The sequence below is a fragment of the Ictalurus punctatus genome, chromosome 25 (genome assembly GCF_001660625.3).
Source record: "Ictalurus punctatus breed USDA103 chromosome 25, Coco_2.0, whole genome shotgun sequence".
Lineage (NCBI taxonomy): Eukaryota > Metazoa > Chordata > Actinopteri > Siluriformes > Ictaluridae > Ictalurus > Ictalurus punctatus.
In genome coordinates, this window is record NC_030440.2 from 10919798 (window position 1) to 10991886 (window position 72089).

The 72089-nt window shown below is 39.6% G+C and overlaps 4 protein-coding genes and 1 non-coding gene across 9 annotated transcripts in view; 3 read left to right on the forward strand and 2 right to left on the reverse strand.

Moving 5' to 3' along the window:
• The first annotated feature begins 724 nt into the window (after positions 1-724).
• On the forward strand, positions 725-5644 carry si:dkey-183n20.15 (RING-HC_RNF170 domain-containing protein). The gene is made up of 6 exons (XM_017456492.3): positions 725-849; positions 1777-1840; positions 2359-2464; positions 4246-4319; positions 4570-4680; positions 4929-5644. The coding sequence occupies exons 1-6, from the start codon at positions 758-760 to the stop codon at positions 5235-5237; spliced, it is 756 nt and encodes a 251-aa protein (XP_017311981.2). The 5' UTR covers positions 725-757; the 3' UTR covers positions 5238-5644.
• Positions 5645-6103: 459 nt separating this feature from the next.
• On the reverse strand, positions 6104-28412 carry pfas (phosphoribosylformylglycinamidine synthase). 5 transcript variants are annotated; one of them, XM_053675683.1, is made up of 29 exons: positions 28308-28412; positions 25225-25352; positions 24723-24858; positions 24471-24576; positions 21841-22033; positions 21215-21320; positions 20773-20913; positions 20536-20660; positions 19700-19828; positions 19467-19598; positions 19237-19365; positions 18965-19038; positions 18670-18826; positions 17961-18022; positions 17680-17841; positions 16488-16592; positions 16106-16237; positions 14472-14702; positions 13843-14023; positions 13668-13751; positions 13389-13544; positions 13119-13238; positions 12900-13045; positions 11085-11292; positions 10818-10909; positions 9581-9695; positions 9104-9250; positions 8693-8833; positions 6104-7131 (listed from the first exon to the last, which is right to left on the reverse strand). In XM_053675683.1, the coding sequence occupies exons 2-29, from the start codon at positions 25346-25348 to the stop codon at positions 6812-6814; spliced, it is 3954 nt and encodes a 1317-aa protein (XP_053531658.1). In that variant the 5' UTR covers positions 25349-25352; positions 28308-28412; the 3' UTR covers positions 6104-6811. The 5 variants fall into 5 exon arrangements, with proteins under 5 accessions (XP_053531658.1, XP_047006872.1, XP_017311978.1 ...); XM_047150916.2 differs by lacking the exon at positions 28308-28412 and adding an exon at positions 28113-28224; XM_017456489.3 differs by lacking the exon at positions 28308-28412 and adding an exon at positions 28036-28214.
• An 832-nt stretch (positions 28413-29244) lies between these two features.
• On the forward strand, positions 29245-29316 carry trnad-guc (transfer RNA aspartic acid (anticodon GUC)). The gene has a single exon. It is a non-coding gene; the product is annotated as a tRNA-Asp (tRNA).
• Positions 29317-34945: 5629 nt separating this feature from the next.
• LOC108257696 (SUN domain-containing protein 2-like) lies at positions 34946-42236 on the forward strand. Its single transcript, XM_017455631.3, has 13 exons — positions 34946-35051; positions 37327-37423; positions 37532-37629; positions 38042-38096; positions 38187-38248; positions 38373-38470; positions 38948-39001; positions 39247-39294; positions 39524-39608; positions 39740-39843; positions 39996-40163; positions 40391-40480; positions 40663-42236. Exons 1-13 carry the CDS (start codon positions 35012-35014, stop codon positions 40774-40776), a joined length of 1113 nt encoding a protein of 370 aa, XP_017311120.1. The 5' UTR covers positions 34946-35011; the 3' UTR covers positions 40777-42236.
• Positions 42237-47349: 5113 nt separating this feature from the next.
• Positions 47350-72089, reverse strand: part of ipo13b (importin 13b) — a 41171-nt gene continuing 16431 nt past the window's right edge. The window contains exons 2-21 of the mRNA XM_017456036.3: positions 72000-72089; positions 70308-70918; positions 63454-63594; positions 62279-62420; positions 59896-60062; positions 59471-59591; positions 59141-59288; positions 58851-59032; positions 58660-58686; positions 58199-58333; positions 54660-54809; positions 54280-54360; positions 53954-54091; positions 52827-52923; positions 51724-51776; positions 49697-49763; positions 49493-49551; positions 49174-49263; positions 48890-49071; positions 47350-47561 (exon numbers count right to left, since the gene is read on the reverse strand). The exon at positions 72000-72089 is cut by the window's right edge and continues 36 nt beyond it. Of these exons, the coding sequence (XP_017311525.1) occupies positions 47465-47561; positions 48890-49071; positions 49174-49263; positions 49493-49551; positions 49697-49763; positions 51724-51776; positions 52827-52923; positions 53954-54091; positions 54280-54360; positions 54660-54809; positions 58199-58333; positions 58660-58686; positions 58851-59032; positions 59141-59288; positions 59471-59591; positions 59896-60062; positions 62279-62420; positions 63454-63594; positions 70308-70918; positions 72000-72089 (2778 nt within the window). The 3' untranslated portion in view covers positions 47350-47464. The remainder of the gene's footprint in view (positions 47562-48889; positions 49072-49173; positions 49264-49492; positions 49552-49696; positions 49764-51723; positions 51777-52826; positions 52924-53953; positions 54092-54279; positions 54361-54659; positions 54810-58198; positions 58334-58659; positions 58687-58850; positions 59033-59140; positions 59289-59470; positions 59592-59895; positions 60063-62278; positions 62421-63453; positions 63595-70307; positions 70919-71999) is intronic.

Genomic DNA, 72089 nt, shown 5'->3' on the forward strand with positions numbered 1-72089 from the left:
CACAAGACCTCTGAAGGTGTGCTGTGGTTTCTGGCACCAAGATATTAGTAGCAGATCCTTTAAGTCCTGTAAGTTTCAAGGGGGGGCATTTGTGGATCAGAGTTGTTTGTCCAGCACATCCCACAGATGAGATCTGGTGAATTTGGAGATCAGGTCAGCACCTTGAACTCTTTGTGATGTTACTCAAACCATTCCTGAACAATTTTTGCAGTGTGGCAGCACGGATTATCCGGCTGAAAGAGGCCACTGCCATTAGGAAATAATACCGTTGCCATATATATACCGTAAAGAAGATGAAAATAGGATTATATTTTGCATTTGAAAAAATTCTGAGTAGACTTTATAAAGTGGAGCACTATCTTTTTTCCTGTTTTTTTTTTTTTCAAGCACGTGTGGCCGATTGTGTAAACTCATGGAAAATTATTATTAGCAAGCTATAGGCTGACCTTAATTAAATCCAAACTATCACTCATGTGAGTAGGAGAAAGAGTGTTATTCTTTGTCCTTGTATATGTGGCCACATGACCAAAATAATACATCTCCTAGCAAAGGACGGGATGGACACTACTTATTGCAATGCCTCAAAAATGGAAAAAGTTTCATATCAGTTTTTCTTCATGTTTTTACACTAAAGCTATAGTGTATACAATATTTATATATTGGGTGACACTTGAGCTATCTTGCATGCAAAAGGCACACTCCTCAGAAGGCCTCTAGTTAATTATTCACCTGCCTGTCAAATTTATTGTGCACGCTGATGCAGTCAGAAGTATTGCCTTCTCTTCCCACAGTAACCACAGAAGACAGAACACGCACAAATATGCTCACCTGTCACAACTCCTGTAATAGGTAAGAGACACGTTTATTTATGATTTATGAAATGGGTTTAAGAACTATTCTGTTGTACACCTTACCTTATTACTTCCAAACATGTTTTGATGTATTCAGTTACAAATGTTAATGCTCGTTCAGTGTTAACAATATGAGGTCTATCATAGTGTAGTTAATGCATAATTTTTTTTTACAGGTGTACATCACAAAACATCACAAAAACAAATTCAGCATCTTAATGCTTTTAACTGAATAGCTGGTCAAAATGTTTACATTACATATTCACATACAGGTCAGAACTTTCTTGTGTACATGCGTATGCAACCTGATGTTAGTGTTGATATCGAGAGACACATACTCTAAACTGTATAATAGTTTGTTGGGGCAGTAAAGAGCACACCTATATCAGTTGCCGAAGGTTTGGCAACTCAACTCATCATGTCAAGGAAAAGATACACGTACAGATACAGAGAGAAAAATGTCAACACTAAAATAAATTCTAAAGTTAAAGCAACATGATGGAATTTCAATAGGTATTTTAAGTACAAAATATCACTGAATAACATGATCGGTTATTTTGAATTGAGAAAGGGTTTTGTTACACAAAGCAATTAAATTAAGTGTTTATACAGGGAAATACACATTTTTTTTCCGTTTCATTAAATGTTTTTCTGGTAAATCTACATATTTAGAGGATGATACAATATGGGTCAGTCCTTAAGCAGCCCTGAACACTGCTGTGAGTAATGCGGTAAGTCCAGAATTCAGAGACGTTAAACATGTTACACTTTTCTTTTTTTCTAAAATGCATTTTTAGACAATTTTTAACAATGCTTCACTGAAAATAACAGTCTGGATCTCCTTTATATTACTCTTCTGTACATGAGTTAACTGATCTAGTTAATTCCAAAAACAATGACATTTTTATTTTTCTCACTTTTGTAGGTTTTTGTGGATTTCAGAGAGCAGAGGTCATCAGCTACAAGGCTGGTACACAAGCAGTAGTGAGGTGAACACACACACACACCAGACAACATATTTAATTAACTAACTAGCTAGCTCTCTATATTTCCATTAGAGTTGTTATGTATCTATTATCCGATAAAGGACATTAAGCCACCAGTTTCACGTAATATTTGATTGTAATGGAATGTAATAGGTGGTGCACTATTTAATCATGTGTAAGTGTATTTTAACATTAGGATACAGCTGCTATACAGATTTCAAACATGTGTGTAAATGACTGTGTAACCTTACTGAAAATAATTTCCCGGTTATTGTTAGGCTGACCTCATTAGGCTGTGAGTGTATAGGTGAGAGTGTGTTAGTCTTTGACCTTGCGTACTGTGTTTAACCACATGATTGACAAAGAAAATGTCTTACTGGCGAAAGGGATGGACAGCACTTCCTTTCCTGCTATAACCCAATAAGGAAATACATCTTCATATTAGCTTTCCTCAGTTACAGTTGATCTGAAGTTTATATTTTCCAAAATAAGACTTTTAAAAAAATCATTCTACTTTTCAGGACTCTCAATCAGGCATATCTGCTAGAAGCATGGACCGCCATTGTCCTGTATGTTTACACATAGCCATTTTTCCTGTGGAGACAAACTGTGGGCATCTATTCTGTGGTGAGTAGAGCATTTTATACACAGTTGACCTCGAGTCATAATTTGTAATCTGATCTAGATCTGAATGAGTTATTTATCGGAATAATCATCAGTAATCTAGCCAACAATTTTATAAATCATCTCATAGTACAGGTGCCAATCTAGATTTCGTTGCCAATCTATTTCTATTTGTTAGGGTGAAATAGGTGAATAAACACTTCAGCATGAGAAGTTTGTAGCTTGTATAGAATCTAGTTAGTTGGAGGTTACAGCAAGACCAGATGGCCTTTGTGTTTTGCATTTATGAAGGAAATGTGCAGCTCCAGAGTCAAGTATAGAGAGGTTCACTCAGATTCAGCCTAGGCTCTAAAATGACCTGATCTCAGGTCAGTGTGTGGAGTGAGTGAGAGAGCTGATCTATGGGCGGTCAGACAGCATGGAACAGACTCTCACCAAATGGCGCATTCAGCAGGTCATGTGACTAGTTTAATATTTAACTGTTGCCATAGCAACAACGGTTTTCATAGCCACGAGACACTGATCACGCACACACATAGAGAGAGAGAGAGAGAGAGAGAGAGCTGTGATGGTCACAAACTCTCCTAATGAGGCTAGTTAAGGAAAATGGAATGATAAAAGTGAGATCTATCTTCTAAATGAACCTATTCTTCTCAAGCACCGCAGCACAAATAGGTCAACAGTAAGGAGTCTATGCTGAAATGATTGATTACAATTAACCCTTTGCTGCATCACACACTTATTCACACTCAGTTTACACTCTCTCTTCAAATAAAGCGAATCAGATAAATGTGCAAAGTTAAATAAAAGTCAACTTCATTTTTATTGAAAGATCAGTAAAGCTATGGTGTTAATATAATGCAACAAACTTTTATTATTAACTTTATATATTATACTTTTATATATTATACTTTTATATATTAACTTTTGTTAATATAATGCAACAAACATTTATATGCAAAAGTGCATCACTTCTCATTTGCAGCGAGTGAAAGTGCAATAATGTTATCGTAAAAAAGATATTTTATAGTTGTCTACTGAAGATTCTTGGAGGAAAAGCCAGTTTCAAAACATTGCTCAATCCAATCAACATGAACTCTTAGCAACTTGCCCTGATCCCAATCCTCTACTATATACATATGATAAGCTGTTTAAGCAGAGAGACTGATAAAACCCTTAGCTATGGCAGCTATGCAGCACTGGCGTTTGAGACTATCAACTCGCTGACCTTTCATTCATGTCTATAAAATTCTGTCCTGAAAACCTTGCCTTTGACCCCAAACACAAGCGGATCCAGTGACCCAAGCCGTTTCAGAAAATATGCAATATACCTAATCTTCGTCACTCATTTTACGAGCAGTATAAATAATATCTACAGAAACAGAACACAAACTCCTTCACATGCATGATGATCTTCCTGGTGGCTTGCTTCTGCAAATAAGTGCTCAAGGGAATGTGTCAGGGACTAATATATGCCCTTTTTCTTCAAGGGAAAGTGTGGAATGTGTAACATACACACACACACACACACACACACACACACACACACACACACACAATTGGACATAATATTGATTTGTATCGGGGATTTTTTTTTATCTGAACAGAGTGTAGATGTTAAACACAGGTTTAAATCTACCATCTTAAGATAAAACACACAGTTATCTAGGTCAAAGTATGAAGAAAGGTTGTATTTTCATGATGCAGTTGTCCTTTATGGTTATTGTGGTTGTGATTATTTATATCAGACAATAATCTCTCTCTCTCTCTCTCTCTCTCTCTAGCTCCTTGTCTTATATTGTATTGGAAACACAGCTGCTGTTTAGAGGCTATCAGCTGTCCTTTGTGTAGACAAAAGGTATTAAACACATAATAAAAACACACCCAATTACACCTATCAAATGTCATTCACAAGAAACGATAAGAGGGTCAGTCCTCAACAAGCCCTTTGTTAGTACTAACTCATATGTTTTATCAAACAATACAATGTGTAAATTAGAAAATAATTAGATAGAAAAAAATATTTCCTTCCTTCTTCGCATACATTGCTCTTTTATTTTTTTTTTGCATTCTAGGTTGTTTCATATTTGTTGTTTTGTCCCACCTAGGTGAATGTCATGTATCAGCTGTTCCATGAGAGCAGATCAGACAGGAAAGAGCAAGAGGTATTGGGCCATGTTAGAGACTACAATAAACGCTATTCTGGAGCACCACGACAAGTGAGTTCCACTTTTTCCCCTCTACTATTCCTTTCCCTAGAGACAGATTCTTTATTGTTATTATTATTATTATTATTACTTATAAGCTCATTAGAACTATTCTTGATCTCACGACACCACACGTTTTCCTCTGTATCTTTGAGGGATGACACTGGTTTCTGGTCGAAACAATAAAATCAAATAAATAATGAGATGTTTTACTAATAATATCTGGAACCGGGTTTACATGCTACCTTTGTCTTCCTCAGATAAGTGACTACCTTTTTGATGCTCCTTTCTTCCTGCTGCTTTTGTTCCGGGCTTTGGGAAACCTAGGAGGTTTGGTGTCGCTCTTCCTGCTAAGAGTGGCACTGTGTGGATTCGGGGCAGCTGCATCCTTTGTGTCTCCATTAGAGAATATGCCTGGACACTTCAGCGGGGCATTGGGGCTTTTAGATGACCTAGTGGTAGTCTTCCTCCTCCTCATCACTATCATTAACATCCACCAGCAGATGGTGCCAGAGAGGACAACCAGGCCACACACAGTAGAACATGGAATACTGTCGGACATGTTGTAAAATGGAAGGCAAAGGATACTGGAAAGCTGAGAAGCACCATGAGGAGACATAAAAACAGGGGATTACCTGCATCCTCTTTATCAGACTTTAGCACCCAGCAAACATAGTGAACAGGGTGGATGTGAATTTTTAAGCAGAAAAAAACTCTATGAGCGGCTAGGATGCCTTTATTAGTATTACACATGGGTCTGAAAAGAGTAACTCTTAAAGGCTTCCTAATCCTGCTTGCTGTTGTCACTGAATGATGCTTAAAGGTGTAGGACTGTGAATATAAAAACCATCCTTATCAATTTACTCCTAGTGCCTGCACACTTAGTGACGGTCTTATGTGTGATAGCTGTTTATAATCCTCATTTTCCTCACTGATACACTTCTGATGTAATATAATAAAGTATTTTTATATTTTCCATTGTTTCACAGTAGCAGACAGTGAGATTGAATATTTAAGATGGTAAACCACCAGAATATCTCTCTCTCTCTCACACACACATACACACACACACACACAAGCATAATTATCTATAAATTCTTATCAGCAGTATGTGATTATACCAAATTACACAAGCAATTGTCCTTGTTCTTATCAAAATGTACTTTCTTATTTCAGCTTTCAAGGCAAACTTGGAGTATATAACTCAGAGATACATAAAACATACACTGTATATCCTCACATATCCAGCAAATTGCAAAACTTTTTTCTTGAATCCAGCAGTTTTTGGTGCATGAAATATGTGTAAAACAGGACAACTCATTGTGGCTGGTGGACAAATATGCACAACTTGCACAGAAATGTCCCAGAACCACATACCGTTGGAATATGAAAGATGAGACTTTTTGAGATACTGTATGAGGTTACAATACTGACATGACCAATAACAACAACTTGTTTAATCAATCAAAATCACATGTACATGTAGCACAATTTGGTCCTCATCACTGGTTTCTGTCAAGTAAACACAAATCATCAGCCAAAAAAATCATTTCCTACTTTTTATTATTATTACTATAATTTATTTCATCCCATTTTCATTACCTACAGTATCAATTCCCACCCACCAGTAAGCTCTCCCCTATCATATGACAACTACCAACTATGAAGGGTGAAGGTTAATACGTGCTTCCTCTGAGGCATGTGAAGCCAAATAGCACATCAGCATCAACTGCTGTTCAACTGAGCTCACAGAAGCCTATGATTGGCTAGTGTTGCTGTGATTGACAGGGTAATGAGAGTACGCCACCCCTCCAACCCAGAGAACATGGCCAGTTTTGCTCCCTTGCCTTCACAAATGTGCAAAAGCATTTCCTTAACATGACTGTGAGGTCACAGGTTAACCACAAGATTGCCAATATTGATTGGAATGCAGCCATCTTCAGTTTGACTCTTGTTAATCATGTTTGTATGAAATTGTTGAGTTTTTAATAATTATTTTTATTTATTTATTTATTTATTTTTATAGGTTTAGCCTTTTACAAAACCACGTAAATCTAACTCTTCTCAATTAAACATACAAATATTCACTGGCTTTCAGGATACTTTCACAGATGTATCAGTGAAATAGATATATCTATGATCACTATGATGCCAACCCCTCACTCTGACACCACACAGCGGCATTGTGGAACATGCGGAGCCAAGGTGAGGAACGCAGTGAGGCTCTGAGAGGTGCAGGTGCCCAGGCCCACTGCCAGCCCAGCACCGTGCGCTCTGGATGGGGCATCATGGCCAGGTGGCGCCCGTCAGGCGAGCAGATACCCGCTATGCCCAGCGCAGAGCAATTTGGGTTCATGGGGTAGGTCTCAGTGGGGGCTCCGGATTCATCCACATAGCGCAGGGGTGCCAGAGATGCACTGATCAACTTCTGCTGTGCTTCAGGGGAGCGGAATTGCATCAGACCTGTACAAGGAAGTTCGAATTTATTAACAGGGACTGTAGAAATATTGTATAATACAAAATCACATTTGGTGTAATGCTCCTGTAATGTATTTACTTGAGTTGGGATTTGGAATGAACTTTTAGTTAAATTATTATTTTCTAAATTATAATAACATATCCAAAGCAGATGACATCAGCCCTCCCAGTCCCAGAAAAGGGACTTTACATTCAATCTTTAAAAGAAAAGAATTACAAACACACATTATATACATGTAATAAAAATATTGGCTGCTTGGCCATATGCAGTGTATAAATGTGAACTGCAGGAATGTGGTACTCCTTGATATGGCATTTAAGTTAACTAGTGGATTGCAGAGCTGGATAATGCATTATCTTCACACTGGTATGTTTAACTCTTTTTTTTTTTTTTTTTTTTTAATTCAGAAAATTGTATTATTTCCACCTGTTTTGGGGGTGCCCGTGTTCAGCACTGAATACATTTGTGAGGTCACAGGCCGCAGTAGTGGTTAATGGCTCACATGAAAGTAGACACTCAACGCTTTAAGAATTTGCAGTTTTTCCATAAGTATTTCTTTCTTTTTTTTTTTTATTACCTAGCCTATTAGGTTTAAACTTTATCATTTTATTGTGACAGTTTTACTATCAAAAAACCTTTAGTTCCGCTTTCTGTTTTATTTCTGTACCGGTGTTATTGTGGAGAGGTGGGAATTGTTTGCCCAGCAGGGGGCTCACACCCCTCCCCTTTCCTGTCACCCTGCTCACCAGCAGCTAAACACAGAGTGACGATACTCTACACACAGAAACCCAACAGTGTCCTGACTAATCTCATAACAGACTCGCAGCGATAAAATAATTCATTTGTTTATACTGATTGAGAATTCCCGATAAGTCGATTTCCATTCCGAATAAATTATAATAAATTGAACTTGGATAAGCAGTTAATAGGGCGGGGAAGGAAGGGTGTATCGTTCACTCTCCTTCAAGTAGACAATAGAAAAAGAAAATATTTTACCTCATTACATTTATCAAGTTTTTCTTTCACCACTAAAGATTTTTATCCTCTCATTTATTTATGGAGGAAACTAGTAATTAAGTGGAAGCAGGTTATTTTTGGCCACACAAAATTTTGTTTTCCCTCCAGACTTTTGAATAAAATATCTATTATCATGTGCAGCACTTTGTGCCCCAGAAAGTGTGAGAAAATATGATAAAATATATTGCAGTATGTTGTGGTTGGGTCTATGATATGGTAAAACTTTAACAACAGCCATGTCATATGTTACCTATACCAATAGCTAGAAAATAGAGAATGCTATGCATAATATTTATTTACACTCACAATCATCAGTTGTTGTTCTAAAATTTAAATCAGATTCTATTTATAAAACTATAGTTAACTACTCATCCCAACGTTGGTGGATAGACTTCATAAACAACACTGAATATATTTGAAAAAAAGTGTGCCATAAAAATGGGTTGATGCCATGACTACATGCCATGACACATCATACAGGTGAATATTTGCTTGCTAGTGTGATATTCTTAACATGGACACTCTCACCTTCTCCATGGGCAACCCACACACCCAGGGCAGATCCCTCCATGCCCTTCAGCATAATGGCTGGAGAAGGCAGAATGCTGACACTCACGAAGCGGGACTCAAACCGACCGGACTTATTATGGGTCAAGGCCACCTCAGAGCCTACAACAGAAAGCGCAACAGAGTGATAAAGAGAGGAAGCACTGAAAATAATAAGCAAGCAAGTAAAAGACAAGGAAAGTGATATGAATCTCTGTGCATGTATCACAATGCAAAAACAAAACTGTCATTATTTTCTCTCAAATCATCTCACAGTGATTATACAAAACAACATGCATCCAATGTCCATTATACCTAATAAAGGAAAGACTACATATAGACATAAAGACTATATTTGTATACAACATTTTTTAAGGCCTTTTCTCCACTCACCTCCATTCTGTGCTCCACCCACCCAACCTAGCAGAGCCAGAAGCTGGCAGCCATTACACACCCCTAGACTAAGTGTGTCGCTACGATGCCGGAAACGCTCAAATTCCTCCCGGGCTTTGGGGTTAAAGGTGACAGTAGCCGCCCAGCCTGAGAGGACAATCAGGACAGTTCAACATAAATATTATGGACACAAAATTAGCAGACTTTTTGTACGCAAACATTTGCATTGTTTATGGAAGAGAATGTGCATTTTTTTTGCACATCTTATAAAGTACATGTTCACCAGTGCAGGAACAAGGTAGTGCACTATTCCAATATTAACCAGGCATTCCTGATTGGAAACATCACCAGCTGTAAATTCATAGTTAAAGCTTTTTTACGTGGGCATTTTAACAGCACTGCTTCATCATTTCGTTTAACATGGGTGTGGGATCCTTTGTGTTCCTTTGTGTGTGTGTGCTTGCGTGTAAGGTTCACCTTTGGCTGATCCCAGCACATCAGCGTAACTGAAGCCGCCTACAAACACAACAGCTCGGAATGGGTCAAGGGTCGTGGAACCGGAGCACAGGTCCTGCATTGTGACATCCCACACCTGCAGACAACAGAAAACACAAACGTCATATCACATTTGAACAAATATAGAATAAGAAACATTCTGCGTAACATGCAAGTCTGCACAAATCACATGAAAATCATAAATGACTTGAAGGTGATTTATTGAAGGTCTCTAATAGGGTTGTTACAGTGTCACATAATCGGAAGGCTACCTTACCAGTGACTTTTTCAAAATACAATTTTGTAAAATACATTTACATCTTTTATTTAATGATAAAAGTCATAAATATTAATAGAGATTTCAGAGAAATCTGTACTTCTGTTACCAATTCTCGTGTATCTTCTGCTGTTGTAGCTCGACGTGTTGTGCACTGAGATGTTTTTCTGCTCACCACAATTGTACAGAGGGGTAATCTGCGGTACTGTAGCCTTTCTATCAGCTCGAACCAGTCTGGCCATTCTCCATTGAACTCTCTCATCAACAACAAGGCATTTCTTTCTGCGGACCTGCTGCTCACTGTATGTTTTTTCTTTATTGCACCATTCTGTGTAAACTCTAGAAACTGTTGTGTGTGAAAATCCCAGGAGATCAGCAGTTGCAGGAATACTCAAACCAACCCATCTGGCACAATCATGCCACTGTCAAAATTGTGACCCATTCTGATGGTTGATGTGAACATTACCCTGATGTTGCTGGCCCGTATCGGCAGGATTTTATGTACTGCACTGTTGCCACGTGATTGGCTGATCAGATGATTGCACGAATGAGTAGGTGTATAGGCGTTCCTAAAAAAGAGCTCAGAGCATCTACTCTACTAATGAAGCACAGCTTGTGCAGCCTACAACAAGGTTTAATAATAAATATGTCAAATAGTGTATTAAAATGAGGTGTATTAGTAAACTTGGGAATTTTAGTGACGACTCCCAACTCTGTGATTTACATTATCACTTATCCTGTGCTATTCAATCATAATCATTACAGGCGTCCTCCGGCAACGTTATAATCTTATCCCGCATTAAAATAATAATTTATGGGATCGTATCCTTTTATTTCCTTTAGGTTTTCGTCATGTATTAAAGGATACACAAAGATACTTTCAAACTGTAATTAGTCCCATAGTCTCTAATTAATGAACAGCTGAATCGTGTATTTGTGTACCTCGAATCCAGCCATATACAGAGAGACAGACATCTCTCGATCACCATTGCTGCCTTCCTCACGGATGACTGCAACACGAGGCTTGCCCTCAGCTACGCAACATTACAACACAGACATCACATAAATCAGTGAATTAATCAAACAAATCAAGGTGGTCTTGACTTCCAGAAAGTCCACAAGCTATTCTTTTGAATATATATATATATATATATATATATATATATATATATATATATATATATATAAAGGTTAAGGCTTTAGACTAACCTAGCTCTTTTGTTATCAGTGTTTTAGCAGGGTCAAAGGTCAGTCTGAGGTATGGCTGGGTGCGGATAGATAGCCCCTGCTCTTCCTGCTGTACACACAGTGGATTGGCCTGCAAACAGTCCAGCTGGAAGCTTGTGCTCTCCCACAAAGCCCTGAGAGTGGGTAGACGCTCATGCAGCACCTCCTGTCCACACAGGCTCACCCTGACCTGAACAACAAGAAGTGATCAAGAATTATTTCCATCCTACACCTTTATTTAAATGAGTTAATTATTTGGTCATTCAAAACCATGGTATAAAACTCAAGTCATAAAAGCAGTCCCCCTATACAATTAATTAATCTATATAATTAATTACACAAGGCAAAAAAATGCCTAGCTGGTGCAAAACGCAGTTGTGGCTCATCCATATAGGCAAGTGGTGCAGAGCCTCACCATATACATCAGCAACAACGATTATTTATGAAATCCCCATTCACAACCCCAAACATTATAAATTCTGTTAAATTTACCACTTTTGAGAGACCAATGATTTAAAAAATTGTTTTAAAAAAATTGCTATTTGACAGATATAAGCCAATGTTTTATTGATTTGGTCCTCTTTATAGATGTGTAGCAATCATGGGCCAGCGTGCTCACACCTCCATTTAGCTCCAAAGTATAAGAATTATACCCAGTGGTCATAAATGGGAACTGCAACAAGTGCTAATAGAGATCCATTGGGCAAGAATCATGTTGCACCGTCACTCGCGGTAGGAACAGCAGACAGGACAGATACTAGCAAGGTTGCCAACTTGGGCTAGTTTAAAAATACTCTGTGGCCACCAGGCAAATAAGCAGAATTAGAACTAAGAAGATTTCTCAAACAAAAGGCAAAGTGTACTGTTTTGTAGTGCTTCTACTGCACAGATTTGGAAAGCTGAAAGGGATTATGGAGTGGATAAGGTCCGTACATCAGAAATACGTGTGCACCACTGTGACCTTGTTTCCCATGCAGAGGCTGACAAAAATGAGAGTATTTTTTTTTGAGCGGTTTGCGAGATGTAGCTGGGCTGGAAATTCAGTGACTACGGTTAATTGGTGACAAATCAGACCTGCTGTCACGAACATAGTTGAACAATGGTACATCTAAAACGTCTCAAATCAAGCTGCTAGACTAGGGCTGGGCGATATATCGATATAATATCGATACTGTGATAAATGATCATGCGATACACATTTCTGAGATATCATCAGTATGGTAAAGTATTTTTTACGTTTTTAATAATTACAAATTAAATGGTACTGAATGGATGCCATTGATTTGAAGTGACTTTTTTTTTTTTAAATGTAATCTTTGTCTTTGTAGGCATTAAAGAAAAGTATTGTATTTTATTACTGTTTTGTGAACAGTTTGGTAGATAAATTATATATTGTGATACGCATCGTGTATCGTAGAAATGTCCTCAAGTATCGTGATATGATATTTTTGTCATATCGCCCAGCCCTATGCTAGACAGTATTCTGGATGACTGTATAGCATTAACTCTAAACTGCCTATTTACTAAATAGTAGCCTGCACTGCAACATTAACATCTTCCTACCACATCAAACTCTCTGCTCACGAGCTGCTGCTGCTGGCAACACGGCTTACTTTTCACAAGTTAGACACATTTGGACAACACATCAAAAGTAAAGGATTAGCAAAATGTTAACTGAAAAACTGAAAATTTGAACAGTTTCCTAAAATACTAAACTTTGACTACTTAACAATCCCAACGCATTGGAAAAAGCATGTAGACATTATCGCAGAGAGGTTCTGAAACAGAAAAGCTCACCATAGAGTCAGGTCCGAAGCCACAGGTGGTGCCAATCTTGTAGCAGCCCAGCCCAGCATGTGTGTACCGCTGGCACACACTTTCCACATCCCTCTCACACACCTCCAACACCAGACCCAACTCCTCTGAGAACAAAGCCTCCATCACTGGCGGGGGAGAGAATGATCTTAAAAGGTGACTTTTAGCATACAGATTTTGACATTCAGACATTACACTGACCTCCAACTCCATCAAAAGGCAAGTCAACTTCTATCCCACGATTTCCTGCAAAGGCCATCTCCAGCAGACAGGAAATGAGTCCTCCGTCGCTGACATCATGCCCTGCACTCAGCAGATGATCTACCATACACACACACACACACACACACACACACACACACACACACACACACTATCAGACTCATAAAAGCACTAAGAAAAGGAGCAACATTGACAAAGATGATTAACAAAAAAAAAAATCTGTGAAAAGTAACAGTAAACATTTTTCACCTTCTATGAGTGTCTGCGTGGTGTTGAAGCAGGCTGAGAGATGGTCAGGATAATCCAGGTCTGGACTGCAGTCTCCCAGCTGACCATAACACTGAGCAAGAGCAGAGCCACCCAGCCTGTATTTACCCACGCTCACAGGAACATACAGCAATACACCTGACACAGAGTGAGAGAGAGAGAGAGAGACAGACCTACCCACTCAGATATTCCATTTTCGCACAACATTGGCTTTAATAATTACATGTCCCAGTCCTGAAATGCCTGAAATGCCAAACTGACCTTTGCCCTCTGGGTCATCCAGGTCAGGGGTGACAGTAGCAGTGATATCAGGACACACAGCATACACAGAGATGACCAAAGAACCTAAGAAAGAAAAATGAATATAGGTTAACATCATTCGATTAGCACGTTGATACACACACACACAAACACACACACACACACACACACACACCTGGTGCTTTGACGGTTTCTCCACCAACACGAGCAGCCATGCTGAGGGAGTCCTTTCCGCCATCGACAGCAACGCCCAACTGTCCCATGACCTTGCACATAGCCTGGCATGCATCCCACAGACACGCCCCTTCACCTGGCAACTTCGCTGCCCACATCCAGTTACCACTGCACTTTACATCCTGAGAGAAACCGTTTTTTTTTTAAATGCAAGACGAATTGATACGAGATAAGATTTCCAGAAACAGGTGCGTTAAGTAATAACTTAACTTATAACATAATTACTGAATCTGTTGTAATCATGATTGATTCGCACAGGATAAGCTGTCTCACTACAAGTATAACTCGCAGAGATGGTTTCGGAAGGAGATGATAGAAAACAGCACTTCCTAGAGTGTCAGAATACCAAAAAAAAAAGAACAACAAACCAAATATCCTTTTCCAACAGGATTTAACAGAATCTCACAGATAAACTGTACAAAAATAACCTTTTTCTGAAACTGCTGAGATATATTGTTTGAAGAGCTCAAAGAGACATTGTAAATATAACACACTCTTTCGATGAGCAGCACCGTTACCCGACCACAGTGACTGTTAAATTAACCGTTACCCAACAGTGCCACATTTTACCTTCAGAGCAGTGACGCGTGCAAACACCAGATTGGTGAGAGCCTCACCCACAGCCATTCGAGCTCCAACCGCTGGGGAAACCAGGCCTTTAATTGGCTGCTCCCCAATTGCTGTAGCAGAACCCTGGAGGCTGAATGGTGATAGAGCAACCACAGCCACATCAGCCAGTGGGGTATGGAGGGGTCCTACACACTGCTGCTGTGCCACCAATCCAGTCACAGAGCGATCCACCTAATAGAAGAATATATAAGAAGACAATAGGTGTGAATATGGGGAGTGAATTATTGGCACTCTTCATGAAAACGAGTTTTATAAAATAAAAATTAAAACACAATATTTTTCCATTCGAACAACAGAAGAAACTATTTATCTTTACAATATATTCCCAAAGACCACAGTTTTACAACTGCACAGCTGATTGTCAAATTTCAAAATCAACTGTTAAATGACACCTTTCACCTGATTTCTGGAGGCATTGCAATAAAAAAAGCTTCTCTCTTCCTGAGAGCAACTCACCAAATTTGTTTTTAAACAAATAAATAATAATAATAATAATAATTATTATTTTTTTAAACGTGCCTGACCTTCACGAAGCAGTATTAGAACTACACCTCGTATACCGTAATCCATCCCTGCATCTCAATTCGATTCATCTACTTATACAATGCACTAAAAGCATGCGCTGTAGTGCACAAATACTGGGACATACTAACACATCATGAAACGGAAAAGAACGTTGCTCCCTGGAAGAGAACACCGTCACCGTAAACAAACCCATCATTGCATTTCAGCTTTACCTCATTTATTCATTATTCCTTATATAATTTCATGCAATTTGCAGTTTTATACTTCTGCTTAGATGTTAACTGCATTTTGTTGGCATTGTACTTGTAGTCTGCTCATTGACAAAGCTGAATCTAATCTAATGTGTCCAATCAAACTTTTTGGCTTTGTACACCATCAGCATGTTTGGCAACAAAAGGGGACCAAACAAAAGATAACCCACTGTAAAATACAAAGGTGGATCAGCGAGTCTGTGAAGATTAAGAGTCTGTGAAGGCGCTCTTGTGAAGATTAATAGAGTCATGAATTCTGCTTGGTACCAGAATATTACAGCCCAAAACCTGGCTACCTCTTCCAGGAGGTTTAAATGGGTCCATAGGTAGAGCTTTCAACAAGATGAGCCAAACATACTTCCAAATCAACCTGTGGCCCGAAACGAAGAGGACACTCCACATGCACAAACCTAAGAATATAAAGGAGCTTATAATATTCTGCATGGAGGAGTGGCCCATTCGGCACTCCTTAATTTTTTTTTCAGTATAATTTTATTTAAACATATTGCGACTGCATAATTGAACAGAAAATATAATTTAAAATGAACGCGTTATTGTTTTTCTATACTAATATTTGTTCACGTTCAAGAAGGGTGCCAAAAATTCTGGAGTGCACTCTGTATTTCCAAAGCAGTCTATTATTCCTGAAAAGCCTCAATCAGCTAGTGGACTTGTATTCTCTTGGATTAAGTTGTGGTGATATTTTATTCAACCGCTTTCAGAAGCAGTGACCAAATTAGTCCAACATAAACAGTGTAATTAAGAAATAATTAAAAAATCTTAAGGGAAATGGGAAACCTTGTTGGTGAGGTAGCGTTTGCTGGCCACAGCAGGCAGTCGAAGAACTCTCTCAAGAGCAGGCAACACAGAAAGTCCTGGAGGGAGAGAGAGAGGCTGCAGACAGGAAGGCACATGGTCCAACCTGAACTCCTAGGGGGAGAGAGAGAGAGAGAGAGAGAGAGAGAGAGAGAGAGAGAGACTGATTGACTAATAGAGCTCATCAATTCTGTCAGGAAGACACATTAAGGATCATCAGGGCTGGACAACAGAACAATACATTTCACATTCCTGATTATCCAAAGATATATTTAAGCATTACGAGTAACTGCCAGATGGAGCACCATTCATGGACCTCTGAGTGTTGGAGAATTTTCCTAGAGGTTTCAACCTTTCCACATACCTTCTGAGGCATCTTTCCCAATACCCAATCAAGTTCCAAATCCACAGGGTTCCGCCCTCCAATCACGGCACTGCCAGTGTTAGAGATATCATCCACAAGAACAATCTACATAGAATAAACATGCAGAAGAGAGACGTGGTTATATCTAGGCGCACACACACACACACACACACACACACACACACACACACACACACACACACACACACACACACACACACACACTTCAGACCATGCAATATCTGGCTTGCCAAGGCAGTCTCAAACATTGAACTGCAATGCAATTTTGTCTGTTCTGTTTTACAATTAGTAAATGTCATCTACAGTCCCCTCCGAAAGTATTGGAAAGGCAAGGGCAATTATTTTGTTTTTGCTAAATATAGAGGCCATACCACAAGATGCAAACCACTCATCAGCAGTAAGAATCAGAAAGCCAGATTGGAGTTCTGGAACCAAGATGAACCTCTACCAAAGTGATGGAAAGGCCAAAGTGTGGAGACAGAAAGGATCTGCTCATGATCCAAAACATACAATCTAAAACATACAAAACATACAAGCATGGTGGAGGTAGTGTCATGGCTTGGGCTTGCATTGCTGCATCTAGAACAGGCTCAATAATCTTTATTGATGATGTAACTCATGATGGTAGCAAGAGAATTAATTCAGAAGTTTACAGGAACATTTTGTCTGCCAATTTACAGAGAAATACATCCAAATTAATTGGGAGGAACTTCATCATGCAGCAAGACAATGATTTAAAACACACAGCCAACTCAACCAAGGACTTAATCAAGGGGGAAAGTGGAAGGTTTTAAACTGACCAAGTCAATCACCAGACCTTAAGCCAATTGAGCAGCATTTCACATCCTGAAGAGGAGACTGAAGCGAGAAACACCCTGAAACAAACAACAGCTTAAAGAGGCTGTGGTAAAAACCTGGAAAAGCAACAAAAAAGAAGAAAGCAACAGTTTGGTGATGTCATGGAGTCCCAGGCTTGATGCAGTTTTTGCAAGCAAGGGATATGCAACCAAATATTAAGTGTTATTTACTTTAAATGAGGAAATGAAATCTGAAATTCTGATCCTGATTTTGATCTCAAACCCAAATGGAACCGTACAAACAAAACAAAAGTACAGGCCTTTCTGTTCCAATACTTTCCCTGGGGAATGTATATTACAGTTTTTATGCCCACCTTACTATCACCTGTAATGTTTCCCACAAAGTCAACAGGACATTTCTCCCTCCGACACACCCTTTCCAGAAAACTCCGGTCAGATGGGCGGAGCAACAGAGCATTACTCTCCTGATACTCTGCCCCCCACAACTCCAAAACACTGAGGGTGGGATCACCTCTCTGTAGGAGGAGGAGGAAGTGGGTTATTAGAGTTTCAGATATAGAGAATAACTTGACTATGATCAGTATTTATATTTATATGTAACTTCCACACAAAGCTCTTGTAAACTGAAGCTCACTTTAAATTTGCTGGTGTAGATGACTGCTCCGGCGGGCTCACTCAGCTCTTTCAACACATTTCCTAGAGTACAAAACACATTCAGACTCTCTTGAGGAGTGTAAATACTCATTTATTTACATTTTAACTACTGGCCTAAAAGTGATCTTATCAGTAAATGAAAGTGATACAGTATGACCCCATGTGAAATGATTCATCAACAATGAAATTTTTATTCATGAAAAAAAAAAAAAACGAGACATCATACTCGTAATGTTTATAGTTTAGTTACGCTAATGTTGTGGAAAATCCACAAAATAAGTTGTTTACTGTTTAATCACTTCCATTACAGTATAGCATAATTTTGACGTTAATAAGCCAGAAAAGCTGCACTGAGAAACAAGAAAGCTCTCAGTCCTGAAGACTTTCCCATGTCAGAAAAGTTACACTCTGTCTGTTACAAAGCGCTGATACTGGAGACTTATTTATTTATTTCGTTTATCCTAAAGAAACATCTCCTCACAGAAAGCTTCATGAATTACACACGTTTTTACTCTGCTTATGTGGACTCACTGATCGTATCTGCGATACGAGCCCTTGGGCAAGTTGTTAGTATACAAATAATAATGTACTTGAACAAGTATTATTAAGAGTATTAAACTTCCAAATCAGAATAAGCATTCTGTAATAATCAAGACTAAAATGATAATGTCACATGATATATTTATTACCATTGCCTCCTGCACCCTGGTCATGGATACTGCAGATAGGGTTTCCTGTAGCTCTTTCCAGACAGGCCCTCAGAGCCCGATTCATCTTCTGTTCCATCTCGGCATCTCCTCTTTGTACCGCACCCAAATCACGATCGCTGGAATTATCACCCTGTACCTACAACACACACATACACAAATAGATTTCCGCTTACAACTTGCCGCTTTTAACAAAGCAGTAAGAAACATCCAGATACAGGTATGTCCGTCAAGTGATTAAATGTAAAACTTTGATGAGATTAAGATCTGAATCTACCTGTACAGAGGACGCAGCCCCTCCTCCTACACCAATCCTATACACAGGGCCTCCTATTTTCACCACCTCCATACCTAATACCATGGACAGGAGATGCACATAATTATCCTTTTCAAACTCGGTGTTCCTTCTCAAGGGCATCTTACTTCAAAATCTCACACATACACATTTATTTTTTTGATGTGTGAATAGATCCAGTGTCAGATTAAAAGATAAGAATCTTAATACGTTTATTTTACCATCATAATCCATGAGCCTCCAACATTTCCTACCTGACGCCGCCTCTTCTTTCTTCACATGCTCATTCTCAATGGAGCCCAGTCCACCGCTGAACATTATCGGCTTAATCCATTCTCGACGCTCACCATTGGCCAAGCGCATTCCAAAGGACCGGGCAAAGCCTTGAGTTGGTAAGGCAAAGAAAGAAGAAATTGAAGTAAAAAAAAAAAAACAATTAAGAAGAAGACAAGACACACCACAGCTAAGACACACCACATCATACCTGCCAGTACTGGCTCTCCAAACTTGTTTCCGTAGTCTGAAGCACCATCACTGGCTTCAATGGCCACCTGCAAAGGAGGAGCAAAGCTGGAAGGATACTCCCAACCACTCTCCTCCCATGGAAGGGAAAAACCTGCCGTCAAATATGTCCAAGAGAATAGAGGGACTTTACTTTCATGCCAAAAGTTTTAGTAACTTCGTTTTAAGAGGGCGCATTTGGAAAACCAGACCCACCTGGGATGTGGAGGTTACCGAAGCAGTACCCAGCTGTCCCTGCAATCACGTGTCCACCTTGGCCTGCGCTCTGCACGTCTCTGATTCGCCCGCCAGTGCCTGTGGTAGCACCGCTGAAAGGAGCGACACCTAGAGTTCAAGTAAAAAAAAGCCAAAAAAACACAACACTTAGCATTAACATCCACAAAGGAACAGGAAAGAGTCTAGTTTGTGTCATCAATTGCAACAATTTTAAAAAAAGACACTTAAAAGAGGGAAATATAGTTGAGTTTTTACATTTACATACACCTTGCAGAATCTGCTAAATGTTAATAATAAAAAATATTAAATGGAGAGAAATCATATATATTACATTTAGTTTTTTTGTTTAGTCCTGCCCTGAATAATCTATTTCACATAACAGATGCTTACATATAGTCTTCAAGACACAATAATAACTGAATTTACACAAATGAACCAGTTCAAAAGTTTACACATGCTCGATTCTTAATACCGTGTGTCATTACATAGATGATCACTGACATGATGTGTTTATGTTTTGTGATAGTTGTTCCTGAGTCCCTTGTTTGTCCTAAGCAGTTAAACTGCCCACTGTTCTTCACAAAAATCCTCCAGGTCCTGCACATTCTCTGCTTTTCCAGCATCTTCTGCATATTTGACCCTTTCAAACAGTAACTATATAATGTTGAGATCAGTCTTTTCACACTGAGGACAACTGAGAGACTCGTACACGATAACTAGATAACTAGATGACTACTTTTGGAACTACTGGTGAACTCATAAAAGTTAGCAATCGTGCAACCTGTATTATGCACAATTTGTGCTTGTGCTCGGACCTGTGGGGAAGTTGTGTGTTTCTGCAGTGAAGATGACATGTCTGGTTGTGTGTCTGGTCTTGTAGCAGCTGGCCTGCGCAGGGTCAGTAGGGAACATACACTCCAGCTCCATGCCTTTAATACCACTGTGCACACACACACACACACACACACACACACATATACTGATGATGCTTTTGCACTCAGAGTGACTCGCTGATGGTTATCATGCTGGCTGACTGACTCTCACTCTCTCACCTGCTGTTATCGCAGAACTTGATGACATTGTTCTGATTGCTGTGCTGCTGGGTACCCATAATGAGGCTGAACAAAGTGTCCTTCTGCTCCTGTCCGTCAATCACCATCCGGCCTCGGAAGAACCAGTGGCGACTGTGCTCACTGTAGGGGACGTTAGAGGAGAAATTTAGTTTGACAAATTTCAGATAGACAGCAGTGTTTGTAAAAACGGATCTTCAATCGTTGTGTATACTGTATATGTGATTTCCACAAAAAGTAGTCATTATGCATAACATTTCCTGTACGGAGAAGAGAAGGAAAAACCTATTGATGCAAAACTTATTAATAATGTAAGTCTAAGGGCAGCCTTTTCCACTGTTTTCTCAATAAAAAGTAACATAGTAAAATAAAAAAAAGGTCTTTTTCAATTTTTTTATTTATTTAACCCCGTAAACTTACATACCTGTTGGACTGAGCCAGGTCAAAGCATTCAACACTAGTTGGGTTTCTCTTCACCCTCTGGAACAATGCCGTGTAGTAGTCCAGATCCCAAGAGTCAAAAGCTAGTCCTGCACACACACACACACACACACACACACACACACACACACACACACACACACACACAACCAGGATCATACTAAGTAAGTGGACAACAATTTCATATAGTGATTTTGGTCACTAAAGTTTAACACATTTTCATGTTAGTCGCAAATCTTGATTGTGCTATTCTACAGTGGCCTGCAACAATATCTACAGATATACAGATAGAGTAACTTGTGCAAGGCTAGACTTATGAGACAGCAATGGCCTACTTTTTCCACTCACGTTCAATCATTATGTCTGTGTGTCTATCACACACACACACAAACCCACACCGACACATATCTTGTGACCCAATACACTCCATCTCCCCTCATCCTGTGACAAATACACTTCTTCCAATTATGTTGAATGTCATGTGCCCCTAATCCTCACCCTCTCAATCAGGACCCAATCTATTGCTCTTTACAATGAAGACAGAATTTTCTAGTAATAATGATTATATATATATATATAAACCCACACTTTATAAGACATATTGCTCACCAAGCTCATCGTTGGCCCTCTCCAACGCAGCACGGCCTTCTCCTAGAATGTCAACCTCGGACACTTCCTGAGGTCGGACGTCCACAGAGAAAGACGTGATGGGCTTGGTGTAGACACACTCGGTCATGCTGTCGTACAAGAGGCTGATTAACTTCTCCATCTCTTTATCTTTCCTCAGCCCATGCAGCTCATCCTTCAACAGAAGAAATGTAGCTGTTATTTACATATACATACACACACACACACACACACACACACACACACACATACATACATACATAATATATATTATATATATACACATATATATATACACACACATACATACATATACACACATTATATATATATATATATATATATATATATATATATATATATATATATATATATATATATATACATACACTCAAATAGAGCAACACTAAAATCATATTTAGATTGTTGCACTCGCATAGGATCCACAACCAAGTGCCAATATCTCTCAATATTGTTTACATTACTAATAACTGAGACGAAGACAAAATATACACAACTTAATAAAATAGGGAAGACATAAATCAAGAGTGTTCAATATAGAGCTGCAACAACTAATCGATAAAAATCGATAATAATCGATTATGAAAATCGGTGTCAAAGAATCTCATTATTGATTAGTTGGTCTGTGCAGGACACGAGGGAGATTTACTCACTACCCTACTTCTATTCCGAAAACACGCTTCGGAGAATAAATGCTAAAGTTGCGTCTCAAATGAAGTACTATACACTTACACTATGCACTACTGTCTAGTGTGTGGATTTTAGAAAGGTAATATCATCTCAAATTATATCACAGGCATTTTTTTTAATAGCCGGAAGTATAAGCCATTTCCTGGGCGACGGCGCATGACGTCAAACGCACGCTAGCATTAGCAGACACCCGAGTCACAGACAGTGGCTTTCTTCAGTTCACTTTTTCTGTCAGTGTTACCTTTTATTCTCAACATGACCTCAGTCTCAATCAGACAGAGCCGAAATCATCACATGACTGAAGAAGAAATTCCTCTAAGGCAGGGAGCATTTTAAATTAAACACCACGGAGATCAAACAGTTCTTCACAAACACAAACATGTTTATATCCAAAATGTTCCACTGTGTGTAAGGGGCAGGGGAAACTGGTGCAAGCGCTTAAAAGGTTTAGTTTTAATTTAAGTTTATTGTCATTATATGCTGTATTTGCACGCTAGCAGAGTAAATTCTGTCGTTTATTAACGGAAGTGATGTGTTATTAACAAGGCCGCATTGCTGATCACGCGCAGTGTAGCGTGTGGGAGCATGAGTAAGATCTGTAATGTCTAATTAAAATACTATGATCAAAAGTAAAAACAAGTAAAATAACCCACAACTGCACATTTGTAGAGATGAGATAAATATAAGTTGCTCTGGATAAGGGTGGCTGCTAAATGCCATAAATTTAAAATGTAAATTGTTTAGCAATGATATATATTGGTATAGTTTTACATTGGTGTATAATTGATATACAATTGTTTACTAAACTGCCTTCAATAAAGTTACCAGTTTTCCCAGGAGTGGGTATCCCAGCAAATTCAGTCCAAGTCAGAGATATAAAGGAAAAACCCAAGAGCTGCATCAAGCTACAAGCCTCTGTAAGCACATTAAATGTAACCTTCATGACAGCACAATCAGAAAAAGACCGAACAAATATGGCTTTCATGGTAGGGTGGCTAGGAAAAAGCCTCTTCTCTCCAAAAAGAATATAGCAGCATGACTTAGGTTTGCACAACTGCATCTGAGCAAGCCACAAATGTTCTGGAACACTTGGCTCTGATGAGAGCTAGGTGGAGATTTTGGTTCATTATACACAGTGCCATGTTTGGCAAAAAGCAAACAAAGAGTATCACCACAAACACCTCGTACCAACTGTTAAGCATGGTGGTGGAGGGGTGATGATTTGGGCTTGTTTTGCAGCCATAGGACCTGAAAAACTTGCAGTCATTGAGACAACTATGTACTCCACTTTATACCTGAATATTCTTGAGACAAATGTTTTGCCATCTGTCCAGCAGCTTAAGCTGGGCCAAAATTGAGTTATACAACAGGACAATGATCCCACGTACATCAGCAAATCAAAATCTTATTGGCTAAAGAAGGAAAAAAAAAATCAAGGTTTAGGAATGGCCAAATCAAAGTCCAGGCCTCAACTCCATTGAGATGCTGTGGTGGAATCTTAAAAGAGCTGTGCATAAATAAATGCCCTCAAACATCAATGAACTGAAGCAATGTTGTAAAGAAGAGTGAGCCAAAATGGCATGAGAGACTGATAAAACTCCTACAGAAAATGTTACTTTCAAGTTATTGTTGCTAAAAGTGGTTCTACACGTTAATGAATAGGGTGTGCTTATTTTTGTCCCCACTTGGTGAAAAAAGTGACTACATACTGAAATCTGTGGTGGTTTTTGTTGTCACCTGAGCTTATTTGTTTGTTTATAGACACTGATAAGTAAAAACAAAGAATTGAAGGAGGGTGTACTTCGTTTCTCCCATGACTGTGTGACTGATATTTATGCGAATATGTGCAAAGACGAGCAGGTAGTGTCGAAGCTCTCACAGAGTGCAGCGGTTATGCAGACCTTGATGAGGTGCCTACGAGACAGCTCCACCCTGGTCACCTGACTCAGGCCTGCACTCTGGCAGATGGACACGGCATTTGTGGACCACGCAGTGGAGAAATTCAGTCTGTAAAGAGTAGTGAAAAGTAACAAAGACTTTACAAAGACTATACTGAGGACTGTGGCATTTGTGCTGCTACCACTCTAATTACAGCACTCATGTTAGAAACATTACATCTATACATTTCAGTTACTGAAACAGTGTTTATGTACCTGGGGCCAATCTCCACCAGACTCTCTCCTGGCATCATCGCTTTGAGAGTGGGCTCATCTGACAGGCCTGAAGACTGAGGAGGAGTAAATAACCAGCGCAGGATATCCTTCTGCTCCCTACTCACACAGTCAGAACCTGACAGAGATTTACACAAAGAGAAAAAAAAGCATACACTTGTTGCTTGCTTTGCTTGAATGGGTGATTCCAATTACCCATCCATTCATATTTGTGTCAAATTTCTTAAGGCAGTGCTAAATTCATAATTCTCTATTTAAAATAGAGACTTTCTGTTTAGACATGCTCCTGGAGCATTATATTGTTTCTTGAGCTTAAATAATGTATGAAATAATTCATTTTAAAAAGGTTTAAGGTTAAACATTCAAGGTGCTTTAAGGGTACAACGGACTCACCCTCTCATACTTTTCTATTTCTTGCACATTTCCAACCCCTGCACCTCCACCACCCAAAACTCAACCCTGTCCTGTTATTCGTCTCACCCACCGTTCACTTCCACATTGTAGCAGAATTCAGTGGTTATGGTGACCTGTGGATAGAGCTGTTTGACCCTCTGCAGGCTCCGCCCACCTTCAGCACCTGCCTTCCTGTAGAACTGCAAGACTGACATGATCCTAGCAACAACACAGAGAGCGAGAGAGAGAGAGAGAGAGAGAGAGAGAGAGAGATAATGTTTTATATGCAAACTATATGTCCAGCTGGTATCACAAAAGTTCAAGCAAATGTTTTCATGTTGCACAACACAAACACCAAATTAAGACAGTCTGAAGGCTAATGCTTCCTTAGTGCAAACAACAACAACAACAAAAACTAGAGGGAGAAGGACTGACAAGTGATGCAGTCCAGTTACCTATAATAAGAGAAAGAACTTACAAACAACTTACAAACTTATTCACACCTATAATTGATATCTGCTATGGAATAGGATTCAGAGAAGATTTCTGTAGAACTGGAAATGTTTATGTATAAAGAGATGATTGTTGTTTTTAGGAGTGATTTTATTATTTTTACACTTTACATATTAGTATATTTATTATATTTGCCATGTTACTGAATAAAAAGCTGCAGTTTTGTGGAACAGGTGTTTTAGACTTGAATTTTTTCCTGCGTTTTTTTAAAGTGAAGTATTTCAAATAAATAAATAAATAAATACAATAAAATAAAAACGGATTTTAAAACTCCGCTTGCATTTCTGCCATAACTATACCACTGATCTGGCCTCCTTTGACTGACCATACATCTATTATGTCTACCATCGTCATAATAGATAGGCTTTCTAAAGCTAATTCTTTTGCCTCTCTTCCCACAGCCTTACAAACTGCGTAAGTATTATTCAAACTCCCAGAGCACGCTGTGCCTGACTGGTCGCTTAGCTCATCTCCCAGTTTACATTTACATTTATTCACTTAGCAGACACTTTTATCCAATGCGACTTACAAATGAGAAAGATACAAGCAAAAGTTTGGAAGTCTTTCATGGACTGACCGGCAATAACAGTGAGTCTCACCTTGGGGCATCAACCCCATCCAATAATAAAGAAAGAAAGAAAGAAAGAAAGAAAGAAAGAAAGAAAGACTCATACATTTTCTTTACTGCTTATCCTACACAGGGTCACGGAGGACCCTGGAGCCTATCACAGGGAACTTGGGGCACATTCACACACTATGGACAATATGGAAACTCCAAATCAGCTTACAGCGCATGTCTTTGGGACTGGGGGAGGAAACTGGAATACCTGAAGGAAACCCCAGAAGCACAGGGAGAACATGCAGGTGATGACTGTTTCCTGAGAGGTGCTTTGCCCTGTCATACGGGAGAATGCAAGGCCTATGACACATTTTGTGGTCTGTGCATAAGCTTAAGTTGTAAAGTAAAAAAAAAATATCGGATGAGTGTCAATATCAGATGTTACACAAGGTTTCAGTATTATTATCGTTCCATCTCTAGTATGTATACATAAGTATCAATGTTCCGTACAGATGTGCAACAAACAGTCAGGAGAGAGTTTGTTGGGGTTTTTCTGTAGTTCAAGCATAACGTGAGCTGTTCCAACTACCTACACAGGATTATGTGAAGTGCAGGGGGGGGGAATCATGTTCAGAGAAAATCAGGATGAACTCGGTCGAACAGACAAACCTGGGTGTTGCACCACAGACTGAACATCTAGAACAACCTAATCAGGAGGGTTTACTTCACTGATAAGCACACTGTTTTAACTCAATTACAAAGGAATTTGCCTTTTCCACGAACCCAAAAAGAAACAGCTTTTGATCACGTGACACCCATTGCACTTTAATGAATGAACTCAAGCGCACAAAGTATTGTTTATATTGTTATTAAACTTTAATCAAGTCAGCATAAAGACAATGTTATAACTCATACCATGAATAAAGCGTCAAGAAGCTCTATTTATGTCTCTATAATGAAATGATGCACACATCTTACCTTCCAGTTGCTCAGTGACTGGGCAAGTGAGTTGATGTGAGATGAAGCTGACAGCTTAGTTTAGCTTAGCTTAGATCAGATCAGATCAGATCAGATCAGATCAGTAGCGTACAGTACACAGACCTCCTGACCAGTGCAGGCAGCCCTGTACTCAACCCACGTGTCCGATACTTTTTTACCACCCGTATTCTAACAACGTTCAGAGATTGGCTGTTAGTCTCATGACACACTGCCCAATTGGATTTCGACATATTACTACATGCTTGTAGCCAATCCTAGAAAAGGAGGCGGGACTTGTCGGAATACGAGCGGGGAAATAAATAAGTTGAACACTTTTACCACATGATCTGTTCCGCACACCTCTGCGCATGCGCAGTTTTGACAAAATGTTTTGCCTTAAAAAAACAACAGTTAAGTCTGCTTGGTCAATTTGTAATGGTTATATAATGGAAACTGTAATGGTCCCTGTTGGGTCTCTATTGGTAATTTGTTGCTTTCTATAGGTGGAATGTTGTGTCTAGTGGATACCATTAAGGACCAATAATAGTAATGGTAAAGGTTTTAATGGTTAACAACTAATTGTTTGTAATGGTATTTGTAGCGGAAACCTTTAGAATGTCTGTGGTGGTTTCCATTTTTTTTTTCCAGCAGGGTCCACACTCCACACAACAAGCTATCATGGTGATTTTTACTTGAGCAAGTTCTTCCTCAATCATATTTAAGATACACTATGGTCTCAAATAAATTGCGCTTAATTCTGAATGTGTGTGTAGGCTTCCTGTAGCCGCCCGCATCAAATTCAAAGCCTTGATGCTCAACAACAAGACCTTGTCTGGAACAGCACCCCCCTACCTCAACTCTCTCCTGAAGGCTTACGTTCCCTCACGCAATCTGCGATCAATCAATGACCGACGCTTAGTAGTACCTACTCAGCGTGGCTCAAGGTCCCTTTCAAGAACATTCAAAGTAACTGTTCCTCAGTGGTGGAATGAACTTCCAACCTCAATCCGGACCGCAGAATCTCTCACCATCTTCAAAAAACAGCTAAAGACCCACCTCTTCCGTCAACACCTAAGCAACCCATAAATAAATAAATAAATAAATAAATAAACTCTGGCACTTACACCTCTACTCTGCGCACTTTGCTTCTTCTGGAACTCAATTAATGGATCTTGTACGGTAGCACTACTTGTATTGTTCCCTGCTTGATGTATCGCTTTGCTTGTATTTTCTCATTTGTAAGTCGCTTTGGATAAAAGCGTCTGCCAAATGAATAAATGTAAATGTGTGTGTGTTCAGGGTGTATCCCCGCCTTACGCCTAGTTTTCTGAAGATGAACATTTTGTTTCCTCACTGAGGTTTGATGTCTTATATGTAACACCATGAAGCTCTAAAAAACAACAACAAACAAAACCACTTTATGTTCTGTTATGTGTTTCGACTACTTGTCTGTGTACATTGTATAATTAGCCTCTATCTGTAGGAGCCTATGAAATATTTTGTTAAAATATTTGTTTATGTATCATTTTGTTTTCCACTAATGATGTGATGCATCATGCCTACACATTTGATTCAGCAATTGCAGGGTAGTCCCTTTCTTTAAACATTTTTCTCTGTTCTTACGATTGTTTTCAGTAAATAAACGAAGTCTAACACTAACATGGCAAAGGACGGGTTAACGTTTGTATTGCAGCCAGCCACTAGAGGGCCTGAGAGACATTTTGGCTGAATGTCTGAATGTGTACAGTTCACTTTACCTGCCACCTGCTACCTGCTTTTTTTTCTCAGGTATGACGAATGTTAATCCGACGTCTGGGGGGGAAAAAGAAATAAACAAAAAGAGAGGAAAGCCGGAAAAATAAAGCCGATAAAGTATTAACTGGTTGACAGACAGCGGAGGCAATTCAAAATGTAGATGTAAGGTAAGTAGTGAAAGTAGTGATAAGGACTACTATTCAGAATGAACTGGTAAAGTCAAGAAAAGTTAAGCAAAAGCATTTTCGGCTCCTGAATTTTATTATTGTGGTTTTGTACTGTACTGGGTAAACTTACATTCGTGGTTCCTCGTTAGTATAGTGGACAGTATCTCCGCCTGTCACGCGGAAGACCGGGGTTCGATTCCCCGACGGGGAGACTCATTTATTTTTTCACGTCTTATTCTATCTGTTATTCAACTCATGATTTCAAGAGATTTATTCGTGAATACGATGATACGCCAAAATATATACTATATGGCCAAATGTTTGTGGACACCTGCCCATCACACCCATACAGTCCCCTCTGAAAGTATTGGAACTGCAAGGCCAAGTCTACTATTTTTGCTATACACTGAAGACATTTGGGTTTGAGATCAAAAGATGAATATGAAGACGATAAATCAGAATATTAGCTCTCATTTACTATATTTACATCTTCATGTTTTAAACAACTTAGAACATGGCACCTTTTCAGTTTATCCCAAAGGTGGGGTTGAGGTCAGAACGCTATGCAGGACACTCAAGTTCTTCCTTGAAAATGGGATTAGTTTTCAGGACATATGTCTTGGCATTGCCTAGATGGGCATCATTTATGTGCTGCTGGCCCATCATAGCAGCCCTGTGTGTCATACGTAACATGGTGCTGCACCTCAGTGTTTTATAATACAACATGGCACTGATGAAGCAAAAGAAAAGCTGCAACTGGACGAGATTTATCATCTTCATATTCATCTTTTGATCTCAAACCCAAATGTCTTCAGTGTATAGCAAAAATAGTAGACTTGGCCTTGCAGTTCCAATACTTTCAGAGGGGACTGCATGGGTGTGATGGGCAGGTTTCCACAAACATTTGGCCATATAGTATATATTTTGGAGTATCATAGCAGCCCTGTGTGTCATACGTAACATGGTGCTGCACCTCAGTCTTTGATAATGCAACATGGCACAGATGAAGCAAAAGAAAAGCTGCAGCTGGATGATAGCTGACATTTTATGTTTCATCTCAATTTGTGGAGAACAATGTTATCAAATAACATTGTTATTTGATATAACATTGTTATAACTGTTTGAATAAATGGTATATAATAATCCAGTTTGGGAGGAGATTTTTCAGGAAGTTTTCAATAAATGTCCCTCTGTCAAAGTGGCGTTTGGCGACTGGACTAAATGTCGAGAATGAATCAACTACCTAAAAAAGAAAATACAGATTGCATTAAACACAACAGAAGAAGTGGCTTGAACTGTCTTCAGTGTCTACTTCTGTTACCTCATATTTATACCCCTGTGAAACAGGAAGTCATGGTTGAACAATTTCCTGTTCCTAGTCACCCAGGTGTACTAAAAAAAAAGGGCATATTTTTAATATATAAGGTATATTCAAATATATTTTTTTTTCATATGAATTCATAGGGGTGGCAATCATTGTTACACACCTATATTTAATAAAGTTTTTTTTTTTTTTGGATAAACCTGTGCTGTGTTTGCAATTAGGTATAACAGTAAAACAGAGAATTTTTGTGATTTTTTTTTTTTTTTTAACAAAAGATCAAAAGGTTAAACAATAAAGACAATTGTTCACAGCCTTCTTTCGGCCAGTCGCACGCAGGTTTAGATGGAAAGCCAATAGAAAGCGAGGAAAATCCGGGAGGCAGGTCAGACGAACCTAACAAAAATATACGATTCAAATCCCACCTTGGCTAAAATGTCATTTTTGTAAAACTTGTTTTTTAATGTTGAATCCATAAAAAGATGATAAACATATTAAAACAATATGATGTACAAAAATAAAAGTCATTTCCAAAGATTTTTCTTTGTGTAAGGTGAGCAAAATGTAAAAATGATCATTAATAAACCATTATTGATGAGGACATTGTCATTAGTAGTTACTATTTCAAATATTTAGATATTTATATTTAAAATGAAAATACCACCCCACATTTTGATGTTTTGATCATGTTTTAGTATATTTTTATTATATTATGTTACATATTGTAACTATGTAACCTTTTTAAAAGAGGCATTGTCAATATTTACTATTTTGATACACTTTCAATTTGTAAAATTAACTGTTAAAGGAGAATGTGAAATTATAGAATATAAAGTGTAATCAGTGTGTGTAACTACAAAGTTTACTAATGTTTGGATATGTTAATAAGGTATAATCTGGTTTGTATATCCAACAGTTAGAATTATTAGAGGGAAGCATTATCTAAATCCATAGTACACTTGTTGATCAAGTTATATTCTAAGTGTGTATTGAGTTAGATTAGTTAATTCTTTGTCTTACTGAACAGTAGACCTAATTGTTTTCTGTGTCAGTCCGTACCTCTCTGCACAGCAAGCATAATCTAAAACTATACAACACTTTCTAACAAAGTGACAGGGTTAGGGTTAGTGTGTACATTAAGAACCTTGTGTTTGTCTAAAGCAGCTTCACTCTATGGCAATAAATAAAAGCAGTGAGACACATATCAGAACTGGGTTTCCAAACAAAGCTCTCTAAGCTTACAAATCAATGTCAAAAGAAAAGATAAGACTTCCAGGAAGAAGAGTACCAGGCTGAGACTATAGGGTGAATTATGTGACAAAGTAAAAAACCCTGGTCTGGTAAAACTTTTAAAGAAAATACAACTGACAACACATGAGCCACATATATAAGGTATCACATGGATATGAACAATTAGTTAAGGCAATGGAGATTAGTTTGTTTCTAGATGGAAAAGTGAATGCCCCACCTAAGGATAATTTTACTGCTTCAGTGAGGTATATAAAGACATGTTTATGTATGTATGATTCGGACCCTCTGCAGACTGTCTCACTTTATTGTTCCAATAAAGTTTATTTACATCTACAAACTCTCTGTCTCTGTAGTTTTTTGTTACGCTGCAAAGCTTGTTTGCCACGGCAAAATTCACAGTTTGTCAAAATTAAAATAACTTTCTAAATAATATATGCAGAGTGTGTTATAGAAAGTTACTGAAAATGTACTGCAAATAAGGACTAAGAGTTTTAAAACATTTACAAATACAAGCTAGATAAAACATATTAACAAATACACAGGACAAATCATTTTTTTTAAATACAAAGATGTCTATACACAATTCCACAATGGTAAAGAGAGAGAGAGAGAGTGAGAGAGAGAGAGAGAGAGTGAGAGAGAGAGAGAGAGCGAGCGAGCACAGGACAAACAGAAAGAGATTCATGGACAACAGTATTACACAGCAAGTGTTTGTGGATTTGTAGCTATTTACCAAAATCCAACCTTGTGCTTGGCGTGGAATCAGACATGCCATGCAATGCCATGCAATGGCTCTTTTCAACAATCCACCTCTGCCTCTCAGCCTCATAGAATGGGGACTGCTGAAACTCTGCACATGTCGTCTCTGCATTCATTCCCTGTGCCTGATACAGGGAGAGCACTTTAGAAGGACAGTAAATGTATTTGTCTGCCACTCCAGGGAAACCAGTGTGGATATGAGGGCTATTGGGTCCTTGTTTTAGTGGCTGGTGGCAGAACCTGCACAGACAACCAGAAGGCCCTCTGCAGTGTATGCCTCAAAGACTTTCCTGGAGCAGTAGAAGTATTTAACATCACCAGCCTGATAAAAGAAATGTACAGAGGAGCCATCACCCAGGTAATGAGACTTTGGCTGACCACAAGCTAAACAGAATCCAATTTGTTTTTTTTGGTGTCTTCTCAACTGCTGCCTGTGTCAGAGGAACATCTTCAGGAACACTCTTTGCAAGTGGATTGGACGCAACAGGTGGCTTTATCGTTCCTGACCACATTTCTCTTTGAGGGGTTGACTTGTCTTGCAAAGAAGGATTGTCTTTAATCCTTCTTGCCTCTTCAGATGAGTCCCGAAGTAAATGACCCCATGGGCTTCTCCTGAAGGACACTTCGATTCTCCCAGGGGAAAAAAATGTTTCCTTCATGCTGATAGCCTGAATAATACCCATAGACATAAACAATTGACATAAACAAATATATAAAAGCATTTACATAGTTATGCATAATGTTTTGTAAAGTAAAATTATGGTAATTGATTCTTTTACACACACACACACACTTGCGCACACACACAGGAGTTCGTCTGTCGATTTCGACCAAGACCGAAGTTCCCATTTCCGCCTCCATTATGGAGAACACAAACTGGGACTCGACTTACGCGTGAATTGGATTAAAGTGAGGAAGACTTGCGCAGTACCGGCCTCACTCTCACTTCCCGGTGACCACCATGATCCAGTGGCAAGACTGAGTCAAGACGACTGAAGATGGCCCCGGGCGCATACACCCATTCATACACCCATTCATACACTTTGGAAACGCCAATCCGCCTACCACGCACGTCTTTGGACTGGGGGAGGAAATCGGAGTACCCGGAGGAAACCCCACAGCACGGGGAGAACATGCAAACTCCACAAACACAGGGCCACGGTGGGAATCAAACCCCCAACCCTGAAGGTGTGAGGTGAATGTGCTAACCAGTAATTTAATATAATTTAGTTAGTAATTAGATCAGATACATTATTCATGTCTTTTCAGTTGAAAGGTAACAAAACCTTACCCCATTGGTTCTCAAACTTTTTTGATGCCCCCTTGTGTAAGGTGCAACCCTTTGTGGTATAAATAAATATAAATAAATATGTTATTTGCGCATTCATGTTTTCTGTGAACTTTTAAAGAAGAAAAATTCAATTTTGTTATTATCTTTTTTTGTATTTATCTTTTTTTTTATTATTTGTTGTTGAAGTTTGGTCTTTGGTTTGTATGAAGAACTTTTCTAAAAAAAATTGGCATGTTTATTGTTGGGTATTGCTGTTATTTTGCTGTGTTTACTGTGTTTTAAATAAAGAAATAAAAGCACTTTTGCTCTAAGCATTCAAATTCCTTAAGTATCTGATTATAACGAGGCATTTGAATTTTCTATATATCTATTCATCAACTGATACTGTATTATATCTGCCAGTGATTTAGTTCTGAGGTAGTTTTGGCTGAACAGCTGGTTATAAGATTTCATCACTAGGAGAATGTTTCAGTAAAATCACAAGCGCCATTTTAATCAGATTCTTAAATGCGCTTGATGTAAGATTATTCTTTTTTTCTTTTTCAAGAATAGATCTCTGATGGTTAAGTGGGTGGGGTCAACATTCGAATGATTTTATTTTATATCCCTTGAGCCCGCCCCAATTCCCCCAGTTAAGAAGAAACCCAGCGTCTGCTGATGTCTATGGATTTAATCAGTTATTATAATAGATTGTGCGTGTATGTTGGGTTCACGTATAAAAAGTGCTGACTCAATTTGGAATTGCTGACCCAAAAAGTCTGCGATTTGAGATCGTGTTCATTTATTTAATTTAAACTCCAGTACACTGTGCTAGACAGCTAAAATAACTAAGAACAATAACCAGTATTTATGGACCTGACTGTACATACTTACATCCAGGAAATAATCGAACCAATTCATAGTTTAATTTTGAAATCATTACATAAAATATATAATCTTATTGTAAAACAGTAGTGCATTCTGTTGTAATGAGATTATCTGTCTATCTATCTATCTATAAAAATATATATAGTGTGCTTGTTCTGCCCAATAGTTTATTTAAATACTGAATGTGTAGTGTGTGTTCTCTCAGTGTTAAAGCTGTCGGATTGTTCAGCCAACATACACATAAATGACTGATTAAAAAAAAAAAAAAAAAAAAAAAAAAAACCAAAGCCTCCTCAATAGAATGATCTCCCTTCCCTTCCGAAGCTATGGTTACATGGAATTCTCATGACATCACAGAACTTTGGTTCCCCTTTTGTTCATTCCGTAGTTTCACAAACAGAATGACAGAGTATCTCAATGTTTCAATGCAACCAGAAAGCGGCAAATCAGGGTAAAGGTACGTGTAATTTGCTTTAATCGACTTCTTGTTTGCTGTGTGAGAGTGAAACAGTGCCTGTGTACTGAACCAGTGGTTTTCAAAGTGGGGCAGCGGCCACCTTGGGGGCCTGCAGGGGGCGGTTGATCTAGATCTTCTTAAGGCAGTGATTAGATGGTCAGGTGGGCATGATTATGGTTAGAGATAAAGTCTTCAGGAAGGTAGAGCTCCAGGAACAGGGTTGGTGACCACTGGTCTAGGGGTTTCAGTCTTCTGCTTCATTTTGAATTGTCTAGAGCTAGTTTATATGCCGCATAGATCCTGAATGCCATTAGCAATCCTGCTTAAAAAGTTCTTCTGATCAAAAAAAAGTTCTGCTATAACTTGGTCATCAATACTTGATCATGAATGCACAAACTAGCTGATCATATTCATCCATTCTGTGTTTTTAGTCGTGGCTTTTTTTTTCTCGAGAGGCACAGAGAGGCTGCTTGTTTAGTATTTTGAGGTTCAAAACAGCCAGTTTTAGCTAACTTACACCAAAATCACTGATTACACCTTTAAATATTGGTAGCTGATGTGGTTTAGGACACAGTGTGACTCACTTCAATCTAGAAAGATGAACAAAGTGTAAACTGAATGCTGTATGTATATATATATATATATATATATATATATATATATATATATATATATATATATATATTATACACACACACACACAATACCGAACTACATTAAGTGTGGTGTGTGTGTGTGTGTGTGTGTGTGTGTGTGTGTGTGTGTGTGTGTGTGCTCTGCCTCCCAAAGTTTAAAGGTGAATTTGTAGAAATAAAATTTGTAAATAGGTAATTGTGCTATTTTACATGTTTAATATATATATTATCTCACAAAAGTGAGTTCACCCCTCACATTTTGGTAAATATTTGATTATATCTTTTCATGTGACAACACTGAGGAAATGACACTTTGCTACAATGTAAAGTAGTGATGTACAGCTTGTGTAACAGTGTAAATTTGCTGTCCCCTCAAAATAACTCAACACACAGCCATTAATGTCTAAACCGCTGGCAACAAAAGTGAGTACACCCCTAGTGAAAATGTCCAAATTGGGCCCAAAGTCCCTCAATGAACTGTAGCTCCCCAGTGCAGGCAGCACTCATGCAGCCCCAGACCATGACACCCCCACCACCATGCTTGACTGTAAGCAAGACACACTTGTCTTTGTACACCTTACCTGGTTGCCACCACACACGCTTGACACCATCTGAACCAAATAAGTTTATCTTGGTCTCATCAGACCACAGGACATGGTTCCAGTAATCCATGTCCTTAGTCTGCTTGTCTTCAGCAAACTGTTTGTGGGCTTTCTTGTGCATCATCTTTAGAAGAGGCTTCCTTCTGGGACGACAGCCATGCAGACCAATTTGATGCAGTGTGCGGCGTATGGTCTGAACACTGACAGGCTGACTCCCCACCCCTTCAACCTCTGCAGAAATGCTGGTAGCACTCATACGTCTATTTCCCAAACACAACCTCTGGATATGACGCTGAGCACGTGCACTCAGCTTCTTTGGTCGACCATGGCGAGGCCTGTTCTGAGTGGAACCTGTCCTGTTAAACCGCTGTATGGTTTTGACCACCGTGCTTCAGCTCAGTGTCAGAGTTCTTCGCCATGAGGTTCCATGTTGAATTTCCAGTGACCAGTATGAGGGAGTGTGAGAGCGATGACACCAAATGTAACACACCTGCTCGCCATTCACACCTGAGACCTTGTAACACCAACAAGTCACATGACACCGGGGAGGGAAAATGGCAAATTGGGCCCAATTTGGACATTTTCACTTAGGAGTGTACTCACTTTTGTTGCCAGCGGTTTAGACATTAATGGCTGTGTGTTGAGTTATTTTGAGGGGACAGCAAATTTACACTGTTACACAAGCCGTACACTCACTACTTTACATTGTAGCAAAGTGTCATTTCCTCAGTGTTGTCACATGAAAAGATATAATCAAATATTTACGAAAATGTCAGGGGTGTACTCACTTTTGTGAGATACTGTGTATATAATATATATATATATATATATATATATATATATATATATATATATATATATATATATATATATATATATATAATGTCATTTAAATGAAGATAAAGTGAATAATAATCAAGGCTCGTCAAGGCTGTCTGTGCGAGAATGTTGAAGGTATTTTAGCGTCATCGGTATCGGTGTTTGTTTTTAGTTTACAGTAATGGTCCTAAGTTCTGTTTCTCTCCTCTCATCCTGCAGAAATGTTACACTGCAGTCCCAGATTACTCGCAAACGGGTACTATAATCCCAAGGTCCCCACAATTAGACAGATCTGCTATAAGGAGACCCCCATCAGGTGTGTGTATGTGTGTGTGTGAGAGACACATGTTTATTAATTCAGCAAACAAGCTGTCCCTCTCTGCTTGTCTATATTTGTGTTCTTTCTCTCTCTCTCACACCTCAGTATCTTCAAGAAAAGGAAAGGGAAGTGCAGAGTGGGCGGGGCCTGTCACAACTTAATTAGCAAATTTAACATGTGTGATTTCCCGAGCCAGGAAAAACGTGAGTTCTTCAAAATGTACAATATCACGTGTAACATGTCTTAAAGTAAGATAGACTATGACATGACATAAATTCATTGTCAGGTTCTGATATAAAAAAGTAATGCGCATCTGCCAGCCAATCAGAAACAAGTATTTTCTCTAGCCAGGGTATGAGTAGATGCCACATTAGCCGCTCTCGTTAGCTAGTGTGATACATCAACACATCCGCCATATTGGAAGGGAACAAATTCGATTGTAAGGCAATGTAATCCGCCTTAACTCCAACATAAACTCCATGAAAGTTAAATGTGTAAATGTTTTTGTCGGCCAAACTAAACTTGTACACATACACACACACCTTCTGCTCTTAACACACGTCTCAAGTATATTTTGCAGAGCTGTGTAAACTAATCTTTTCTTTACTTGTTTAGAAGGTCCCATGGTGAAATCTGAAATATCTCCTCAGCATGCTTCCCCACCAAGCAGGTAAGTTCTGAGTATATGAGTGTGTGCGAGTGTGTGTGTGTGTGTGTGTGTACTCCTGCATGACCATGCTGTCCCTCCATCTCTCCTCAGATGTTTTTTAGTTGTGAGGAAGATGGTTCTTCTTCCCCTCCTCCTCTGCCTGCTGGGGTTTGGTGAGTGTGTACATACATTCATTATCTTTCTCCATCAGTTATTAAACGCACACACACGCTACCTACTAGCTTTACCTGATAAACCTGTAATGTAATGTGTTTTTTGTTGTGTTTTTGTGTGCAGGTGTTTGGTTTTGCTACATGAGTGTTAATAAACAGCTGTTTCAGCCTGCAGAATATTTGACACGGGCCACATACATACGGAATCAAGCAGATCTGCTTGTAAGTGACATCACGGCCTTAACACTAACTGATGATAGCCCACTTTAGCTAACATTACAGTACAGGGAAGAGCATAGTATTTAGGGAGTAGTGCATAGAGCATAGTGTTTAGGCAGTAATGCATAGGGCATAGTGTTTAGGGAGTAGTGCATAGGGCATAGTGTTTAGGGTGTAGTGTATAGGGCATAGTGTTTAGGGAGTAGTGCATATGAGGGTGCAATGAGTAGGGTGCAGTGTTTATTGTGTAGGGTGCAATGTGTAGGGTGTAGTGTATAGGGCATAGTGTTTAGGGTGTAGGGTGCAACGTGTAGGGTGCAATGTGTAGGGTGTAGTGTGTAGGGCATAGTGTTTAGAGTGTAGGGTGCAATGTGTAGGGTGCAGTGTTTAGGGTGTAGAGGGTAGTGTTTAGGGTTTTGGGGCAGTGTTTAGGGTTTTTGACTGCCTCCGTTCATGGTCTTTTTTGTTTAATTATTTCAGGAAGAGATCAAGTTCCTGAAACTGACAATAAGAAATCAGAGTCTAGAACAAAAGGTGAGGAATCACAGACACACACATACACACACACACACTATTGGCAGCTCTGCTACATTATTTTAGGTGTTTAGGGTGTAGCTGCAGTGTTTAGGTTGTAGGGTGCAGTGTGTAGGTTGTAGAGGCGGTGTTTAGGGTGTATGGGCACTGTTTAGGTTGTAGAGTGCAGTGTCTAGGGTGTAGGGTGCAGTGTTTAGAGTTTTTAACTACCTCCATTCATGGTCTTTTTTGTTTTGTCATTTCAGAAAGAGTTCCAGAAACTGGCGATAAGACAACAGAGGCTAGAACAAAAGGTGAGGAATCTCTCTCTCACACTCACACACACACACACACACACACACACACACACTTTTTGCAGCTCTGCTACATTATTTTCATGTGATTGAATTGAAATGAAATGGCCAGTAAAAGGAAATAAAGCGCTGTGGAATGGGACAACTCGGCCTGCTGCTTTATTCGTTTATGCCGACTCTTCATCATGTCATGAACATTTTATTGATTTTTTATTTGTTTCTTTCATAGGATGTTGAAGAACTCATACGCAGATCTCTCAGCCGTTACCGAGCTGATGGTATTGGAATGGCAGACTACGCGCTGGAGTCTCTAGGTAACTCTCACGTCCTTCATGTCTAAATGAGTCATCTGGATTTTTTTAAATTAAAAATGGGGTAAAACTGGAGCTCCTTTTCTTTCATTTTCTTTAACTGTTAATGAATGTTTTTGTGTATGTGTGTATAGGTGCCGCTGTGATAGCCAGTACAGAGACCCATAAAACTAAATACTGCAAAGTGTTTGGCATCAGTGTATGGTGCAACAACAATGGCCCTGAAACAGCTATACAGGTAACACACACACACACACACTCTCTCTCACACAAACACATACATACACACATATACATACATACACACAGCTTTAATTATATAGAACACCATTAGTTGCTATGTAAATGGTTTAATAGATGTCTTTTGTGTGTGTGTGTGTGTGATCACAGCCGGAGGTCTCCCCTGGTAAGTGTTGGGGATTTAAAGGTCATCAAGGTTTCCTGCTCATCTCTCTGCCCTACTATGTATGCATCACCCACGTGACCCTGGAGCACCTGCCCCGAGTGCTCTCACCCAAAGGCCACATTGGAAGCGCGCCAAGAGACTTTGCAGTTTATGTGAGTCGACACACTAACACAAACTATCAGACCAGAGCACAAATAAGCTTTAGAACTTTTTCTATACTGAAGTTTTTATAAATCGCACTTTATCTAGATGAATGAATTTAATCCACCAACCAATCAGCGATAATAATGTGTTAATGCTATTTACTGTTCTACAATCTAAAAAACAATATTTAATAATATTAAACATGACATTCTACACTTTATTACACGTCTTCCAGGGAAAGGTTAACAAGAAAGATGGAGGGAAACTTCTTGGAGAATTCACTTATGACTACGATGGAGAACCGATCCAGACCTTCGAAATTTCGGTGAGAAAGAGTAAATTTTCTTTTCTTTTTTTTTCTTCCCTAAAGTCCACTACTGAAAACATTTTAAGAAATGGTATTTCTCGAAGGAAATTTACAGGTTGGAGATAAGCGATACGTGATGAACAGTTCTTGGTAGTGGGACTTCCTGAATATTATAATGTATGGATGGTTGTGTTTTTCAGAACTCTTCGAATGAGGCTTATGGACTGGTGGAGCTGAGGATCCTCAGTAATTGGGGTCACCCTGAATACACCTGTGTTTATCGCTTTAGGGTCCACAGCCAGCCTGTCTGGTAAAAAAGGAAAGCTACAATCAAAGGTTCAAACAAAAATCCCAAATATAATACAAAATGAAAATTTTAATTTATATATATATATATATACATCTCTCTCAAAATCAATCAAAATAAAATATATTAAAATAAAATATATCAAAATCCGTTGTCACCCAGATGAGGATAGGGCTGCACGATTATGGCTAAAATGATAATCCCAATTATTTTGATCAATATTGAGATCTCGATTATTTATCACGATTATTCATTGATTTTAGGGACAACATTTTTATTGCATTTTCACATTTAAATAAACAGACCGCTGCTTTCACCTCCATGTTGTGCTACATTCCTGCTAATGTACAAATCTTTGCATGAAATTAGACTGATCCTTAAAGTGCATCATCTCGTAGAAGCAAAATATAAATAAAATTGTACCCAAAATATAGGATAAGTAAAAATAAAAATGCCATCAACCAAATGAAAATATGCATCAAAAACAATACGCAACCAAATGAAGACAATTCAGGCGTATGCAGAAAAAGTAATGTTTACAGGAGGAGAGACGCAGACAAATCACCCAATAGAGTGGTGACACAGGGGTGACGTCATTTTGTACCGAAATCCAGAAGTTATCATCACACCGGTTCCCTCGACAAAAACCCAATAGGATTTTCCCATAGGCTTTTGGATTATTGCAAAATAAACAAGCTCTGTGATCAACAAAAATTTACAACACTAACACGTTCTGTCCATCAAGATAATTTTCACAAATCAACACAACGTTTATTTTGAAGCCTAAATACAATTGGCAGAAATAAAAAGCTAACCGTACGCTATAAACAAACTACACCACAGTTGATCAACTTCAACATCAAGCTTCCGACTACTTCTCCAAACTTGATTTAAAACATTCTCCATAATACGGATTTCTCTGTGGATGAATCTTCATCCATGTTTTTTTTTTTTTTTTTTAGGGGGATTGGGATTGAGAACCAGTTTCAGGGCTTTATGGTAATTTATTTACAATTACAAAAATTTTGGAGCACAGTTGAAGTTTAGTTTTTATTATTATTATTATTATTATTATTATTATTATTGTTATTTTAGAGATGGTAACGTTAATGTGCCACAATAAAACACACAAGTAGGCATGAGAAAACTTGAGCTTGTCAATTATGACAGAATTTAGGAACATAGTGTGAGCCATGACACATTAATTTACCTTCTGATAAACTAAATTTAATATTTTCAGTTAATTTTACAGACTGTATGCAAAAAAACCCCCGGTTAACCTGTTCTACCTTGTAAACAAATACAATAAACCTCAATGTTCAGTCTTTGAAGTCTGCTCCTCCTAAATATATTTAAAGCTACACTATTAGCCATTTTCCACTGTCATGGTTCTGGGCTGGAGTCAGTTCTCGAACCGCTCTGTGTATATTGTGTGTATATATCTCAATAAACTCATATAGGATGTGATTGGGTGAGTTCATTTACCCGTCAGATGCGAAGCGCTTTAGTTTAATGGTGTTCATTATGGATGCACCAATCAGGATTTTTACAGCCGATACCGATCCAGATACCAATCTTTTTTGCTTTAATCAGGAGGTCTATCATAACAGTTAAATCTAAGCTCTCTGCTCATAGTCACTGTTACTTGAATTAAAATAAGAGCAATGAGAAATACTGTTGGTTAATTGATAAACATGCATAAAACATTTATTTTTAAATATCTTAAACAATAAAGAGTCCTAATTAAAAGTAGACTAGACTTTGAGATCTGGAAGCCCCTCCAATGGGGTTTTATTTTGTATTTATTTATTTGTACAGATGTACAGTGTCAAACACCACAACAACAAGACTTTGAATTTCATTGATCACTGCACAAACTTATTTTATTACCATAATCCAGCTATCTAAATAGGCACAACAGTACGAAAAACTGTACCATTATATTTAGTATAAATGGTCAAGGGTAAAATGAGCAGAAGAGGACAATATAATATATAAATAGCGATATAATAATAATAATAATAGTAATAATAATAATCTGAATGTTTTAATTATTATTAATAATTCTGGTATATAAATACTATTAATAATTCTGGCGAATTCTGGTATATAACTGGGACATCAGATGAATTGGGACAATTTAGCAGCATTTATTTTCTGGCCTGATGAGTGGAAGTCAAAACTTTTTTGTTAATAAGCCCTAGAGGAAGAAATGCTGGATAAAAACAAGATTTAATTCACTTCATAGCACAGAAAGGGGTAAGATCACTTTAAAGACATGCTATAAGGCATTTCCTTCATTTATTTCAGATTAAACATACAGTATCTCACAAAAGTGAGTACACCCCTGACATTTTCGTAAATATTTGATTATATCTTTTCATGTGACAATACTGAAGAAGTGACACTTTGCTACAATGTAAAGTAGTGAGTGTACAGCTTGTGTACCAGTGTAAATTTGCTGTCCTCTCAAAATAACTCAACACACAGCCATTAATGTCTAAACCGCTGGCAACAAAAGTGAGTACACCCCTAAGTGAAAATGTCCAAATTGGGCCCAAAGTGTCAATATTTTGTGTGATCACCATTATTTTCCCGCACTGCCTTAACCCTCTTGGTCATGGAGTTCACCAGAGCTTCACAGGTTGCCACTGGAGTCCTCTTCCACTCCTCCATGATGACATCACGGAGCTGGTGGATGTTAGAGACCTTGTGCTCCTCCACCTTCCGTTTGAGGATGCCCCACAGATGCTCAATAGGGTTTAGGTCTGGAGACATGCTTGGCCAGTCCATCACCTTCACCCTCAGCTTCTTTAGCAAGGCAGTGGTCGTCTTGGAGGTGTGTTTGGGGTTATCACCATGCTGGAATGCTGCCCTGCGGCCCAGTCTCTGCTTCAGTATGTCACAGTACATGTTGGCATTCATGGTTCCCTCAATGAACTGTAGCTCCCCAGTGCCGGCAGCACTCATGCAGCCCCAGACCATGACACTCCCACCACCATGCTTGACTGTAAGCAAGACACACTTGTCTTTGTACACCTTACCTGTTTGCCACCACACGCTTGACACCATCTGAACCAAATAAGTTTATCTTGGTCTCATCAGACCACAGGACATGGTTCCAGTAATCCATGTCCTTAGTCTGCTTGTCTTCAGCAAACTGTTTGTGGGCTTTCTTGTGCATCATCTTTAGAAGAGGCTTCCTTCTGGGACGACAGCCATGCAGACCAATTTGATGCAGTGTGTGGCGTATGGTCTGAACACTGACAGGCTGACCCCCCACCCCTTCGACCTCTGCAGCAATGCTGGCAGCACTCATACGTCTATTTCCCAAAGACAACCTCTGGATATGACGCTGAGCACGTGCACTCAACTTCTTTGGTCGACCATGGAGAGGCCTGTTCTGAGTGGAACCTGTCCTGTTAAACCGCTGTATGGTCTTGGCCACCATGCTGCAGCTCAGTGTCAGGGTCTTGGCAATCTTCTTATAGTCTAAGCCATCTTTATGTAGAGCAACAATTCTTTTTTTCAGATCCTCAGAGAGTTCTTTGCCATGAGGTGCTATGTTGAACTTCCAGTGACCAGTATGAGGGAGTGTGAGAGCGATGACACCAAATTTAACACACCTGCTCCCCATTCACACCTGAGACCTTGTAACACCAACAAGTCACATGACACCGGGGAGGGAAAATGGCTAATTGGGCCCAATTTGGACATTTTCACTTAGGGGTGTACTCACTTTTGTTGGCAGCGGTTTAGACATTAATGGCTGTGTGTTGAGTTATTTTGAGGGGACAGCAAATTTACACTGTTACACAAGCTGTACACTCACTACTTTACATTGTAGCAAAGTGTCATTTCTTCAGTGTTGTCACGAAGATATTGTGACAGTGTTGTCAAAAGATATAATCAAATATTTACAAAAATGTGAGGGGTGTACTCACTTTCGTGAGCTACTGTATATATATATATATATATATATATATATATATATATATATATATATATATATATGTACTCACTTTTGTGAGATACTGTACCAAATAGAAGGTAAAAACAGCTCTCCAACATTATTTTATCATAAATTAGAAAATGGTGTTAAATTCAATTGACAATCGAATAATCTGCATGTCACTTTAAAAAGCTCAACATTCCATCATAGTTACTGTCTGCTTTTTTTCACCCAAATGTTTTTTATTCTGATTATCAAGACCAGCCCTATTATTAATCTAACAGTAAGCTATTTTGATTTGAAAATCGCTGAAAGCCGCTGCTGTATGAGCCTGTTCGACAGCTTTAACAGTGTGTTTGCCTCAAGCTCACCTCATATGCAGTATGAGCACCTTAACCTGATCACTATCTAATATTGCACCTGTGTGTTTGGGTGATGTGAGGTGCATCATCTATCCATTTTCTGTACCGCTTATCCTACATAGGGTCACTGGGAGCCTGGAGCCTATCCCAGGGAACTTGGGGCACAAGTCAGGAGACACCCTGGACGGGGCACAATCGCGCACACACCCTTTCACACATTATGGACAATTTGGACAAGCCAATCAGCCTACAGTGCATGTCTTTGGACTGGGGGAGGAAATCCCGTAAGCACAGGGAAAACATGTAAACGTCATGCACACAGGGCGGAGGCAGGAATCGAACCCCCAACCATGGAGGCAAACATGCTTACCACTAAACCACCGAGCTCCTCTCTCCGTGAGGTGCATCATTGTGTACCTAATGCACATATAGCAATCCTTTGCATAAAAGTTGTTACATTTATTTGGCTATTATTTATGGTCTCCTGAATACAGTCATGCATTTAAAAAAACTTATTTATGTTTTTATGGCTTGCACAGAGCCCTGACCTCATCACCACTGATCACTTTTTGGGATGAACATTTTTTTTTTTTACTGGACATTTGATTGTATTTTTTGGATATATATTTTTTTTAATCTTCCACACAAAGACCAGTTTATATTGAGCTAGATTAACTCCATCCTTTAGAGCAGGAACATCAAACACCAGTCCTGGAGCACCGCAGACCCCCAGATTACCATTCTTCCCAAATCTCTGTAGGACCTTCCAGGTAATAAGATTCATCCACTTAAGACACAGAAACAAGAGATGCCATCTTAGATATATTTAATAAATTAAAACAAGGTACAAAAGAAAAAAATCCCGCAAACTCGTGTACATTTCTCCTGTTTTATCTTCCCCCTCTCTAATATATATACACATACATACATATACACTATATATATATATATATATATATATATATATATATATATATATATATATATATATATATATATATATATATATATATATGTCTCCAACACTGGTAAACAAAATGGCAGGATGAGGAAGCATCCTCACCTGCCGAATGCGACACGACACGTGCTGTTGCTGCATGCCCCCTTCCCCTGGCCAAAAACAAAACACACATGCTACATGTTTGCAGGCAGCAGCTGGGCAGTAGACAGGGACAGAGAGACACCCAGCCACCGAAGTGTCCTATTCAGGGGCATCTAATGGCAAACACAAGGGGACTTGGAGTATAGATTGTGTTCAGTTCTTTGATAAGTGCACTCAACAGTGTACAGAAGCTGCAATTTGGACAAGCAAGTGAACAATGGCACGCATGTGCGCACGTACATACACCAGAAAACAGTCTGTTCACGGCTGAAATAAACGATTATCACCACCCGTACAGTGTTGTGTGCACAGCTCACAGTTGACCGCTGTCCTCTCTTCGTGTGACGTTCTTTCTATCCAAAAAGACACACAAGGACATCTACAGGTGTATTTCACAGACATTATGGGCTCCCAGCAGCTTTCCCCAGAGGAAAACTAAAATCAGGACTACTTTCATGATCGTCAAAGTCTGATGTTTTCACTATTTAACGAGTGTGTGTCTGTAACATCAACTCAACCAGCCCCGTGCATGCTGCTGTTAAATATTAAAATAATACATTTTCAATCATTAAAAAAAGACCATGACCCATGACAAAGTTCACAACCTTGTCTTCCCCTCCCTACAGAATCATGTTGTGAAACATGTTATGAGTTGAGGCTAGTTAGTTTATACAGACAAGTGTATATATAAAGCCACGGAGAAAAATGATTGGTCCCTCTCTTTGTCAGCAGCAGTATCCATAAGGACTCTCAAACCTCCCCCAGTCTGACAGATATATACGTGGATATTTATACGTGTGGATATATATTTACTTTTCGATATCGGTGATTTTAAGTTACAAAATAAAACATTTAACGACCACTATTCCATCGTTGATAAATTTCGCAAATCATCACAAGAAAACAGCCTAGGAGCCACGGAAGATCCCGGAACGTGAGAAGGGTTTGTGGAGGGGAGGTAAACGGTAACAACGTACATGCTGAAATAGTGGTGAGCGGGGAGAAAAGGAGAGAAAGACGTATGTGAAAAGTACTGCTTAGATGGAAGCAGTACAGACCACTTGCGAGAGGGTCCAAAACCACCTGGTGAGAGCAAGACATGGGGGAAGAGAGAAATAATAAAAAATATATATATTAAAGATAGTGCCCTCGTCAGGTCCTTACAGTGCATGCTCTGAACAATATCCATCTGTCAGGCTTTCACTACGCTATTATTCAGGTATGGGTTTCCAATGGGGGTGGGCGCTGCTAGGAATTGGATCACTTTGGACTTCAGTGCTCAGTATTCTGCTGCATACTCTGTGCCATGCAGCCCTCGACACACCAGAGTGAACTCCTTCACTATGTCCTTCACCCGTCGCTTATTCACTCGCTCCCTGAGAGGAAGAGAGAGACAGTGATATTACAATATGTCTGTAGAGTCAAAAGGTATTTTTATTATTTACTGAGAGCAGTAACAGCAATTAATCACGTTTTTCACCTAATCGATTAATAACACACTACTCTATTTCCTGGGTCCTGACACATCGAAAAAAATAGAAGACTTTGGGTTTTGTGGATGTCTCTCAGTGCCCTCCAAAAGTACTGGAGCAGCAAGGCCAAAAGTATACTCTCTATACATTGAAGAAATTTGGGTTACAGATTGAAAGATGAATATGAGACGACAGTTCAGAATTTCCGCTTTCATTTCCTCATATTTACAACTAAATGTGTAAAAACAACTCAGAACACGGCACCTTTTGTTTTGAACCCACCCATTTCAAAAATATTGGAACATGTGACTGATGGGTGTTTCTTGTTACCCAGGTGTGTCCTGTTAAATCGACTGTTTAAAGAATTAACAACTCTGAATGTCTACTCCTGCTTTGAACCCTAGGTTTCGGCTGTTTCGCCTGCATTTGTTGTTAAAAAAGAATAAGCCAACATGATCAGAGATCAGAGAGCTGTCTATGGGAGAAAAGCAGGCCATTTTGAAGTTGAGAAAAGAAGGAAAATCAATCAGAGGCATTGCACAAGCATTGGGCTTAGCCAATACAGCAATTTGCAATGTCCTGAAAAAGAAAGAATTCACTGGCATACTAACAACCAGACATGGAACAGGTCAGCCAAGGAAAACAACAACAGCTGATGACAGAAACATTGAGAACTGTGAAGAAAAACCTCAAAAACAACAGTTAGTGACATCACCAACTTTACTTCTTATTCTTCTTATACTTTTGCTTGCCTAATAATTGGGTGGTCTGATAGAAAAAGGTTCTGTGTGTTGTGTTGTTTAACACATCTACATGTAAATATCAGGAAATAAAAGATGAAATCCTAAACTCTCATCTCATATCAATCTCAAACCCAAATGTCTTTGGTGTACAGCACAAACAAATGAACTGTCCCTGCGGTTCCAATAATTTCAGAGGGGACTGTAGAGGGCACTCTTTCGGATTTGGTCACTTGAGGATGGCAGATTTGATATGGATCACAGTAATGTAGGACATAAAAGTCTAGTTACACATCAGCAACGTAAAACATGACTATGGTTAAAAACATATTACATTTTGAAGTTTTTAGCTGCAGTTTTGGAAATCATTACAAGGTTTGAGAAATGGTCTAAGCTTTCTTTTACGCTGGAATAACATGATGGAGTGCTGTGAAACAAAACACAAAATAAAATAATTTTGTAATAGTTTCTAAGTTACTGAGTGAGCAGTACCTAAGGACCTGCTGGCTGAATGTGTCTTTCTGTTCGTCAGAGACTCGGGTTGAGGGAAAGCCCGGAGACTGCAGGGCCTCTTTGAGCCACACAGTGAGCAGACTGAAACAGTGCTTATTCATGGAGAACAACACTTCTGCAAACTGGTCCATTAAACTGCGTGAAGATTGCCCACCGATTGCCTACACAAAACAACAGAGAGAGAGAGATGAGAATTGCCGTATCAGAACTGTTTTGTAGATGGATATGGGATCAAGGCAACTCATTAAGGATCAGTCTCCGACCTCCAACACAGCCAGCAACAGGAGCTTGCCATCTTCCTGCACAACCTGGCCCACAGGAGGAATGTCTGCACAGTGCGGCAACAGCTCCGTCTGTCCAACACACAAATGTCTTACTCAAAAAAACAAACAAACCCAAAATACATTGATATGTGCCGACTTATTATATTGTATATGAAACCTGAACACAAAAAACAAGGCATTCATAAGCTCTTATCAAGTTTATCAGCTATAAAAGAATAGAATATTTTCAGATAAAAAAAACAACAACAACTATTAGAAAGTTTGATTTGCTCTGATACAGCAATATCCTTTAACTTACAAAGAAGAGGCAGGTAGACTTGACGGTTGGGGCCTCTGGGAATTTGAGTGACAGAACTCCTACAGGAATGACAGGCAAGAATTAGATGGAAATTCACACCGCGTTCCTTTTATTCTTGTTTTACTGTCAATTTCATTACAGCTATGATTTGCAGACAACCAGACAAATCATTATGTCACTTCAAAATATTCAAGAATGACTTACCACAGTGGAACACCGCTTTCACATCAAGATTTTCGGATAAAAACAAATCGGGCTTCCGTTTCAGAGCCTACAAATCAGACACAGCCAGTGAACATGGCACACGGCATAACTCCTCCTCTGGATCCGTGCAGAGCCCACCCACACCACTACCAAAGGCATTACCTTCCTCTCCTCTACGATGTGCTTACTCTGTTCCGACTAACGAAAATCAACTAAACGTACATCAACTTATTTTAATGCAAACTGATCAGGTAAGTAAGAAATCAACTGCAAAAAATCAAATACTGAAATTTAACTTAAGTCAAACTAAAGGTGGTATGATTTGCAATTTCCATTCCCTGTCTCTCCTGGACTGAGTGTGCAACAAAAATCTAAGTAACATGTACGGATAAAGACAACTAATGCATTAAGGAACTCATTGAGGATGAGAGGATACTGAGGAAGGGAGGAACAGAGAAGGACAGAAGGACTGAGAGAAAGAGAAATAAAGAGATGGACCTGAGGTCCAGCCAAAGGCAGAAATGAGACGAGGCATGAGAACTGACAATGTAAACCGAATGTGAGACAAAGGGTGCCAATTCGATAGTATTAATTGGAATATGAATTCAATTAGAGTTTAATTGGGTTTGGGACTGGAGTGATACTGGGAGAAGGGGCCTTAGCAACTATAACCCTGGTTTGAATCAACATGAGGAGTCTCTGTTCATAAATGTTCATATGGCGTGTTAAAAAAAACAAACCATCATTCACATAATTCTGCAGTAGAAAGTAACAACTCTGGGTCTTGCTGTAATAATTAAAGTGCTGATACTGTATTGAAGATTATATAAATGTTGTTAATATAATGCTAATAATTTCAGATTAACCCAAAACAAAACTTAACATTTACTACAAATACAGGTATGATTGATGGCAGTAATGTGTACAGAAGAGATACAAACACGGCAGGGCGTGCTGTTATTGGTCACAGTGTTGTGACGTTCATCCCCCCCCCCCCCCCCCCCCCCTCACTAACAGCACAAAATTATTTTAACCAATATTTAGTTTTTTTTTTAATTTAGGCCATATTTTTCATCAATTTATAGTTACATTTAATGATGTAAAACGTCCATGAAAAAAAAAAAAAAAAAAAAAAAAAAAAAAAAAAAAAAAAAAAAAAAAAAAAAAAAAAAAGCTATACGAGCCTCTTTTTTCTGTCTCTTGCAGACAAACCACAAAGCTTGAGGTCCTCTGCCCAGAAGAATTTTACCATGCTGGGAAACCTAAAGGAACAGCATTACCTAAAAATGATGATGGAGAGTCTCCACAGATAAACAGGGAGTGTCACTATACAAATGATTATACACTTTAATTTGCTAGATATCTTATTTTTATAGAAACCATTTATAACCCCTTTGAGTTGGTGTAAGTATAGAAACAATCAATTATATAATATTTATTACGTCGATTATTATTTACTTAAAAAACATCTGTTATAGCATGTTCCCGATGAACCACGAATGTAACTTCATATAAGCACTAAATGTTCATTTCATATTGAAATATGAACGTTAACGATTATACATCTACCAAAAGTACACAAATAAACTACACACTGAAAAACTGAATGTTAATAGGAATAGTTTGTACTGTAGTTATGGCTATAATGACATTTCACAAGAACCCCAACTCGCAGCTCACCCAGTTGGCTGTACATGAACTGTATGACTGCGTACAGCATGTTAACACTACAAGAGTGGCATTCCTCCTCTGAAATGACCAATCACATTTCTGAGGGGCTGACCAGGCTCGTCAGAACCAAGACTTTTGAAGGAGAGACTGCGTCAGTCATCCAAAAGTGCTCCTTTGTCAGCTCAGGCAAAGAAAGGGTCACGACAGACCCCGAAATCACAGGGCAGAAAGAAAGCGGAAGGGAGAGAGCGAAATAAAGGGACAGGAGAGAGAGAGAGAGAGAGAGAAAGAGAGAGAGAGAAAGAGAGAAAGAAAGAGAAACGCAAAGTGAATGAAATAAGAAACCAAAAACACACCTGAGCTTGGAGTTGCATAAATGAATCAACAATATCAGGATGATCCCTGGGCCCTAAAATATAATAAAGATGTAACTTAAGAAATAATAAGAATAATAATAATAAGAATATATACAAACAGCAACAGAACAGATTGAACAGTCATGTGGAAAGAAAAGGCAACAGAAAGGATATCATTGAAATAATTGCACATGTGAGAAAAAGAGGGGAGACGAGGAGACGAGAAGCATGTAAGGCTTTAAAAGGCAGTCTCCAGAAAGAAAAAAATCGAAAAACCAGAAAAAGTCATGAGTCAGGATAAAGAACTAACTGAAAGAGAAATAACGAGAAAGAAAAAAAAAGAACAAACCTAAAAGAACCAAAGTGGGTTTGGAGTGGGAACCCAGGAGGCACCTGCTACTGTGACATCTTATTTCCTTCTCCTTTTTTTTCGTTTCTCTCTTTTTTATAAAAAAAAAACTTGGTGGTCCATTTTCTTTAAATCAAACATGCTTTCCCAACTGCCCCACCCCAGGGTTCACTGAAAAGCTTGGTCACCACGAGAGAGTGGGGCAGCACCTAGCCCCGAAACTCCCTTCCCCTAGCTGTTCCCACACTCCAAACAAGACCCCCATCACATCCCTCCCCGATCCGCCCCGAGAACTCCCGGGAAGAAAAAGAAAAGGAAAAAAAAAGAGGATAAAACAGGCCATGGCAGGTTCTCAGAGCCACAGTTAAGGGACCTGCTGGAGATCAGAGGGTTAACAGTACAGACAGAAGTGATGTTAATCGGTGAACGGAGAGGCGAAAAACAAACTGAAGGACAATTAAAGGGACGAAGAGGAGACAAGTGCAGGAGAATATGAAAAGCTATTATCTGGGAAAACAGCATGTCAAACAAGTGTGTTACACAGGATGAAAGGATGGGAAACTTTACACGATATGTTTTATTATTATTATTTTTTAAAATAAACTGCGATTAACAAAAATAGATCTTGGACATTTCTGATAATGCTGCCACCTAAAGTAATAAAGTACGCCTGTTAGAAATATGTGCAGTTTGTGTAGGTTAGGAGAAAGGGAAGTAAAAACGGACTGTGATTTAAGCACTCCGGAAAGCGTACCTTGCTGGAAGATGGTGAGGGTGACGGAGGTGACCAGCTCAAACAGGGCTTTGATTGGGGGAAAGTGGTCAGGCTCACTGGCAAATATATGCATCATCTGGTGATAATCAATAAAACAAAATGAAATTTCAAAACGTTACAGCTCTCACTCACACACAAATACACTCACCACTCACTTTACTAGGAACACCTGCACATTTATGCGTTTATCTAATCAGCCAATCATGTGGCAGCAGCACAATGCAAAATAAATAAATAAATAAATAATCATGCAGATACAGGTCAAGAGCTTCAATTAATGTTCAAAAATCAGAATGAAGAAAAAGTATGATCACTGTAACTTTAACTGTGGTATGGATTTTTCTACCAGATGAGCTGGTTTGAGTATTTCAGAATCTGCCGATGATTTTTTATCTTTGCATTGTGCTGCTGCCAAACGATTGGCTGATTATCCAAAGCAAATTTCCTTTAAATACTGCATTTGAATTTCAGTTCACTGAATATTAATCAGTCTGTACAGACCGACATTAACAGTAGTGGGACATGATGCGTTCATATCGCGCACACCATTCAAAAAGGGTTTCTACATCAAAAATAATAATAAAGAAGATAATATCATAATTTCATCATAATCTTTAATTTCTCAGACTGTATCTACAGTACGCCTCTCTTTCTATTCACTATATATGCCAATTACATAGGCTTAAACATAAGGACGTTGCCGATGTAGTGCGTAAATGCCAAAATGAACACAAACTCCAACAACCCCGTAATATCACTTAAGACAGCAACTAATATATAAATAAACCTTTAGGGGCTGAATGTAAAAAATAAATAAATGAATAAATAAAAGTAAGTAGAACCATTCACTTAAATATTATGAAATTTCAATTAGAATTCAAAGAGCGAAAGTCATTCTGACAACCCCACTGCACACACTCGGACTTCACACATCATGACTAGGTGCAGTACATACAGTATCGTAATTCCTATCTAAATGACGTCACTGCATGTAGCTATGGCAACAGCCTGGTGGACTGAGAGACTAAATAGGGAATGTCTGGCTGGAATATGACTGGAATCCGGAGAACTAGTTTGTGGTTTGGCCGCATGTATACAGTGTGTACCTGACGGGTCAGGTCCAGTGCAGAGGCTTGTGGGATAGTGCTGTACATCTGACCCAGCATCTCACTCAGCTGAGACACCATAGGAGCAAAGTCATGGAGCAGAGTCTTCACTGACTTCTCAAAGATAGCACACACAGCCTGAAAGAGAGAGAGAGAGAGAGAGAGAGAGAGAGAGAGAGATTTTCATGTTAAAACTCTAATCTAGCATCTAAATTGAAAAAGAAATTGTAAAAGAATGAGATGCGTGACTAGGAACTTCAAATGGGCACCAAAAAGAAAATATTTGTGTGTAACAAATGTGAAAATCGAAGACGTTGAAATCTTACCTCTACAACCTGTGAGTCATTCAGCCATTTACTGAGGACAGTGTGAATGAGGGCAAAAACCTGCTGCAACACCACCACCACCTAAACACACACACACACACACACACACACACACACGCTTAGTAATAGAGCCATGGTCAGAAAATGCTATTCAGAGGACGCATTACATGAGAGCGGGAGAAAGGAGGGGAAAAGAAGAAGAAAAAAAAGACATTATTTGTTGATACAATAATGCTTAGCATGATGTTTGTTCCTTTTGTACCGTAATTGATTATACCTTATATACCTCCTAAATGTCATGTTTCATACACAACTGAAGATCTGGTAGCCACCGACACTGTATCACATACTATAAGATAACTAAAGTAATCAGTACTCACTGGGTTGGGACCAGTTTGAGGTGGACTGGCTTTGACAGGCGGTGCACTTTCTCCAGATTCCTCTTCCTGCTTGGTGATGTCCAGGGTTGTAAAGAGGTTTGACAGCAGGCCCAAGATGTGGATGATAGCCAGTTTATTAGAGGGGTTTGGCTGCAGAGAAATGGATGAATATTTTTTTTTTACTGTATAGTTGTTAAAACTAACAGTGAAATGAATCAGAATCAAATGAATCAGTTGTATGTGTTGAAAGAATTGAAAGACGAAAGATTAAAGAACAAATTAACATGTTCTGTTCAAAAGTTTACACCCCCTGGCTCTTAATGTATTGTGTTGCCTTCTTGAGCATCAGTGAATGTTTGCACCTTTTGTAATAGTCGTGTACGAGTCTCTCAGTTGTCCTCAGTGTGAAAAGACTGATCTCAACATTATATAGACACTGTTGGAAAGGATGTCAAATATGTAGAAGATACTGGAAAAGCAGAGAATGTGCATGACCTGGAGGATTTTTCTGAAGAACAGTGGGAAGTTTAACTGCTCAAGACAAACAAGGGACTCATGGACAACTCTCACAAAACATAAACATCATCCAGGTAACGACACACGGTATTAACAATCGAGCGTGTGTAAACTTTTGAACGCGTTCATTTGTGTAAATTCAGTTATTACTGTGTCTTGTGGACTATATATAAACATCTGTTATGTGAAATAGCTCATTCAGGGCAGGACTAAATAAAAAATTAAACGCAACGTTCACGATTCCTCTCTATTTATTTATTTATTTAAAATTATTAACCTTTTTCAGATTCTGCAAGGCGTATGTAAACTCATGACCTCAACCGTGTCCATATTTATTCTGTTGCAGACCCTTTTGATAAATTGTGAAAAACATCTCCTAACTGCCACAAAGATACTCCCGTGAAGGTATCACCATGTTCCAGAGGAATGAAGAGCTGTTAACAAAAAAAAAAAAAAAACTAAAAAAAAACCTCTCATCGGTAGGTGTCACTGTCTGACAGAGCTGAAGGAAAGCCTAATCTCAGAGTCTGACGTAATGCCTTCCTCTGAAAAGCCAGACATCAGTGCAAATCGCTCTGTGTAATATATATATATATATATATATAGATATATATTACATATATCCGTATATACATTTTTATGAACTGGTGGTTTCTAAAGAAAAAGCTGCGCCTGCATCATAAAAACCAATGAGAGCAGAATACCCTGGGAGTTAAATGTCTGATGTATTTAAAAATGAAATGACCATGTGTCCGTGTGTGGTGTCTGCGAGAGGTGCTTTTGTCTGATGGAATCTTTCTACGTTTATTAAACACACTTGCGGTGTGCGCGGTTTTTTTCCTCACTAATGGAAATAAAGACTGAGATGCTCCTGGATCTTCCCACTTCATGTGATTTCACGGCTTTGCTTGTTCTCCTTCTTAATGGCTAATATTAGCAAAACAGTAACAGTGGCTAATAGTAATGCAACCCGGTCTAGTCGTCTAGAATCTGGCGAGTCCATGGCACTGTGAGTACACCATGTTCTTTCAGCTTCATCTGAACTCGTTGACCTTTGTGTGCTGCAACATTACACTATATAGAGTAGAAGCTTCCTTCTTCCATTCTCTTGCTCTGGATCTCTTTTAATCCACACCACTTATTTGAGGCATGTGGCTTATAAAAAAAACTAAAAACTAAAAAAGCACAACACGAGAACCAGTTCAACACATAATATTGTAATAATGTCATTAGCTGGAGTGTGTGTTATGACTTATACACCATCTGTATCACACATATCTGTAAACTAGCCCCAAGCTGTAGAGGGTCTGTGTGCACGGGGCATTGTTTCATTAGTTTTAGTTTACCCTGTGGCGTGTTGCTTCTGGACACAGTGACATGCAATCTGGCCCCACTGAGAAATGTTCCATGATCATAATCACAACGCACACATACACACGCACGCACAGGGTCTGTTCATAAGGAGCAATGCCAAGACAAGACAAAACATGTCACTTATTCCAGTAGCAAAGAAGACTGCAACAAACAAAGCCCAATAAAACCCCAACTTATGTCACGTTTCATCTCAGCCAAGCAGCTAACTATTATCAATGAAGCTGGCTTGCTAACTAAGACGTTAAAGTGCCTATGAAACCAAAATGGACCTTTTAGTGGCTTTTAGCTTGGATGTATTAACCTTAAGGTTATCTATAAGCTAGTGCGCTCCAAAACAATAAGAAAGTACGCATTTGGAAGGTTCAAAATTGACAGTCTCGCTCTACCACCAATACAGATCGCAGTTTTGATGACATCATTCTGCACTTAGAGCATGGGTCATAAATGTCTTTCGCTGTTCGAATACACGCATTTTATTCCGATTTCCAACAGTAAGTTGGTTAAAAAGGAAATGGCTTCAATTCGTTCACTTTATTGTTCGGGCTAACGCCAATGGTACTAACTATCAAGCACGGCATAACCCGGGCCGTGAGGTAACCTACACGAAGGAACAGCTACATGATATGTCCCGCCCTGACTTCATCATTTAGTGGAAATTACATCCACACATCAGGGCACTTCATAGGGACTTTAAGAGGCTTATCTGGCTAGTTAGATAACATGCATAGTTTATATTTCTTTAACCCTCCTATTATAATGGGTCAAAATGACTTCCACAGATTACCAAACATATAGAGCTTGCCTAAAACCTACATAAAAGTAGTAGCTATTCAAATTCTAGATATTAATGTCACATATCTAGGCCTGTAAAGGAGACGTTTAGCTAGCTCACTTTGTTCAGCTAACAAACAAGTTTATGGGATCTGTTTAAGCAGCACTTTGGCATTCAGTGCCACGATGGATGGTGTAATCGTAAAACGTTACGTCTTGAACGTGCCCACAATCAACAAAGGTGTCTCTAGTATACTCAGAGTTTCTATGAGACACAATACCGCTACCATCAAATAATGACAATTCAGCACCAGCCAACAAATTAGCATCATAAAATTGCATCACAAATATTTCAGTATAAACATGGGTGGATTTTTACTTTAACGGGCAATAAACGATGTCTTAAAGCGTTGGTTAGCAAAGTGGGATCCCAAGGTCCTGGAAGCATAGCCAGGTGGTGTGCGATTATTATTATTTATTTTGTTAATGGTGGAAATCACAACCCAGCTTTTTCATCATTATTAGGGAATTTTTAGGATTTTTATTATTCTGCACTACAACGCAAAGACTATACATTGTAGAAACTCGAAACTTGGTAGGAAGGTGCAGAATCCAGCCCTCTACTCCACAAATTAATGGTGCTGTAGTGCAGAAGTTTTACGTTGGATACATGGATTTTTATATTATTTAGTTATTTTTTCAAAACCCCTGACTTAAAGTATGTTACGCATTACAGAGTCACTGGTATGACCAGTCATGCATATGCATGTGTCTGAAGTTGTGCTATCTGGTCTTCCTGCACATGAACTGGGTGGGATCGTATATAATCAGGCCTAACTGTAAATATAACATGTCTGAGATGTGCAATCGATTCTTACTGTCTCTTGAGACAGTTTCTCCAGCTGCTGGATGTAAGGTGTGATGAGAGAGTGCAGATTGTGGAGAATGTCCTCCACTGGCAGTGCGGATAGCAGAAAACCTAGAGCCTGCATCAACCACATACACTGACTTGTCTGGAGAGAGAGAGAGATAGAGAGAGATAGAGAGAGAGAGACAGATAGACGGAGAGAGACAGAGAGAGAGACGGATAGACAGACAGAGAGATAGCAAGAGAGTGAGAGACAGAGACAGAGAGAGAGTCAGAGAAATAGCGAGAGAGGGAGTGAGAGACAGAGAGATAGAGAGAAAGTGAGAGACAGAGAGATAGAGAGAGAGAGACACAGATAGCAAGGGAGACCGAGAGAGAGAACGAGAGAGACAGAGTTAGAACTCATAGTTTGTTTCACACTTAGTCAACACAGCACTTTAGATCAGCAAAAGAAATAATGATGGTACTGACCTTGTGGATCTGTTTAATAAGCACTTCCTGCATCAGAGAGATAGAAGGGGCAAAGAATGAAGCCGAGGAAAGAACCATTATTAGTCCACAATACAGCCTATCTAGAAATACAGGACTAACTGTATACAAATACAGGAAGTGAGTTCCTGAGTCTCAGACCCCCAAACAACATTTCAGTCAAATCTGTCTACCTGTGAAACAGCAACGATGTTCGTAGCGTAGGGCGGCAGGTCGTATCTGCACTCCCTGCAGATCTTCTTCAGGGTGGAAACGCTGGAGATAGAAAGGTCTGGATTCCCTAATGCCTGCAGCACCAGCGGCAACACACTGCTCAACATCACTGGGTGATCTGCTAACCACTCTGCCAACGCTCCTACAAACAGACACACACACACAGCGGAGAGAAAAAGACAGAAAGAAGGTGAGTGCAACTTAAAGAACAAACACCCAGAAGGCTGATCCTCAAAACCCACATACAAACCTATAGTGAACATGACAGTGTCCGCAAGCTGTACGTTGTTGATGTTGATTCGGGGAATGAGGCCGATCAGGCCGGGAATGACATCGGAGTAGTTCACGTCTATCGTTTCTGCTATGGACTGGAAACCATACAGCAGAGCCTCTGTATGCTGGTAAGAACAAACAAGCAAACAAACAAACAGGTGACTAAAAACACAAACGCCAAAAAGACAGGAAAGATGTAGGCTGAACCAAGCACTTGAACAAGAAAGCTTGTTCTTTAGGCTTACTAGGGTGTTTGAGAATGTGAGAATATATGTATACGAGTCTGTATGTTTGTGCAGTTTCTGACCTGCCAGGATGTTGGTTGATCTGCATTAGTAAGCACCCTGCCTAGCTTGTCATACAGGTTGCTAAGCAACTCTGCTCCCAGCATCTCGTAGACATACATCAGGGTGTCAGATATGTCCACCCTAAAGCAAAGAGTGAAAGTCATAAACAAACAAAATATTTGTTTCCCTTCGTGCTACATTCGCTTACGTAAGTCTGTGTTGCCTAAACAGCACTACTGTCACTAGCTCTAGTGATGACTCAACAAAACCCAGCAAAAAGGTGCTGAGGGAAGTAAGTATACTTTTTTCAGTTTAATGATGGACCTAGGACGACATATTGAGGAAAATATATGTCTAGAATGCCTCTCTCTCTATACATAGTATACATAATACTCAGATGCAACATTTTTAGACTTTGACAGCCCCGACACAAACAATTACAAACCTGTAGATCCTGAACTGCTCCTTCTCGTCAGACGACCAAGAGGCGTACTCTTCATCACTAGGAAACTGGGCTTTATGGAGCAGCACGTCCACCAGCTGGAAATACACGGGTCTGTAAACCTGCAGATACACCGCTTGCTTCTCTGCCTCGAATGACATGATGTCATCCTGCAACAAACATGGAGACAACATGTTCTTCAAAGAGCAGATTCCAGCAGACTCTTAAGAAGTTCCAGATCTCGTAACAAGTCGTCTCGTGTATCAGGGTGAGACGACGATACAGAAATGGACATTCGAGGACACTTTAGTTGGCGCAGACATCCATTCACAGTGTCTACTCCTACTGCAGAGAATTACTGAAACTGTTATCTGTTGCTTCATGTACTCCTGCTAATAATTATAGATGGATATTTCAGGCAAAATCATTGTTTGAAGTTTTTCAACTAAGTATTCAAACGATATTTGCATATTTGAACTCCCACCCACTTATCCACACGCGCATGCAAAACATAACGCATTAAGCATTACGCTATTTTCTGATGCGGTGCGCGTTGACTCGTTTTTACCGCACCGATTCATCCCCTGAATAGCTTTCGGAGCTCCAGCTAATCCACAGTCAGCATGTCTTAGCGATGCAGCGCAATAAACCACTGGTAATGGGAGGTTGGGTCCAATTTACTGAAGCAATTATTTTAAGCTGTCCATTTCAGTAAGAAATATAATGTGATCTCATCATCAACTATATAGACAGTAGATCACAAGAGATCTCAGGATTGGCTCATTCACTGGTCGGTGTTCGGTTTCCTTTAACCGAATAGAGCTAACAACGATGATGATTGGGTTACTGAATTAATCAAGTCATTTATGGCTCAAACAAAGACTATTTCTGGCACAAAACGTGTGCATTAGAGGCTTGGAAGGTTCTGCTTGTTGCGATTCGCAAGACAGCCGTGAGCGCACAAAGCCACCAAGTGAAGTGGTATACACGCATAGCACAAAGTATACAAAAACAGTCTTAATTCAATCAGTAAATAAATAAAAAAAACAGACTAGTTTCTTTTTTAATCGCATCAACTCTCAAAATTCAATGCAGGTGGAATTCAAACTGAAGACAAATCGAACTGATTCATGAATCAAAATGATTCATTCACCACTACACCTGCAGGCAGTGACGCACCACACCGCCTTGACAGCAGTTGAAAAATGCGACTCAAAATTTTCAGCTTCTCACAGGCCTGGTTCTCAAATCACTAATATTCAAATGAAGTCCATTAAGCGCAGTGGAGGATTCCTGCTGGGGGTGGAAACTGGCAAACATAAGGCTGGTACAGAATGTTCAAAAAGCCTTGAAGTAGGCTAACCTCGCATTTGGCACAAACATGCCATGATGAATTATTATACAGTGAAAATGGCAGAGATTGAAGGGAAATGAGAAGAGCTATTATTACCACCAAATATCATCCAGGTAGAGCCAAAAGCTAGGTATCTACAGGGGGTCCCAAAAGGGTGTCTCCATACAATGGGGAAATTAAGTTTGAGCAAAATGTCAATTCCTCCCCATGATAAAAATTCCTCATCCTGCAATATTGACAATATATTTGATGATGTGTTTACGCGCTGGGCATCTCACACGTGGAAGATCCAACCCTAGACGAGGAAGAAGAATTAATCCCCAAAAAAGGAGCTTCATCCGTTATATGGAAGTGGTTCGGGTACAGAATTTCCATTTGTTTTTCCCGGGGTTCGATTATGAATCCTGTGAGTATTGGTCTTTACAGTTTCACTGGAATTTTACTTTGTGATTAAAATTCATATTCTATTTATTCTACTTAATTGGTATAGTTTAATATTTGATGATGGTCAGGATTAAGTTTGACTTTTTTGGATCGACGTTTATGTTTGCACTCCTCTCAAGACTGTACGCTGATGTGACTCGTGGCCAGAAAGATGGTGTCGAATGTTACTATTTTCATATCGTCATTTCGATCGTTGCTACAAAAAATGGCATGAAATATCGTGATATAGTTTTAAGTCTATATCGCCCATCCCTACCCAGTGCACAAAGCGAGCTCCATGAAGACATTATGTGTTAAGCTTGAACTGGAAGAACTCGAGTGTCCTGTACAGAGCCCTGACCTCAACCCCACTGAACATCTTTGGGATGAACTGGAACACAGGCGGCACCCCAGACTTCTTAACATCAGTGCCTGTCCTCACTAATGCTCTTGTAGCTGAATGAACACAAATCCACACAGCCACGCCCAGAAATCTAGTGGAAAGCCTTCCCAGAGGAGTGGAGGTTATTATTACATCAAAGGGGACTAAATCTGGAACAGGATGTACAACAAGCACAAATGGATGTGATGGTCTGGTGTAATAAATACCTGCAGCGTGTACCAGAATGTTAGAGTGAGAGAGCTTGTGGTCTCGTTGACCGGGTAGTGGCCAGGGATGCCAGTGCAGAACATAATCATATTGACCAGCGCCAGGAAACTCTGCCAGTGCTCCACCTGCTCCAGGAGAGCCCTGCATGAGTTCGCACAAGGGTGGAGATCATAAACAAGCACATCACAGATCAGTATTGAAGAAAAAAAAAAAATGCAACACTTGAAAATCTCACTTAGGGTTCAAAATCTAACACAGATTTGTGTGTTGTTGTTTTTTTTGTCATGTTCTGGTTAAGTGAAATCATTTAAATGGCAACATCAGTGTGTCGTTCTGAGAGAAGCTGCAGAGATGTGTGACACGAGTCACTGTCCTAAAGCCCTGTCCTACTGATGCACTAGGGCTCGGCGATATCTCTGTATACCTCATCACTGTATTTTTTAAAAATATTTATATTAATTAAGAATTATTCTATGTATTTCATTATGCTCAAAATTTGGTTGGAATAATATTCTGAACCGTGCAAAAAAAAAAAGAAGACATTCTGATGTACTATAGATTTTTAAGAACTCAAAAAATGATAAAACATAAATAAAATAAGTAGAAGTAGAGCAGTCTGCCCATAGACTAGACCAGCCTAGATCTACTCATTTTACTGATCTTTTCTTCTAGTCTTTCTTGTGACTTTTTTTTAAATGCTGAAACACCCTTAAAACATACTTCACACAGGAAGGAAGCTATTGAAGAATAACTCTGCCAGACATTCTTATCACCTTGCTGTGACCGTGCCCCTGTTTAAATCAATTGCAAAATCCAATCAGTTCATCTGCTGGTTACAGTGATAATGCCATATAAATCCTACAAACATTTAACCACTCGTTCTTGAGATACCGCACTAAAGAGAATCTCAGACGGATGGGGACGGATGGCAAAAACGGCCCGAAAACATAACGTTCATTTTCCATAATATTAAGCTAACTGGCATAACAATGCTGGTTTGCGCTTCCTGTGTGCTTACGCTCGATGAAGTGTCAGTGTTGCCTTTTATTCTGTGTGTGGCGTAAACAGTACAGCACCTTTTAGACAGACACTGTCAAAAGGTCACAGCTACCAGTCTGAATGAAAAAAAAAATCCCCAAAAAAACAACAGTGATTATTTATATTCTGAACGTACCTGGAATGGTTCTCTCCCAGAGAGACGGCGATCCGACAGATCCCATGCGACGTCTCCATATCTCCATTCTGTACGGCTTCTCGTAGTTGGTCCTGGAGCTGCAACACTTGCGGAACCAGCTTCAGTAAAGTGTTCAGGTACCTGAAACACACGAAGGACAAAAATACGTCTACCCTTTTTGTTTCACTGGGTAGTTTTCTAACCTCGACAGCATGTTCGGTGTCCTGAGTTTTCTTTACTTTTAAACCGAAGCTTCAAGACTAATATAACTAATAAAAGACTAACCGAAGCTAATATAGAAAACAAGCAGCAGCAACCGAAGATACTGAAGGGTCAAACCCTTGTGCTGCTTGATGTACAAAATGTCTGACATGTATGGCATACTTTGCCACAGATTACAAATAAAAACTCTCCCATGAAGCAGAGAAAAGGAGGAAGCCATGTGAACCTTTCTCTACACGTTAGAACATTAACAGAAACCATTTCATACACGAGCTTGGTAGAACTCCGATAAGAATGATTATATGCAATACCCTATATTATGTTTTAAATATATAGTGTAGAACAAGGATGGATGTTTCAAACCAAAAAGATTTGTATGCGTTAAACACACAATTATTATTATTATTATACGTATTATTCCATTTATGAAAAACATGCTCATTATCGTGCTGTGAAAGCTTCAGAAATTAGCAATGTACCAGGATTTTTACGCACAACAATCCCTCGAGTTTGCATAGATGCCAAAAGGTCTGCAGGTGGAAATGCACTGTTGATGAGAGAGGAGAACGGCCAGACTGGTTCAAGCTGACAACAAGGCTACGGTGACTCAAATAACCACTCTTTACAACCGTGGTGAGCAGAAGAGCATCTCGGATCGCATGAGGCACCGAACCTTAAGAAGACCACGTCAAGCTCTGTGCCTGTTATCCAAGAACAGATGGGTACTGCACGCACAGGCTCACTGAAACTGGACAGTCGAAGTTTTGCCAGGGTTAGTTTCAAATGGACTGCACATGAAAGCACCTTAATTCAATACATTGTAAAAAGGTTTAAACCATGGTAAAAGGGAATTTCAGACTTTTTTTAAGCAACAATATGACTGCTCTGAGTGCCTCAGGGCTATGTAGTATCTCCAACAACAATCATTCTTTCTAGACTGTTCCAAAACACTATGATTCACACAACATGTATGGGTTTTCTTGAATCTAGGTGACTTTATTCTAACCTACATTTGTACTAGCAGGTCTCCACGCACTTATGCTAGTGATAGAGACTTCTTGTTCTTCAGGAGATGACAGGACGAGCACTTTGGACCAACGCTCAGGGTACACATCTTTTTATCGGCATACATGATGTCAACTCAATGAGATATAGAGCGCACACTGTACTGCACAGCACTCGGTGGAATTGCTATATCGTTGTTGTACTCTCCCAGAATTCACAGGCTCAAGGTCAGCGACAATCAATACCAGCTGGAGATACAACATAGAACGGTGTCTCGCCTAAGGACACTCCTTTTCTGGGATTGCTGTGTGACAGCAAGTCAAACCATCCCACACAATTACGCCCTACTACATGAGGAGACTAAATTATAGATAAGGCCAAGCAGGGCAAAATGGAGGGCGGTGCAAGCTCTTGATGGATTTCATATCCTTCGTCTGAATCTGTTTAAACTGTGATGGAGGGAGACGAGGGTCACGAAAGAGACTGAGAGCAAGTTAAATTAAATGGTCATCCTTTTGGGGTTTTTTTTTTGGGGGGGGGGGGGGGGGGGGGGGTGCATCCATTAGCGCTGTCCTGTTTCCTCTCATCACATCCTCTTTTCTGGGAATGAGACGTGATGGAATTGGTGTCTATGTCGCCAAAAACACACTAAGGACACACTAAAGACTGCAGTTTCCATAGTAAGGTATTCATTTGGTTTATGTTTACAACTGATCCAAAGATTTGTTTAAGCTGATTAAAACAATCAATCATTATATACCTTGAGAGAGCTCTGCAAATGCATGAGGCTTCTCTGTATATTATTTAAGATATCATCAGTTTAGAAGTGCTGGGTTAAAAGCATCCATTTGGTTAATATTTAAACTCTTTAGCTTGAGTTACCAGCCTTACACAAGAATGTAACAGCTAAGAGATTAGAGTGTTTTATTGTCATTATAGACATACACAACTATTCAGTTTTATTTGTATAGCGCTTTTAACAATGGACATTGTCACAAAGCAGCTTTACAGAAATATATCAATTCAGTATATACATTTTAAATGTATATGTTTATCCCTAACGAGCAAGCCAGAGGAAAGGAAAAACTCCCTGAGACGATATGAGGAAGAAACCTTGAGAGGAACCAGACTCAAAAGGGAACCCATATTCATCTGGGTGACAGTGGAGAGTGCGATTATAAATCATTTCTCTTCTATAACTGTGTAAAAAAGTGGTCAAAAAGTGCTGATTGTGTAACCAGGAAATTCATTATAGTTTTCACATAAAGTCTATTTTGTTGAAGTTATCCACTGTTCACTGATGGAGAGACTTGAGTGCAAAACTGTTCATGGTAATTGCTGTCCTAAAGCTATCATAGTAATTGCAGTCCAAAGCCATCGTCATGCTTTTGAAGTGGTTCTATGCTGTAGAAAGAAATAGCGTTCTGCAAGGCCTTAGTGGAACTAATATAGTGACAAATCATCCATACAAGACATCTTCGAATGTCTGCCTAACGTCTTCTATTGTCGAGCACCGTTTCAACCAATGTACATCTGTCCGTCTTCTGCTTTCCCTCCATCCCACCGTCTACACTCCTTTTGCTTCCGACCATCTCTGAGGGAACTGGAGTTTCACACTTTGACCTCACACACCCTCATATGAAACCTGCTGTTTCTCTCTCTCCATCCTTCTCTCTCTCCCCACTCCCTACCCCCGAAAATCCGGCAATTATCTTCAGACGCCAGGAGACAGATGAAACGAGTTGCCTGGCAACAGGATGCATTCTGTTAGGCTGATGGGAGAAATAACACCAAGGAAAAGGAGAGAGCAGAGACAAAACGGTGATGGAAGAATGTGGACATAGAAGATGGACAATGTGGCCTTTAAAATCCATTTTACAAGAGCGGGGGAAAGAACGTTGTGCATTAGGGGACTACATTGATAACAAGCACACACTGAGTCTGAGCTCAGTCTTATAGTGCCACAAGCCCCATCTGCTCACTGTGTGTGTGTGTGTGTTCCCGTACCCCACTGGGATTAAAAGCAGTCCTGCTGGTCTCCTGACAGAACATGGGCACTGTGGGTTTAGTGGTACAAATAACATGCCGGCTGTCATACTATTCTTCCTGTGCATTTACTTGTCAGATTTTTTTCTCTTCCACTCGAACTCACATGACCTCTCCCACTCTATACTGGTGTAGGGTGGAGAAAGAGGACCTTTTCCTGCTTTGTCATTGTCTTCCTTCAAGTACAGCATCCAATCAAGTCCAATCAAGCATATACAGCCTTACTCCGAGTATCCTGTGTGAAAATCATCTAACACTGCTAGCTGTGCAATTAAATTTTTCGTTGTATTTTTGTTACAAAGCACAATTATTAATATAAAAATTCATGTTAAGGGGGGGAAACTTGGGTTAACACAATGACCTCAGCAATCAGCGGACAGAAAAAAACAGGTCCGATATAGAGTGGAATAATTAACAGTGTAAAAATGCTCTGTTTCTTTGCATATACAAAACACATGTATATAATGCGAATTATGTAGGAAATACACAACAGATCGTGTGGCTATGCGAAAATAATCAACGCTAGGGTGGCGTGACGCAGCAGGACACGAAGGGTCTGGAGTGTGTTATTCGACTTATAGCACGGTGATTTGACAACGTTTACAACGTTTCATTTATTAATGAACAACATGTTGCACGGGGTTTTTTTTTCTTTCCGATTTATAAATAGATTTAATGTTGTGGAACGTCCGTGAGATAAAGTTCCAGTTATCGCTCTTCATAAAGTCATGATAAACACTCGTTACCTCAGACTCTTCTAGCTGTACCGACGTCCTTATGATCGCTATACACGATATGGCCAAAAGTATATGGACACCTGACCACTGAATATCCCATTCCAAAACTAGACATTTTAACCATGGGTGTGATGCTCAGGTGTCCACATACTTTTGTCCCAAAAGTCTCTATACATAGAGGAAACAAACTTTTTAGCAAAATGTCTTGGTTTATATTATATGTGGAGACTTTTGGGACACCCTGTACTGCTGGATCCTTCTTACGACAACTTCTCCCACTTACAACAGCAGCTGCACAGTGATACATGGATGGCTGCAGACAGAGTACAGCACACGTTCACTGATTTCTCCAGTTATTATTTTGCTGCTTTTATCTGCAAAATACTGCCCTGACAACTGCTCATTATGAGTGAGCTCGTAGCAAACAGGCCCCATCTGCTGAAATTCTCTTACACTGTTTCACACGCACGCTAAACAGACAGAAATAGTTACGTCATATTGACGTTACACTGAACACAGCATTTGGACACATGATTTGTCTCATCACAGATTGTTTCAACTGTGTGGTGTAGATGCTGTTGTTAAAAAGTAGCCCGGGGGCTAAGGAATTGTTAGATTAGTGCCAACCCTTAAATAGATTTGATTAATTAAGCATATTTTAATGTCGTCACACTTGCCCATGTAGCCGAATATAGTAAAGCTTCCTAGTTTCCGAGTGTCTCTCTGTGAGTGATCTCTGCGAGTGTCTCTCAGTATCCCACTGTTAATGATGTGCACATACAGTAACCAGAAGGATGGTGTGTTTCATGTTTATTTGGAAGGCAGCAGATGGGCTTCCTTTTCTGGCTAAGCTGCCTTTTGCTTTTTTTTTTTGTTTTGTTTGTTTCTTTTGGTTGACAACATTTTTAACCTAATATAACAAGAAACATGATAATACATCAGCTCCTGCATTTTAATGACTGTTCGACCATGTGGTTCAAACAACAAAACAAAAAAGTAGTTGAGGTCAAGAGAGTGAGGTGTTCTTTCAGTTTAAAACACAAAAGCGGAGGATGTTGTTCAACACCCCCACCCCCTGGTTTCATGTACGATGAATGAAAACGTACAAACACCACAGTTACATATTCTTGGAAGAAAATGAAAGCCTGCTCGACCTCTCCATGGCCGACCCCTCGTTTCTCTCCGTCTCTCTGGTGCTCAGAGGGTGTAGTGGGGGTGAGGAGCTTGACACATCTGTACCAACCACAGCGCTAGACATCACTACCTCACTATCTCCATGGGAACGGCAGCCAGCCTAATCCCCAGACACACACCTCCCCCTTCTTACAGCCTCTCTTGACTGTTCTTGTTTTGTCCCTCTGCGTTTTCTTCTCATGTGTCTGTATTTCAGCTTTGCTTTGTCACTCCCTATCTTAGGTCTGTGATCGTGTGTGCGGCGCACTTGTCACATTCTACATTCGCTCTTTCCATACAGATTTCACTTTCGACCAAATATAAATACAGTTTCAATCAAAATGATTCAACCCCCATTGCAAATCAGGTTTATTCTCAAAATTTACAGACCTTGGACAGTGTTCTTTCATCAGACCTCTTCCTCCAGACATAAAGCTGATCCATCATGCTGAAAAGTTCCAGTTTTGTTTCATCACTTCACAGAACAGAATCCCCAAACTTCTGTGGTTTATTTATATGATTCTAAGGTGATTTTTCTTGTGCTTTTGGGTCAGTAGTGGTGAATGTCTTGGAGTTCTGGCAAGGAAACCTTCTGCGTTTAGTACGCACCTTACTGTGCTCACTGAAACCTCAGTGCCTGTTGCCACCAAGTCTTACTGCAGGTCTTTTGCAGTCACTCGAGGGTTTTTCACAACCTGCCTTCTCAGAAAACTGCTTGCAGCCGTTGATAGCTTCCTTTTTCTGGCTCGTCCAGGTATTTCATGCATTTTCTACCCCTAGCCAGTTCAGGTATTTCATGTGTTCCAGCTCAAGCACACCTGGTGCAACTAATGAAGCCCTTGATTAATCACATCAGGTGTGCTTGAGACAACACCTGTTTTGCATATCTGTGCTGTTGTGAGGGATTCTATTCAGGGGGTTGAATAATTTTGAAACTGGAGAAAGTATTTCAGTTGCTTTTGTTTTATTTGTTCATTGCAAACAGCTGAAAGTCTGTAAATGTTGACAATAAACCTGATTTACACTGGGGGTTGAATAATTTTGATTGCAACTTTAATTGAATCTCCCTTAGCTACTATAACCGTAACCCTCTCTCCTATAACCAAACTCAGACCTCATCTCTAATTTTCTTTGAAAAAGAACAAGAAAGGTTTTAGTCATTTCATTCCTAAAAATATTCTCTCTCTTCATTGCTTTTCTGACTCACCCAGGATCAGAGAAGCAAGAGTGTGCGTGCGTGTGTGTGTGTGTACACGTGTGGCACATTGAGGTGTTGGTAAGAGTGTGCATGTTTGTTTTCCAACACCCAGTGATGAAGCTTCTCCAACCAAATCTGATAGACTTTATTTGAATTATTCCTTTACGAATTCAGCATGAATGATTGAATTATTATTATTGGTATTTCTCAGCATGAGGTCACACACTCCAGGTTTGGATAAATGACAAATTTATTAGCTAGGTCACCAGTATGTGTAGTCCTTCATGACAATGTAAATCGTCATGTGCTGTTGCTGCTTCGTTTCCACCTCAGCATGTAAATACTGACTCAAAGAATGTAAACGATGAATAAAAGCCTCCTTTCTTTTAGTCAAGTGGCTTTTTCTCCCCCTGGGCAAATTACGCTACTTTGTGATGAAACGCAATGGCTCTGATCATGTGTGTGAGACTCACCTCTGCGAGTCAGGCTGTGAGATGGCATTGACGATGGCCTCTACGGCAGCGTCAAACAGTTCAGGATCATTAAGTGCAGCAAAGCCAGCTTCCAACAGACCCTCGCTCTCGCTGAGCGGCACGTCCAGCAACGCCCAGCTGGACAGGCACTTAAGTGCACGCGCCTTCACCGATGCTGGCGAGTCAGCTTGACGCAGTAGCTGCTGAAGCAGCGGATAAACAGATGCCCACTCTCGACCCAGAGCGCCCCGAACCTGCCCCCGGCGGTACTGCGGCAGCCGGCTCGTCTGGAACTCCTCGGGCAGCACGGTGAGGAGCTCGAGCAGCGCCAGGCAGCGAGCGCGCCCGTCCACAGTGCTCCCTTCCTCCTGGAAGACTCGCACCATCTCGGAGACGGCGCCAGGCCACGCCTCAGGCATTGTGTTGAGTGCCAGTGAAGCCAGGGCGACACACAGCCGTGTCAGCACAATCTTAGAGCCTGAGGCAAACAGGGCAATCTGGGAGAAAAGCTGCGTCTTGAGGGTGTCGTACTGCTCGCCCGGGATGTCACCCCAATAACGCGAGATCTTGGTGTGTAAGGCGCTGGCGCCGAAGTACTGGATCTCTGGGACCTAAGGAAGGTGGTGGAGGTGAAGAAAGAAAAAAAAAAAAAAGCATGTGCTTAAGCCATTTATCCACTAAAACGGGATTTTATTTGAATCAGATCAGAGCAGGACACAGAAATAATGTGGTTGCCATGGGTCTACAGGCAGTGTTAAAGCTGTACAGCACATTTTAATTAGGATCATCAACTGCCATACCGCTGAAGCTAGCTAATTGGCGAAGACTAGAGAGATCAGTCGTTAATGACGAGTCCTTAAAATAGCAAGCTCTCTATATACATGCATGCTTAACAAAATGTCTAGCTGGTTGTGTAAACATATTTTTAATCCAACACTTAGTTCCGTTCCAGTAATCTGATTGGACAGGCGTCGTTCCAAGAGTGCTGATATTTACCATATCACTGGTACATTTCTTTGTACCTGTAATCATCACTCCGCTTATCTGTGTTCGCTACAAATAAAAATCCACTTCTAGTAACAGTTCGTTACTTACTACAGGCTGTCGGTCAGTCTGGGCATTACCATGGCAACACAACGCTTTATTCAGATGTGGCTTCTTTAAATAAACTAAATATTCGTGTCTGAAATGCCAGTGACTCAAAATTATTTTTCTTGTTTAAAGAACTGTTGTATAAAAGCAAATATCGCACTCGTCTAGGGCTGGGCGATGTATCGATATAATACGGTTATCGTGATGAATGATAACGCGATACACTTTTCTGAAATAGCGTTGGTATAATGATGTGTTTTTTTAACGTTTCTAATAATTACAAATTAAATGCGCTGAACGGATGCCATTCATTTGATGTATAAAGGTGCAAACATTCACTGATGCTTTTGAACGGGTTCATTTGTGTAAATTCAGCTATTACTGTGTCTTGTGGAATATATATAAACATCTGTTATGTGAAATAGATTATTCAGGGCAGGACTAAATAAAAAAACTAAACACAATGTTAACATTATGCAGATTCTGCAAACAGATTGAGATGATTAACCGATGCCAAAACCATAGTGGAAACAGGATCAAGTTCAGCACAGCAGAGCATGTTGGTAGAGAACCAATACATGTGGTCCAGACTTTTCTCACCTTATCAGGACTGAGCAGAGCCCAGCAGAACTGCCAGGCCTGAGGGGAGATCTGAGCCTGCATCAGCCACTTCTGAGCCAGGTTCTTATT

Excerpts from the sequence above, each read along its gene's own strand:
- LOC108257696 (XM_017455631.3), top strand. The coding sequence starts at position 35,012 with ATGTTTCAATGCAACCAGAAAGCGGCAAATCAGGGTAAAG. Across the intron at positions 35,052-37,326 it reads AGCGGCAAATCAGGGTAAAG|AAATGTTACACTGCAGTCCC; the intron begins GTACGTGTAATT and ends CTCATCCTGCAG. Across the intron at positions 37,424-37,531 it reads TATAAGGAGACCCCCATCAG|TATCTTCAAGAAAAGGAAAG; the intron begins GTGTGTGTATGT and ends CTCACACCTCAG.
- pfas (XM_047150916.2), bottom strand. The coding sequence starts at position 28,144 with ATGTTCTTGAAAGGGACCTTGAGCCACGCTGA. Across the intron at positions 20,661-20,772 it reads AAGTTCTGCGATAACAGCAG|TGGTATTAAAGGCATGGAGC; the intron begins GTGAGAGAGTGA and ends GTGTGTGCACAG. Across the intron at positions 18,827-18,964 it reads GGGCTGCGTCCTCTGTACAG|GTACAGGGTGATAATTCCAG; the intron begins GTAGATTCAGAT and ends TGTGTGTTGTAG.
- si:dkey-183n20.15 (XM_017456492.3), top strand. The coding sequence starts at position 758 with ATGCAGTCAGAAGTATTGCCTTCTCTTCCCACAGTAACCACAGAAGAC. Across the intron at positions 850-1,776 it reads TGTCACAACTCCTGTAATAG|GTTTTTGTGGATTTCAGAGA; the intron begins GTAAGAGACACG and ends TCACTTTTGTAG. Across the intron at positions 2,465-4,245 it reads CTGTGGGCATCTATTCTGTG|CTCCTTGTCTTATATTGTAT; the intron begins GTGAGTAGAGCA and ends CTCTCTCTCTAG.